Source organism: Lynx rufus, unplaced genomic scaffold (assembly GCF_022079265.1).
Source record: "Lynx rufus isolate CCGP_SWC_20201006 ecotype Redwood Valley unplaced genomic scaffold, mLynRuf1.p SCAF_7, whole genome shotgun sequence".
Lineage (NCBI taxonomy): Eukaryota > Metazoa > Chordata > Mammalia > Carnivora > Felidae > Lynx > Lynx rufus.
Window position 1 is genome coordinate 937,428 of NW_025814889.1, and position 61,110 is coordinate 998,537.

At 47.7% G+C, this 61,110-nt stretch overlaps 2 protein-coding genes and 1 long non-coding RNA gene across 9 annotated transcripts; 1 reads left to right on the forward strand and 2 right to left on the reverse strand.

Moving 5' to 3' along the window:
• Window positions 1-708: 708 nt before the first annotated feature.
• Window positions 709-7,911, reverse strand: LOC124502089 (uncharacterized). Of its 4 annotated transcripts, none has more exons than XR_006959832.1 (3): window positions 6,258-7,911; window positions 5,781-5,902; window positions 709-4,912 (listed from the first exon to the last, which is right to left on the reverse strand). It is a non-coding gene; the product is annotated as an uncharacterized LOC124502089 (long non-coding RNA). The 4 variants fall into 4 exon arrangements; XR_006959831.1 differs by having other exon boundaries at window positions 5,514-5,902; XR_006959830.1 differs by lacking the exon at window positions 709-4,912 and having other exon boundaries at window positions 5,319-5,902; window positions 6,258-7,308; window positions 7,612-7,911.
• A 373-nt stretch (window positions 7,912-8,284) lies between these two features.
• Window positions 8,285-35,245, forward strand: GTPBP4 (GTP binding protein 4). Its single transcript, XM_047066634.1, has 17 exons — window positions 8,285-8,359; window positions 13,025-13,195; window positions 16,026-16,129; window positions 16,209-16,345; window positions 18,116-18,216; window positions 19,488-19,580; window positions 20,600-20,791; window positions 20,872-20,937; window positions 22,896-22,985; window positions 23,741-23,851; window positions 25,482-25,559; window positions 25,872-25,923; window positions 26,307-26,407; window positions 28,039-28,236; window positions 29,532-29,597; window positions 33,555-33,698; window positions 34,585-35,245. The coding sequence occupies exons 1-17, from the start codon at window positions 8,312-8,314 to the stop codon at window positions 34,735-34,737; spliced, it is 1,905 nt and encodes a 634-aa protein (XP_046922590.1). The 5' UTR covers window positions 8,285-8,311; the 3' UTR covers window positions 34,738-35,245.
• A 14,703-nt stretch (window positions 35,246-49,948) lies between these two features.
• On the reverse strand, window positions 49,949-53,590 carry IDI1 (isopentenyl-diphosphate delta isomerase 1). 4 transcript variants are annotated; one of them, XM_047066942.1, is made up of 5 exons: window positions 53,205-53,590; window positions 52,664-52,836; window positions 52,192-52,284; window positions 51,419-51,549; window positions 49,949-50,664 (listed from the first exon to the last, which is right to left on the reverse strand). In XM_047066942.1, exons 1-5 carry the CDS (start codon window positions 53,333-53,335, stop codon window positions 50,347-50,349), a joined length of 846 nt encoding a protein of 281 aa, XP_046922898.1. In that variant the 5' UTR covers window positions 53,336-53,590; the 3' UTR covers window positions 49,949-50,346. The 4 variants fall into 4 exon arrangements, with proteins under 4 accessions (XP_046922898.1, XP_046922902.1, XP_046922900.1 ...); XM_047066946.1 differs by lacking the exon at window positions 53,205-53,590 and adding an exon at window positions 53,094-53,198; XM_047066944.1 differs by lacking the exon at window positions 53,205-53,590 and adding an exon at window positions 53,084-53,174.
• Window positions 53,591-61,110: the final 7,520 nt, after the last annotated feature.

Genomic DNA, 61,110 nt, shown 5'->3' on the forward strand with positions numbered 1-61,110 from the left:
GGACTGTCGGAAAAAGCAAGTTACTCAGGTGCCCAGTCTTCACAGTCAGGTCCCTGTTACCTCCCTCCTCCCGGCGGTGAAGGTTGGTTGATTGACACAAACACAGAGCTGGACCTGTGAATCAGCTACTGTCCGTCCTTCAAGGAGCCAGTGGGTGCCAGGCAGATGGCACCCAAACCACCACAGTACTGTGTGCAATCAGTGCAAGGAGGGCAGGCGGACAGGGCCTGGGCAGGCCAGGGCAGGACACTCACCGGTGCTCCTGGGCCAGGAGGAGCCTAGGCAGGGGTGGGGCCAGGAGGGAGGCAGAAGTCAACCAGAGGTCCCTAGGAGTCCTGGCCTGAAGGATCTGGGCCCATGCTGTCCCGCAGGGATATAATGCAAGCCACATCAAATTCTGAGTGATCTGGTAACTGCTTCTCTAGAAAGTAAAAGGGGGGAGCGCCTGGGGGGCTCAGTCGGTTGAGTGTCGGAATCTTGCTTTTGCTCAGCTCATGATCTCAGTTTGTGTTTCAGTCCCCACGTCGGGCTCCGTGCTGACAGCGTGGAGCCTGCTTGGGATACTCTCTCTCTCTCTCTCTCTCTCTCTGCCCCTCCCCAATTTGTGTGCACCCCTTCTCTGTCTCAAAATAAACTAAAAAAAAAAAATATATATATATATATATATATACGTATACAAAAAAAATATATATATATATGTATATAACCAACTCTGCTCCAGTTTTGGTGGGCGGTGGCCTGGACATCAGAATTAAAACGCAGCCGTGTGAGACCAGCCAGTGAGAGCACCATCGTCACAGCCCAGCCGCTGCCAGGAACCGTGCGGGGAGGTGTCTGGGACCCCTCGCCCAGGTCCCACCCCGCCTGAGCCCCCTCTTCTGGAGACCGCCCTTCATGCCCTGCCTGTAACTTCCTTATTTCACTCACCGTGTTTGCTCTAAGATCCTTGGGTTGGGGTGTACATCTTACTCTGTGATACACGGTTGTTTGCTCTTCAAAAATCTATTCTGAAAATATAGGTATTGGCAGGTATGAGATGTGGAGAACCCAGACTCACACCACTGCAGGTTTTCACTCTGTGGCCCAAATCCCCTGCTACTGGGGACATTTGCGCAGTGCAGGATGTCAGGGGTGAGCACAGTGGGTGCTCCGTCGGTACTGAGTTGACGTGGGCTGGGTGCCCTCTGGCTCTCGGGCCTATTTCCTGACTGGCTTTGCTCCTAAGTCAACAGGCAGGAAAGGTTAAGCACCCGCACAGAGGCGTGAACTCCCATCTCCGGCGCTGGCCCAGCCCTTCCATGCCAGGAGGCGTCTACACGGGCAGCAGCATGCTTCTGCCAGCTTCCGGGAGCGGCCGCCTGGGTGCCGGCTCCGTGTCCTTGGTCCCCGGCAGCCACAACTCTGCCGGGCAGCACCTGCCGTAGGATGGGGGAGCTGGGGGAGGGCGCCAGGCCTGGAAGAGGCTTCGGGGTGCAGCACTGCCTGGGCGAGGCGAGTCCGGCGGGCTCTGCAGAATGGGAAACCCAGACCCGACCCATCTCCAGACTCCACCCAGACTCAGGAGCCTGGCAAGTTCAGAGTCTGATTTCTGCGCAGTGAGCACTGGGTGGAATGAGATTCGAGGTGGCTGCAGAAAAGAGTCTGGAGGGTTTTTAGGGGGACAGACCCCAAGATAACCAGGTTCTCCAGATGCAGAGCCGAGGCTGACAGTCACTCACAAGCAGCATCTTTCTCGGTGCCAGGAGGCTTGCCAGCGTTTCTGAGATGGAATGTTCTGGAACAGTCCAACGATATCAGAAACCTCATTAGCAGAGTTGGGGGAGCTGCTGACAAGAGTCCAAACAACAGGCCCACAGGGAAGCTTGGGAAGTGTCTCCAACCCGGAGAAGTGTTTGGCACCAGGTCACCTCGGAGACGCGGACTAGTTCACGTTCACTCAGATTCCAAAGTAGATTTGAAAACTGGGTTGTTTAAAGTCATAAGCATAACGTGGCACGCTTCCTGGTGACAACCCTGATGTTTACCACAAAGCGTTGCCTAATGCAGCAATCAAAAGTCGCCCCGTCAAAAGTGTGGGCGAGGGTGGGATCCTAGCGTGGCCGTGGCCACAGCCGATCCAAGGAGAGTTTCCACTCACCCGGCGGCCAAGGGCGCCCACCTCCCCACACAAGTGAGCGGCATTCGCGGCCCCTTGTGCTGACCTTGAGCAAGAGTGTAACAAGAGGAATGAATGTGGCCGTCTGGCTCTCCTCTGGAGGGTGGAAGGGACACCAGCCCTGCATCCGGCTGAGAGGTGGCTCCCAGGCGCTCCACCCTCGGGGACTTGCCGTGGGTGGTCTCGGCAGGAGTCACACAGAAGGGAAAGACCGTCCTGTTCCACACCGCCTTCACTCATTGCCCTCTTGGTTTCACTCCGTGCACGCTCCCCAAGCCCAAGAGTTGGGGGGCACACTGGCCTTCCCTTTCTGACATTTGGCGTGAAGCCGAGCCACGTAGAGTCTTGTATTTATGCAGTCTACTGGCCAGCCACCAAGCCCCGCGGCTCTTCCTGGTAGCGCGAGTTTCAGTTGTGGGTGAGTGGACGTCATCCACAGTGATTCTGTTGTCGCGAGGAGGCTGCGTAGCCTGGTGGTAGGAGAGCCTCACAGGTCAAAGCCAGAAGAGCCGACGCCCTGGGGCTCAGAAGGAGGTTCCTGACTGCAAGGAGTCAGGGGTGCCGGCCGCAGGCTGGCCTTCGGGCTCCACTGGGGAGCACGGGGTGGGAACAACCCTCGAGACCTGGGTCTCAGGAGGGTGACGTTAGCTGGACCGGCTGGCTGCACCAGGGGCCTTGCTGAGAAATTCGAACAATTGCCTCTGGTCACCTGTAACGTGTGTCCTGGGCTGTGGTCACAGCACACTGCTTTCCATCAGCTCACACCCTACTTACAGGTGCTGTCATTCTCACACCAGCGTGGAGAGCCCCCCAGAGGTCATAGGGGCTGGATCTGAACCACTGGGTGGTCACAAGCAACACATGATCTCCCGTTGCCTCAGACAAGCAGCGGATGCGTGCAGGTGGAAAGACACAACCCTCTGTGATTCGTGTCCTATTATTCACACTGGGGCATCACAAAGTATTTCAACTCGTCGTCCAGATCTGGTCCACTGCCTGGAGCCTGGTGGGGCTCCGCGTTTTGGTTTTTCGGATTCTCTTACAGCACACCACTTCCACAGGAGGCGAATTGTGGCCAAAACCAAGACGACAGAGGACAATACATACCTCACTACAAAGCGGTGCTGGTGACGTGTGGGGTTGACACTGTGGGCAAATGTGTTTCGAACACCGGGTTGTGGCAGCTGCATCTTGAATCTGTGCTCCCTTCCGGCTCCCTCGGCCTCCGTCAGAAAGGCCGAGAAGGCATTCTGACTCTCCCCGCATTCACGCACGGTCTGCAGCTTTACGAGCCTTCTCAGGCCGTGTTCCCCAAAAGTTTGGGAATGCCGCTCCCACACAGGATGGGGGCTCCTGGGTATCCCCAGACATACCCTGTGGCCGTTTTCGAGACTCTGACACAATGGGCCACAATCGCTGTGCCGTAGCGCATCCTAATAAGGGTCTTGGTTTTTACATTTCGTATCTGAAACGTGTGAACAAGTGACTTCTAGCTGGGAAGTTGGAGCACAGAACCAGATGTTCTCCGGATGAGGATGAGTAGTGAGTTGCTGCAGAGAGTCCTTGGGCCGTCGGGTTAAGCCAGGCCTCTGCCGGCCACCGGTGCCGTAACAGCCCCAGACTCCGAAAGACGAACCTAACCGACCGTTCCTTGAAAGAAGGAACTCTACTGTGGGTGGTGAGGTTGGAGCGCGGGAGGAAGGAGGCGGCTCCGCACCGCAGGGCGGACACGTCCCGCAGTGTGAAGGTGTGGCCGGCCGGTCCGGAACAGCAGACGGCAGCCCCATCACCAGGCACTGCACGAGGTGCACGGGAGGGGCAGGTAGGTGGTCAAGGTCCCGTGATGGTGACTCACTGAGCGAAAGCCGCACAGCAGGCTTGTGCCAAGCCACCGGCCTGTGGACAGTGGATCAGAAGTGTTCACGGACGGGCAGGATCCTAACACTGATACCGCACAGCTACGCAAGGCGAAGTACGAACACCCACACAAAGGCTCCTTTTAGGCAAGAAGTTTGATCACGTTCCCCAGGCACAGATTCTGCTGCAAACCCTACTTTTCATCTGTGAGAATCACAGCAACAAGAAAGTACGACAGAGAAGACCAATTCCGCACAACAGGCATGGAAGACAGCCTGTTGCCGGGATGGACCCCGACTGGCCGAAGTCGCTGGAAAGCACCGCAGGGCACCCTTGAGGGTCCTTCGCCACAGCCAAGGCTTACTTCCGCCACGAGGCTCACCCTCTGAGGAGCCCGAGTCACCAGACATCTTCAAACACGGTGGAAATCAGCTCAAGAATTGGTGACCTGCCTTCACTGCAGGTGGCTTTTCCGATTCTCCTCTAAAAGGGCCCCCAGACACCAGCAGCCTCTTAGTGCTTCGGGACACACACCTGTCCCAGGAAGCCACGCTGAGCCAGGCAAAGGGCAGGTGCAAAGGGAAGGACGATGATTCTCATCACCACGCGGGTGGTGTGCGATGCTGGGCACCTCCTCCCGGCTGTGCGGCTCCGGACCGCGGGGCTTGGGCCTTCAGACACGCCTCCCGGCTGCGCAGCTCCTGCGAGTGGCCTCGTTTGCCCACAGCCCCTCCCCCAACGTCACACCCATAGACGCACGATGACCAGAGGGTGTTCCATACGTCTCTTCTGTTCGTGTGCTGGTTCTTGTCCCTTACAAAGCTAGCAAAGAACTCAGATGGTGCATGATGACGCGCTCGGAGGGATGATTTCATTGCCACATGTGGGAGCCGAGAATCTCTGGTAAGAAATCTGGCATTTAATATACTTGGCTGGTTCAATCAGTTACGTGTCCGACTTCGGATCGGGTCATGATTTCACGGTACATGGGTTCAAGCCCTGTGTCAAGTTCTGTGCTGACAGCTCAGAGCCTGGAGCCTTCTTTGGATTCTGCATCTCCCTCTCTCTCTGCCCTTCCCCCACTCCCTGTCTCTCTCTGTGTCTCTCTGTCTCTCTCTCTCTCCTAAAAATAAGTAAACATTAAAAAAAGAAAAAGTGGGACGTCTAGGTGGCTCAGTCAGTTAAATGTCCGACTTCAGCTCAGGTCATGATCTCACAGCTTGTGAGTTCGAACCCTGTGTCGGGCTCTGTGCTGACAGCTCAGAGCCTGGAGCCTGCTTCGGATTCTATGTCTCCCTCTCCCTCTGTCCTCCCTCGCTCACCCTCTATCTCTCTCAAAAAATAAACATTAAAAAAAAAGATATCTAACATTTAATATACTTCGTGGCAATGAAGTACCTTACCTTGTGCTGACCCAATAAAGTTTTCATATAAAATTATGTTAAAGTTAGCCCTCATATTAACATCTCTTACTTTATGCCTTATGCTTTTGTGCACGTACCTTAACTAATCACCATAAACAATCCTTTGGGGGTGGACATGATTTCTCCACTTGGCAAAGAGGGGCCAGGGCTCCGTGGAGCTGACTCACCCACCACAGCACATGCAGCTTGTACAGGGCAGAGCTGGGGTGGGGACTTGAGGCCTTGGACTCTTCACATGGCAAGTGTTTATTGTTTTTTTGGCAAATATGATTCCAAATTCATGAGAGAACAGTAAAAATATGAAAGGCCTGTCAGTTTTTTACTGACAAGATTTACAAAATTACCTCACATTTCTTTTCTGACACACATGTTAATGTATTTGCTCTTTGTCAAGAGTCCTGTTTTGGGTTTCTTTCAAAGAACGGTTCCTCTTCTGTTCTACGTGACCAAGTAGGCTTCAACTGTTCTGTGTAAAACCAACAACATCACGTATATTGACTTTATATTATTATTACCATTTTAAACAGTTCTGTTCCCTCCATATACTGTCTATATATAACGATTGCATTTACAGGCCCGTGGGGTCCCATCCTGTTTGCCACTTAGAGCCACGTGATTTTGGGGAGAAGCAAACCTGTAATCCTATGTTAACCCCACACCACAAAGTTGTTGGGAATACTGTTGATACTAAAAAGTATAGCACTTTGTAAACGTTAATGACCTGTAGAAATATAAGAAGTTGTTCGATTTTTGCCTAGAGGGAGGAAGGAGCTCAAGAAAGGATAGTTGTCTGTCTGAAGCCAAGGATTGGTTGGACTTACCTAAATATTGGATTTTCAAGGAGGATCTGGCCACGTAAGCGTGAGGGCAACGGGAGAGGCTGAGGGAACTCACAGGCACCCGAGGGAGAGGAAGGGCACCAGCAGAGCTCTGAGGGGCTGTCCAGCATTTCAGCAGGTGAGTGTAGCCACAGAGTCCTGATTATCCCAGAGGCTTTCTGTGCAAGTGCCACGGAGACATAGGAGGCATATTTATCTAACCTCCTGATAACACAAAAAAGGGCATTATAGTTAATAACTGAGAGAATCATGATTCAAAATTATTTTCAACTTTAGAACATAGGAAGTTTCTGTAACAACAATAGGACTTGTTGAAAGGATCTGAGAAGGTGACGGAGAAGCAGAACAGCTAGTGGTCAAGAACAAAAATGCTGGGCCAGGCCACCTGGGTTCAAACCCAACTCTGCTACCATTAACTGTTTGACCACAGGCTAATGAGCAGCTTCCCGTGCCTTGGTTTACCCACCCACCTTGTGGGGTTGTAGGAATTAAGTGAGTTAATACGTAGTTAGGCGCTTCGAATAGTGCTCAGCACATGGTCACAAGTCCCTAGGCTTACCACGACATGTGTTACCTGAGGGAGTCGCCACACTGTTAGCAGAAGTTACAGTAGTAAGTGTCCAGATGCACCTCCCTTATCAACTTTCTCCTCTGTCAGACGCCTCTGTCTGTCTCCACCGGCCCCCCCTTGATGTTCCTAATGCACTTTGTGGGGCTAATTGCAACCCTCTGCCTTGGATCAGGCTTTGTCTTCTCTGCCCTGTGTTCTTGGGACTTAGCAAGTCCTTTTTCTGCAGTCTGCAGGGGAGTCAGGGCGCGGGCTGCCCTCTGGCATGGCAGTGTGAGGATAGGTCTACTTACAGGGAGAAGACGAGTTTTTGATTTTCAGAAATGTCCGGTTTGGCACATCTGAAATCACACAGGTGGGCATTTCACAATTGATTGGAAATGTCAGACTGGCATTGAGAGAGAAGTTGGGACTGGAAATATCTGTTTTTTCAGAGGAATCCATGCAAGGCAACCGTCAGGGGACCTTAAAAGAGAGACTTCATGGAGGAAGAGCAAGGGCTGGAGGGCAAAATCGTGAGGACAAGCTGGGCGGGGAGGCAGGCAGGTAAGTCAGCCAACAGAACAGGCAATGAGAGATGTCCGGGAAATGGAGACAGGAGGGTTTTAAGCAGATGGGAAGCAGTTGGGAAGACAGAAAGCGATGGCCAAGGCATCAGAGAGAGGTTGACAGTTGAGGCTGGCTGGGGGCGGGGGGAGTAGGAGCCCAGGAGGCAGGGATCAGACACCCGGGGAGCCTCTGGGGGGCGGGGAGGCTGGGAACACAGACCTGGGTCTGGCTTCGCAGACCGGGGGCGGGGCCGGGGCCGGGGCCGGGGCCGGGGTGGGGAGATTGGTAGCCCCACCCCGCGGACGACTCTGCTGTCTCATTACTCATTCATTAAGATTTCGCTGCATTCACAAGTCCAGAGTCGGTGTAGGCCGCAGAAAACGCAAAACCAGGGCGTCGGTTCCTGGGGAGCCCACGCCAGCGGGCCACGACCATGGTGCCCCGAATCCTCCGGGATCCTGAGGCAAACACCCCGCCCCGAGACCGCCCTGGGCCCTGGAGTTCCCCGACCCCTGAGATCCCCAAGACCCTGAGACCTTCCGAGTCCCCCGGGCCCCCCCCCCCCCGAGAACTCTGGAGTTCCTGGGGCTCCGGGCCCCTAGACCCCCGGAGCTCCCCGGAATCCCAAGCCCCTCGAGCCGGCCGGATCGAAAAGCACAAACCCGTAGGCGGCCTGTCGGGGCCGTGACCTCTCCTCGCCGCCCCACCCCCACCCGCCCTAGCAGGTCCCAGCAGGTCCCGGCCACCTCCTCCTCCGGGGACCTCCGGCCGGGCGGGGGCGCCAAGCGGCGAGGAAGCCGTGCAGGGGGTGGGGGCAGGGCCGCAAGGAGATACCGGAAGTGACGAGAAGCGGAAGTCCCGCCCGCTCCGGCGGAAGTCCCGCGCATCCGTCCGCGTTCCCTCGTGTGTGGCAGCTGGCATGGCGCACTACAACTTCAAGAAGATCACGGTGGTGCCGTCCGCCAAGGTAGGCGGCCGCGAGGGCTCTTCAGCCCTCGCCTCTCCCTGCCGGGGGACTGGGAGAGCCCGGCCCGTAACTCGGGGATGGGACAAGGGTCGCCTGCTCCGGGCTGCCTCTCCTCCCAGGCCACGTCCTCCCAGATGAGGGCCCTCCGGGGTTAGGGGTTCCCCCAGGCAGCAAGGCTCCTTCTTCAGGCCCTTGCGTCAGGCGTCAGGGTCCGTCCTCAGGGGTGAAGGTCCGTCCTCAGGCATCAGGGTCCCTCCTCAGGGGTCAGGGTCTTTCCTCAGGGGCCAGGGTCCCCCCTCAGGCCTCCTGGTCCGTCCTCAGGGGTCAGGGTCCTTTCTCAGGGGTCAGGGTCCCTCCTTAGGTGTCAGGGTCCCTCCTCAGGCGTCAGGGTCCCTCCTCAGGGGTCAGGGTCCGTCCTCAGGGGTCAGGGTCCCTCCTCAGGGGTCAGGGTCCGTCCTCAGGAGTCAGGGTCCTTCCTCAGGGGCCAGGGTTCCTCCTCAGGTGTCAGGGTCCCTCCTCAGGAGTCAGGGTCCGTCCTCAGGGGTCAGGGTCCGTCCTCAGGGGTCAGGGTCCCTCCTCAGGCGTCAGGGTCCTTCCTCAGGGGCCAGGGTCCCTCCTCAGGAGTCAGGGTCCATCCTCAGGGGCCAGGGTTCCTCCTCAGGTGTCACGGTCCCTCCTCAGGAGTCAGGGTCCGTCCTCAGGGGTCAGGGTCCGTCCTCAGGTGTCAGGGTCCCTCCTCAGGAGTCAGGGTCCTTCCTCAGGGGCCAGGGTTCCTCCTCAGGTGTCAGGGTCCCTCCTCAGGAGTCAGGGTCCGTCCTCAGGGGTCAGGGTCCGTCCTCAGGGGTCAGGGTCCCTCCTCAGGCGTCAGGGTCCTTCCTCAGGGGCCAGGGTCCCTCCTCAGGAGTCAGGGTCCATCCTCAGGGGCCAGGGTCCATCCTCAGGGGTCAGGGTCCTTCTCAGGGGCCAGGGTCCCTCTTCAGGCGTCAGGGTCCCTCCTCAGGGGTCAGGGTCCTTCCTCAGGGGCCAGGGTCCCTCCTCAGGTGTCACGGTCCCTCCTCAGGGGTCAGGGTCCGTCCTCGGGGGCCAGGGTCCTTCCTCAGGGGCCAGGGTCCCTCCTCAGGCGTCAGGGTCCCTCCTCAGGGGTCAGGGTCCCTCCTCAGGAGTCAGGGTCCATCCTCAGGCGTCAGGGTCCCTCCTCAGGGGTCAGGGTCCTTCCTCAGGGGCCAGGGTCCCTCCTCAGGTGTCACGGTCCCTCCTCAGGGGTCAGGGTCCGTCCTCAGGGGCCAGGGTCCGTCCTCAGGGGCCAGGGTCCCTCCTCAGGAGTCAGGGTCCATCCTCAGGGGCCAGGGTCCATCCTCAGGGGCCAGGGTCCCTCCTCAGGCGTCAGGGTCCCTCCTCAGGGGTCAGGGTCCTTCCTCAGGGGCCAGGGTTCCTCCTCAGGTGTCAGGGTCCCTCCTCAGGAGTCAGGGTCCTTCCTCAGGGGCCAGGGTTCCTCCTCAGGTGTCAGGGTCCCTCCTCAGGAGTCAGGGTCCGTCCTCAGGGGTCAGGGTCCCTCCTCAGGGGTCAGGGTCCGTCCTCAGGGGCCAGGGTCCCTCCTCAGGCGTCAGGGTCCTTCCTCAGGGGCCAGGGTCCCTCCTCAGGAGTCAGGGTCCTTCCTCAGGGGCCAGGGTCCCTCCTCAGGTGTCACGGTCCCTCCTCAGGGGTCAGGGTCCGTCCTCAGGGGCCAGGGTCCGTCCTCAGGGGCCAGGGTCCCTCCTCAGGAGTCAGGGTCCATCCTCAGGGGCCAGGGTCCATCCTCAGGGGCCAGGGTCCCTCCTCAGGCGTCAGGGTCCCTCCTCAGGGGTCAGGGTCCTTCCTCAGGGGCCAGGGTTCCTCCTCAGGTGTCAGGGTCCCTCCTCAGGAGTCAGGGTCCTTCCTCAGGGGCCAGGGTTCCTCCTCAGGTGTCAGGGTCCCTCCTCAGGAGTCAGGGTCCGTCCTCAGGGGTCAGGGTCCCTCCTCAGGGGTCAGGGTCCGTCCTCAGGGGCCAGGGTCCCTCCTCAGGCGTCAGGGTCCTTCCTCAGGGGCCAGGGTCCCTCCTCAGGAGTCAGGGTCCATCCTCAGGGGTCAGGGTCCTTCTCAGGGGCCAGGGTCCCTCTTCAGGCGTCAGGGTCCCTCCTCAGGGGTCAGGGTCCTTCCTCAGGGGCCAGGGTCCCTCCTCAGGTGTCACGGTCCCTCCTCAGGGGTCAGGGTCCGTCCTCGGGGGCCAGGGTCCTTCCTCAGGGGCCAGGGTCCCTCCTCAGGGGTCAGGGTCCTTCCTCAGGGGCCAGGGTCCCTCCTCAGGTGTCACGGTCCCTCCTCAGGGGTCAGGGTCCGTCCTCAGGGGCCAGGGTCCGTCCTCAGGGGCCAGGGTCCCTCCTCAGGAGTCAGGGTCCATCCTCAGGGGCCAGGGTCCATCCTCAGGGGTCAGGGTCCTTCCTCACGGGCCAGGGTCCCTCCTCAGGCGTCAGGGTCCCTCCTCAGGGGTCAGGGTCCTTCCTCAGGGGCCAGGGTCCCTCCTCAGGGGTCAGGGTCCCTCCTCAGGGGTCAGGGTCCTTCCTCAGGGGCCAGGGTCCCTCCTCAGGTGTCACGGTCCCTCCTCAGGGGTCAGGGTCCGTCCTCAGGGGCCAGGGTCCGTCCTCAGGGGCCAGGGTCCCTCCTCAGGAGTCAGGGTCCATCCTCAGGGGCCAGGGTCCATCCTCAGGGGTCAGGGTCCTTCTCCGGGGCCAGGGTCCCTCTTCAGGTGTCACGGTCCCTCCTCAGGGGTCAGGGTCCGTCCTCGGGGGCCAGGGTCCTTCCTCAGGGGCCAGGGTCCCTCCTCAGGCGTCAGGGTCCCTCCTCAGGAGTCAGGGTCCATCCTCAGGGGCCAGGGGCCATCCTCAGGGGTCAGGGTCCTTCTCAGGGGCCAGGGTCCCTCTTCAGGCGTCAGGGTCCCTCCTCAGGGGTCAGGGTCCTTCCTCAGAGGCCAGGGTCCCTCCTCAGGTGTCACGGTCCCTCCTCAGGGGTCAGGGTCCGTCCTCGGGGGCCAGGGTCCTTCCTCAGGGGCCAGGGTCCCTCCTCAGGCGTCAGGGTCCCTCCTCAGGGGTCAGGGTCCTTCCTCAGGGGCCAGGGTCCCTCCTCAGGTGTCACGGTCCCTCCTCAGGGGTCAGGGTCCGTCCTCAGGGGCCAGGGTCCGTCCTCAGGGGCCAGGGTCCCTCCTCAGGAGTCAGGGTCCATCCTCAGGGGCCAGGGTCCATCCTCAGGGGTCAGGGTCCTTCCTCACGGGCCAGGGTCCCTCCTCAGGCGTCAGGGTCCCTCCTCAGGGGTCAGGGTCCTTCCTCAGGGGCCAGGGTCCCTCCTCATGTGTCAGGGTCCCTCCTCAGGGGTCAGGGTCCGTCCTCAGGAGTCAGGGTCCGTCCTCAGGGGTCAGGGTCCCTCCTCAGGGGCCAGTGTCCCTCCTCAGGTGTGAGGGTCCCTCCTCAGGGGTGAAGGTCCGTCCTCAGGCATCAGGGTCCGTCCTCAGGCGTCAGAGTCTGTCCTCAGGGTTAAGGTTCTGGCCTCAGGCGTCAGGGTCCCTCCTCAGGCGTCAGGGTGCCTCCTCAGGGGCCAGGGTCCCTCCTCAGGGGTGAAGGTCTGTCCTCAGGCATCAGGGTCCGTCCTCAGGGGTCAGGGTCTGTCCTCAGGGGCCGTTGTCTCTCCTCAGGCGTCAGGGTCCCTCCTCAGGCATCAGAGTCTGTCCTCAGGGGCAAGGTTCTGGCCTCAGGCGTCAGGGTCCGTCCTCAGGGGTGAATGTTCGTCCTCTGATGTCAGGGTCCTTCCCCAGAGGTGAGTGTCTATTCCTTGAGTGTCAGGGATCTTCTCCAGACCTTGGGGTCCTTCCTAGAGAGGAGAGGTTCCTCCTCCCCAAGAGGTGGGGCGGGTCAGGGAAAACTTCGTGAAGTAGGTCAGACTTTTGAACTGGCGTCTTACGGATTCCTAGACTCCGCTAATGGAGGGGATAGGGGAGGCCTCTGGGCTTGATGTCTCTGTTTGCACTGGGTACACGAGCCAGAGTCGTGTACGTTCTCGGTCACTTTCCACATCTAGGTTTACTTATTTAATGTCCTTCCAAAGTCAAAGATACGTGGATTGAATTGCAGAATTTTTTCCCTTCAATATTTTTTCTGGTTTATGCTTGAGTTATATGACTAAAGTTTCAGAGGGTTCTAGGTATTGGAAATACAGGTGGGATTAAGAAAGTGTGGGATGAGGCTCCTTGGGTGGCTCAGCCAGTTGCATGTCCTACTCTTGATTCAGCTCAGGTCACAATCTCCGTTTGTGGGATCGAGTCCCGCATCAAACTCTGCACTGACCACGTGGGATTCTCTGTCTCCCTCTCTCTCTGCTCTTCCCCACTCGCTCGTGTGTCTCTGTGTCTCTTTTTCTCCAAGTAAACATTTTTTTTTTTTTTAATATGGGATAAAATTTATTTAGGCAGCCATCTGCTAAATGTTTTTTAAAAGCCAAAAACTATGAACATGAACCAAGTTGGATATAAAAGAGTAAAGATTTGGTTAGGAAAAGTGTTTGTAGTTTAAAATATATGGTATTGTTAATTGTTGGTTTTTGAGGTTTCAGATAAGTGGATAGAAAATAAACATTTTTGGTGTACTGTCTCTTATTTAATTACAGGACTTTATTGACCTGACGTTATCGAAGACTCAACGGAAGACTCCAACAGTTATACATAAACATTACCAAATTCACCGCATTAGACATTTTTACATGAGGAAAGTCAAATTTACTCAACAAAATTACCATGACAGACTCTCACAGATTCTAACAGATTTCCCCAAATTGGATGTAAGTGATTCTGGGGGACACATATGGCAATATCAATGTGAGCTTTCAGATAATTTATAGCCAGTTTGTGTACTTATCTGACAGATAATGAAGGAAACAAAATTATTCACTGGTCAGACTTTGTGAGTTCGTGGCAAAGCTGGGAAAAGAACACAGGTTTTTTTTTTATTCCTTAGTATTCTTCCTTTCCCCCAAACTAAACTCCGTATAAGAGGGCCCAAAGCTATCTCCGCCACCGTTTTGTTTTTTGTTTTTTTTTTTTTTTGGTAACTTCTAGGATTGCAGGCACCAACCCAAGCTCTATAAAAGCTATGGATTGTGAACCTGGCAGCTCACCAGCCTGTATGGGCTTCCTCTTTCCAGGGCTCCTTTGTGGCTTCAGGTTGTAGCAGTGGCCTGAGGTCCACCACTGTTTGTTTCATCAGCCAGTGATGGTCAGTTCAGCACTGTCCTCTCTGTTGACTGGTGGGAAGAAATTGCCTGGGGGAGCTGTGACTTCTGCATTCAGCTAAAAGAGTTGAAGTCTTCACTGTCTAGCATAGTAGAGTTTACCTGTTGATTAAGCCGTGGAAAGCCAAGAGCAGACACTGCTCGTGAAATCCCCGTGTAGGAGAACACTGCTGCAGGGTTATTTGGGGTGGGCTCCACAGTGCAGGGTGAGAGCCTAAATTGGCCACTGTCCCCAGATAGTCCGTAAAGCTAGGTTAAGCCAGGAGGCAAAAGTTGGTTTGTGTGACAAGAGTTTCTTTTATATTTATTTAAGGTGACAGTAGTTTGTTTAAAAAATTACAAATGTGCTTAAAATAAGAGTAGAGATTTCTGCTAGCGGACAGGCACTTAACTTTATACGTGTCTCCTGGGCATGCTGTAGGTGCCCAGTAGAGGCTCGTTGAATGGGTGGATAGTTTGTTGGGAAAGGGTGGGTACCCTAGAAACTACCTAGAAGGAACCAGAAGAGTAAGATGATTGGAAACTGGTGTGATATTTGGAAACACCTGATCTGGGCAAAAAATGCTTTGAACTAATTAGCACCAGATTTTTGTGGTTCTTTGTAAGAAGTTTTATCTTTTTTATCCTTGGTATCATTTTTTTTTTTTTTTTTTTTAAAGTTTCTTCGTTTTCAACGTTTTTATTTTATTTTTGGGACAGAGAGAGACAGAGCATGAACGGGGGAGGGGCAGAGAGAGAGGGAGACACAGAATCGGAAACAGGCTCCAGGCTCTGAGACATCAGCCCAGAGCCTGATGCGGGGCTCGAACTCACGGACCGCGAGATCGTGACCTGGCTGAAGTCGGACGCTTAACCGACTGCGCCACCCAGGCGCCCCCTTGGTATCATTTTTTAATACAATACATTTAAATTGTGAACATTGTATTCCTTTTTTCTTTTTTTTTTTTTTTTAACGTTAGCTCTCCAAGAATTTTAGAGCAGAAGGTTAGCATAGTTATATTCATGGAATAATTGATATGTCTCAGGTACTTATCTAGGCCCTGGGAACACAGTAGTAATAAGTCCCTGTCCTCATCTAGTGAGGGGAAAGGTTGTAAACCTAGAAATCTCTAGAGTTTGCAGCAGAGATCTGAAGGAAACGAGCTGCAGGGCTGCCTAGAGAGAAGCACTGTAGGCACAGAAGCAGCAGGTGCAGAGGCCCCGAGGCACAGAGCGTGAGGTCTCAAACAGGAAGACCCATCAGGGTGTGTGAGAGGGAGGGTACCTGGAGATGAGTCAGAGATGGTGAGTCGGTGAGCCGCCTGGTACAGGGCTTGAGTTCTGTTGTTAGGGAAGCCTTCCAAGTTGAGTGTGGGACGTGCCAAGCTTTGACTTCTCTTTTAGAGGATGCGTGGCCTATGGGGTTAGGAGACCACTTGAAGGTTGACGCACCGACATGAACAGCTGGTGGTGGTTGAAGAGCTGAACTTGCTCGTGGCATCTTGGGCATCTTGCAGTTGCCATCCATCCAGACGGGGAAGTGGGGCATTTTGAGGATGAGGAAGGGGGTGGTTTGGACGCGTTGGTCTGAAATTCTGGTAAGGTGTCCGAGCAGAAGTGCGAGTAGTCTGGAGCTCTGTGAGAGGTGTGGCCTGGAGATGTGCAGTGGCACTCAGGAACCCGTCAGTGCCTTTAGATCCACGTGAGGTCACCTAGGAGCTGAACCTGCAGAGAAAAGTGCTCCTAGGAACTCTGATGTTTAGTGTTGGGTGGAAGCATAAGCCAGCGAGGGAGTTTGAGGAGCGGCGAGGGGAGAGAAGAGCCAGACAGTTGGTCCCAGAGGCCAGTTGAATGGAAAGCACCAGGAAGCATGAGTGGTCAGCTGTCTGGTGCTGTGGAATGCTCTGGTAAGATGAAAGGAGTTCGGGGAGGGAGCTGATCTGATGAGCCGCCCTAAAGGACGGGTGGACACGATTCGGACTACACTGGGTTCAAAGGAAGAAGAGCCAGTACCTCTCTGTGACCTTCCCCAAGAAGGGGAGCAAAGGAACGGAAGGGTTGTGGGTTCAGGGAGCTTTCCAACTGTTAGAGCTGAGGGGGAAATGACAGTGTGTTTGCAGGCCTGGTTTCAGGTCTTGAGTAGGAGGGGCAGGGGGTCTGGTGCACAAATGGAGACCTGCAGATGAGGTAAAGGGGGATCAGTCTGGGGCCCAGGCTAGATGGGCGGGCAGAAGTGACCCCTGAACTCTAAACAGTCCTCAGTCAGGAGAATGGACCGGGGAGGAGATCTGGGGTTTGAAGAGCGTGGAAAAGGCAGGACATACTTCAAAATTATTCAAGAATTATTGACACATGGGGATGAGAAACCTGTCCCAGAATGACCGCTTTATTTCTGTTTTAGGATATCCATCCATTTTATGCTGATTTGATGAACATTCTCTATGACAAGGACCATTACAAGTTGGCCTTGGGACAAATAAATATTGCCAAAAATTTAGTGGACAAGTAAGGTATCTTTTAATACAGTATCTTTTAAATTATTGCCTGAGGTGAAAAGTATCTTACATCTTTTTATTTCTTTAAGCGTGGCTAAGGATTATGTGCGGCTTATGAAATACGGAGACTCTCTCTACCGCTGCAAGCAGCTGAAGCGAGCCGCCCTCGGCCGGATGTGTACAATCATCAAAAGACAGAAGCAGAGTTTGGAGTATTTGGAACAAGGTATCTCTTTTACGTAAGCAAGGACAGTGTTTACTGTGTGCTGTTAAGGTACTCGATTCTTGTCAAGAGCTTATTTTTAGGGTGCTCTTTTTTGTTTTATTTTAGACCTAACAGGATCAAACCATTCCTTACCCATCCTTTGAGAAACTCTGACAGGCTAGTTATTACTGAAAAAGCAGCTGGTGCTTAAAATGCTTATGAATTACTAGTACAATTTTTTTAAATGTTTATGTATTTATTTTTTAGAGAGAGAGAGACAGTACGATCAGGGGAGGGGCAGAAGAGAAAGACACAGAATCCGAAGCAGGCTCCAGGCTCTGAATCCATGAGCCTTGAGATCATGACCTGAGCTGAAGTCAGAAGCTTAACCGACTGAGCCACCCAGGTGCCCCATAAATTGTTTGTTCTATTAAGAGGACTTGGGGCGCCTGGTGGCCAGTCGGTTAAGCATCCGACTCTTGGTTTCAGCTCAGGTCAGGATCTCACAGTTAGTGGGATTCAGCCTCGTGTTGGGCTTTGTGCTGACAGGGTGGAGCCCTGCTTGGGATTGTCCCCCCCTCTCTCTCTCTGCCCCTTCCTGCTTGTGCTCTTTCTCTCTCTCAAAAATAAACAAACATTAAAAAATAAATTTAAAAGTAAAGTTTAAAAAAAATTTTTAAGAGCTTTTCAATATCTGGGGCGCTTAGGTGGCTCAGTTGATTGAGTATCTGATTTTTGATTTTGGCTTAGGTCATGATCCCAGGGTCGTGGGAACAAGTCCCATGCTGGGCTCTGCACTGAGCATGAAACCTGCTTAAGATTCTGTCTGCCCCTCCCCCACTCACACACATTGTCTCTCAAATAAAAGAGGGGCGCCTGGGTGACTCAGTCAATTAAGTGTTCGACCCTTGATTTCGGCTCAGGTCATGATCTTGAAGTTCACGAGATTGAGCCCCACATAAGCCTCCATGCTGACAGTGCAGATCCTGCTTGGGATTCTCTTTCTCCCTTTCTCTCTCTCTCTCTCTCTGCCCCTCCCCCACTCATGCATGCATGTATGTGTGTGTGCACGCGCACACACTCGCTCTCAAACTTTAAAAAACTAAATAAAATAAAAGCTTTGCAATATGTGTTAGCATGAAATTGCCACTCCAGCTTTGTTACATGATAGTTTAATTAAAGAGGACGGTTCTGAATTAAAGTAGTATTTCTAATGAAACAGGTATTTGCCTCTATACATAGGTTTTTACGCTGAAGTGTTCTCAAGTCCTCTGGGTTTGTTCCCCCTTTCCTGGCATCTTACAAGTGATTTGCGACAAGCTTGTAGTGCTTGACTGCTTTGCCAGTGCTTCCAGCAATCTGTTTTGTTTAGTCTTGAGGGTGGCCTCATGGTGTCACCGCCTTGCAGATTATGCACCTAGTCGTTGCGTGGAACTAGCCCAGTGCCTTGGCAGGAAGTGGTGGCATGCACACTTGCTTCAAAAATGCTTTCCAAATATCCCACTTAGTAAGAGCAGTCTGGGCACCGCTTAGATGTGTGTTTCTGGCCCCACTTTTGACCTATTGAATAGGGCTGTGGGTACAGCCAGAGTCGGGAAGTACGCTGCTGTGTGCTATGGTGCCTCTGCAGGCAATCTTTTTTCTATTCATACTTTTTCTGTCGCTCACATTGTAAATGTTGGAGTGGGGTTAGTATAACCATGGTCCAGGAGTACAGCTAAGTGAAGCAGATCTTAAAGTTTGAGTTTCTTAATTGCTCTTAAGAAATCAAGCACATGTTATTTCCCACAGTGCGTCAGCATCTGTCCCGTCTGCCAACTATTGACCCGAATACGAGGACCCTGCTCCTGTGTGGGTACCCGAATGTCGGCAAGTCCAGCTTCATCAATAAGGTTAGTATGTGTCTGGTGATAACGCAAGTGACCGAGGACCTGAGACCCAAGGGCTGCTATGTCCTGCCGTGTGGGCTGGAGGATGGCCAGCCGGTTAGTCTGTCAGCACTGTTGTTGGCTTAAATAGCCACTTACTTGAAGGGAGGACTGACACTGTCTGAATCTAGGTTTCGGCTGCTATTTCTGTTCTAGTATGCATTCCATAAGTTTCTAAGGGATTTGAGATACTAAGTCCGGTTTTGTTAACACGGAGAGCCTTTCCCAGGACGTACTGTCTCAGCCTCATCTGGGGGTGGTAGTGCCGGGGGCGCTGGGGTCTACCGTGGCAGGCTGCACTCGCTGAAGCGGGCTTCCTGAGGCACTACGTGAATGTCACTGGTTGACGTGTCACTGCTCACATCAAGTATTTGGTCCCCGTAGCGGGAAGTGGCTGAGTTGCTCTTGATTTGAGTGAGTTCATTAATTGGGACTCGAGGGTGCTCTTTATTTAGTAACTTGGTGCTTCAAGACCACTTGGCTGAGTTTGAGGGGCTTGAACAGAGTAGAAACCGCATGTAAAATGTCGGTTCATAAATAAGTAGATAAAATAAAATGTCACTTCACAACCAACAACAGCTCAGGTGCCAGACAACGACAGTTACATATGTGTGGTGCTTGCTGCCAGGAGCACTTCCACTTGAAGCCCATTTGCAGGTTTTTATTTTGTCCCTGAGTTGTGCTGACGTGACAGGCTGAAGCTCTGCGGTGTCTGGGCCGATGTCTCAGATGCTCATGAGCCAGTGCTGCGGCGCTAAGCCACTGGCCACTTGATTAAAATTAAACAACAAACAGTTCAGTTCCTACGTTGCACTGATCACATCTCAAGAGTTCATGGGGACGTGTGGCTGGTGGGCCCCGCGTCAGCAGTGTAGATCAAGTCTGTCTTCACAGCAAGTTCTGTGGGGCATTAGTGGGGCTGGGGTGGAGCAGAGCAGAAGCTGATGGGTACCCTCCCGGTGCTGGGCCTTCCTCCCCTCCCCGTCCCGTATCTGGACTCTTGTGTCCTGGCCTCGCCTGGTGGCGTGAGGAAGTGGAGCCTGTCCGCCTGTCAGCAGCAGCTTCTGACATCAGGAGTGTAATCGTGGGAGCTCTCTTGCTCTCTGTTTGGTTGTTTTGTCTTACTGCCGAAATCATTAGTCTCCATAACGTACAGGTGCCACATTTACCTTCTTTGACCGGGAATAAGGTTTGGAGCTCGTGTCATCGTGGAAGTTTTCGTTGTTTTGTTTCAGGTGACGAGAGCCGACGTGGACGTCCAGCCCTATGCGTTCACGACCAAATCCCTGTTTGTGGGGCACATGGACTATAAGTACCTGCGTTGGCAGGTGAGCATTCCCACCGTCAGACACGGGGGCCACGTCTGGGTGGTTTCGTGAATGGGGTTTGATTTTGGTGGTCCCTGCCCCAGGTCCCAGTACACTCACAGGCAGACTCCGAAGGGGTGGCACAGGTTCTCGGGGTCACCAGCAATGTCCTCATGAGGAAAACTCCCAAGCTTCGCGGCTGCCCGAGTGCAGTGCTTGTTCTTCTGCGAGGACTCGGGAAGCCGCCAGCTGCCAGAGCAGATGGCTGCATCACGTTAGCAGTGGTGCTTCTCACGAAACCAGAATCTCCTTGTCGTTTCGGACCCCGTCCTTAGAAAGGATGTGCACTAGCCGCTTAAAAGCATGGGGCGGTTTCCACAGTTGAAGTTAATTTTGTAAATGATAAAGTCATTCCCAGCACCTGGGAGTGTTTGCCAGTTCTGTTCTCTCTGTCAGGGCACCCAGTAGGCTGAGCCAGTAGAGTGTGCGACTCTTGATCTGTAGGTCGTGAGTTCTAGCCCCATGTTGGGCATAGAGCATAGGTTTAAAAAAAAAAAAGGGAGGGGGCGCCGGGGTGGGTCAGTTGGTTGGGCATCCGACTTCGGCTCAGGTCGTGATCTCACAGCTCGTGAGTTCGGGCCCCACGCCGGGCTCTGTGCTGACAGCTCAGAGCCTGGAGCCTGCTTCGGATTCTGTGTCTCCCTCTTTCTCTGCCCTTCTCCTGCTCGTGCTCGCTCTCTCAAAAATAAACAAACATTAACAAAAATTACTTTAAAAAAAAGAGAGAGGAGTCCTTTTCTCTAGGTCATTGACTGGTTCTTCAGTGAGCTCTGCAGGGTCGACTCATCCCCCCCTTTTTTGTAATATTTAAAGAATAGGTACTGTTCCGTCATTGCTTTTTTCATTATGTCAGTTGGGAGACCCACGTCTTATTTACTAGTATTGAGAGGGCCGGGTTGGGTATGTGAGTCACCTCCAGGATATGCTGGGCAAGAAATTTGTGGGTATATGTGCTTTGGAGTAACAGACCTGACGCTTAGGTTGTCGATACTCCTGGGATTTTGGACCACCCTTTGGAGGATCGGAACACCATTGAGATGCAGGCCATCACGGCCCTGGCTCACCTGCGCGCCGCGGTCCTATACGTGATGGATCTGTCCGAGCAGTGTGGGCACGGGCTGAGGGAGCAGCTGGAGCTGTTCCAGAACATCAAACCTCTCTTCATCAACAAGGTGCGTGTGGGGACGGGTGTTTGCCGTTCATAGCCTGTGCCGCGAGGATAATCATTTCATTTTTTTTTTCCCTGTTCCAGCCTCTTATAGTTGTAGCAAACAAATGTGATGTGAAGCGGATAGCTGGACTTTCTGAAGACGATCAGGTAAACTGTCTGAATGTTTTGAGTCTTACGTACTAATTCTAAGTTTATTCGCAGACAACCAAAGCTGAGAAGGAATTTCAGCAATACTAGTAAAGATTTTTATTCCACAGTTGAGATCATTCCCTCAGTGGTTTGTTAGTGGCAAACTACACCTGACATTTTCTGTCCTCTGCTCTTGGAGGCTGTGCAAGTCACCTGTGCATTTGGCAGGATGGTGTGTTTAACCCCGGAAAGGTCTTGTGCTTCTTTAGGATGTGACTGTTCTCCGACCTTGGTGCCTGGAGGATGCAAAGCGCCTTCAGACGGGCTTTGGCCCTTTGGGTCTCTGCCGGCCGGTTGCCCAGAGCCGCGCTTCCAGAGGAGGTTCCTGGGGAGGGGGGGCCTGGGGGGGGGTGTCACGTGCCTGCCACACACATTTGTGGGGGAAATGAGTTTGGGAAGTAAGCGTGGAGTGAATGATGAAGAAGGGGCACCTGTAAACTTGCCAGAACTGTGAGTACGTAGTGTTCGCTGTGTTTTCCACAAGGCAGGTAAGGTGGTTAGCCCTCATTTTCCACCCACACTTGGCCCCACAGCTCTCTGTAATAGGCACTTTGGGGATAACTGCCTGGAGAAGGTTGGCACTAGTAACAGAGGTTCTCAGGTTCTTGGACGCACCCAGGCCTACAGGGCCAATCTGGTGGGTGACACTCGAGTTTTAATAACCAGTGCGCTAGGTAATCTTGATGTGGCTGCGTCTCCTGGGGCATGTGCCACCGACCAGCTTCGTGTAGAGGGTCTCTTCCTGGCACCTCTGTCTCATGCTGGTTGGACGTCTTAATGCCTGGTGAGAGGGTTTTAAACAGCTGTACTGGTTTAATGGGCACTGCAGCATGTTCATCAAGTTACTAACTAGGTAACCACTGGTATCAGAGAATTCACTTGTTTGAAAGGACTCCGATCCCTATGAAGTAATTTCAGTTTTTTAGGTTAATCACTTTGGAAGCTGCAGACGGGGTTTGGGTTGTGACGACCAAAGGTTAGGGTGAGTGTTGCACCAGGTGCTCAGGCTTCGGGTTGAAACGTGTCTGGGTTTCACCGTCTGCCAGCCGTGATGGGGTGAGGTCTCCATCCTGGAGTCACTGGTGGCAGCTGCTGCATTGCTGGGCTACCAGTCAGTGATGTCATCAGGCAGATTGAGAAATCTGAAAGCCGGTGGGTGGCGGATGCCACTGCGATGTGACTGTTGGGTTAACACTAGGGCGTGGCCTGCAGCCTGCCCTGTGTACGCCATCCGTGCTCTGACCGTGGCGCGGCACCACGTGAGGAACATGGTTACGGCTAGCTCAGGTAGAGGCACAGTGGCTTGCATCATGTGCTAGTCGGTGGTGGGGTTAGCTGTCAGACCCCGCTGTTGCCCAGGACCACTGCTGTTTCCAGGAGAGGAGGAAGTCTAACTGGTAAGTGGGAGCCTGTAGTAAAGGTGTTTGACCTTGTTCATGAGCAGCTTACCTGTCACAGGATTGGCCCCCTACGTCTGAATGAGGTGGCCTTGGTGAAGAGCTACGCAAGTGAAGCCCCTCCTTTGGAGTGCAGCGATTTATTCATTTTTGTATTGTTTTCTAAGGAATTCTCTTAGGCTGCAGACTCTATGCGTTTTATTTAAAAGTAGTATTGAAAACATCTTAAAAGTTTTGTATCTTGCTCCTTTTTAGAAGGTAACATCTCACAGAATGTTCCAGAGAGCTTCTGGTTTGCTTTTATAGTCTGGTTTGATCCTCCCAGTAGTATTTTCTTTGTCACAGAAGAATATGGGGGGGGAAATCAACATTTTGGGGAAACGTCCTTTAGAAGAATTTGCAAATGAGCCACGGCCAGGCTAATTCGCATTTCTGATCCCTACATGAAGAGCAGTAAGAGTTGTCTGTAGGAAAGTAGAAATAAATAATGGCTCTCTTGTTTTCCTTCTGTCTCTGCAGAAAATATTTGCAGATTTGCAGGCCGCAGGATTCCCCGTGATTGAGACTAGCACCCTGACGGAGGAAGGGGTTATTCAGGTGAAAACTGAGGTCAGTGCTCCATCCACACCTATACCGCCTTTCTCGTGAGAGGTGTCTGCCGTGGGGAGAGGCTTTCCGTCCAGGTTGGAGAGCGTGTGCGCCACACTGAGCCCTGGTTTCCCCCATCCCACCCAGTCCAAACAGGGGGTTTAGAGGGATGATCTGACTCCCTCCCCGGGGGGGGGGTTGAACCTCGTGCACAGCCTGCTGCCCTTCTTGACCTGCCGGGATGTCTGTGCCAGCTGTACTGTGAAACTTGTTCAGAAGCAGGGAAAAAAAACAAGAAAAGAGACATTTCCTGTTAGATTTTACATGCGATTCTGATCATTTTATGTCCTTGTTATTTTTACCTGAAAGGAAAAGAGATGGCAGGGTCTGATGCTGTTGGTTGGCTTGGCGCTGTTGCTCCAGGGCCCAGGGTGGGCCTTGAACCTGGCTAGGGAACACGGCGCGAGGGTGACTGGTGGTGGACGCAAGCCCAGATGGGACATGGGGTGCTGCCCCAGCCTGGGCCTGGCCTGGTAAGGGAGAGGCCTGCTCCCTCCTGAGCGTGTGGTCTGCCCCCGGGGGGTCACCTGGATCTTGGGGTGATCCCCAAGATAGCACCAGTGGATGTGACTCCTGAGGAAAAGCGCAAAGCGGGGCCCAAAGCTTGGAACACAGTCTGCTGGTTATTGCGGAGTCTGGTTCCTCTCCCACACCCCCACCTCCAGCCCGGAAGGTGGGTGCCTTGTGAGTCATGTCCCGTTTTCTCACCTTCCCAGGCTTGTGACAGACTTCTGGCGCATCGGGTTGAAACCAAAATGAAAGGAAATAAAGTGAATGAGGTGCTGAACAGGCTGCATCTGGCCATGCCAAGCAAGAGAGATGACAAGGTGAGGCTGCCCTTCCCAGGAACTTGGGAGCGAGATGCCTATGCCCTCTGTCCGCACATACCAGCACCTGCCTCATGCAGGGCTCATGGGTGAGGCTCATGGGCGCCGTGTGCGCACACACCCACCCCTGTGGGCATCATAGTGGGCTTGAGTTTCTCGTCCAGAGTAACAGTTGTGTCCTGAAGTATAAAAGTGCCAAGGTAAAGCCTGCTGCTCGCTCCACCAGACATAGTTACTGGTAACTGTCTTGATGTTCCCATAAATCTTTCTGGTGTGTGAGCATATTTTTAAAAAAATTTAAACATAAACGTGTATTACATTCTTTAAAATTATTGTTTTCTTGCTGTTACAAGCAGTGCTCTGTCGCATGTCTTTGTGCATAAGTCTTTTATTTGCAGAGTGAGTTTTCAGTAGGCCATTGAGAATGACATTGTCTCCCAGAAATGCCTTCCTGGGATATGCTCCACGTCCCCTCATCATTGGCTGCTGTCAGTTTAATCGGTGGTTCCTTTAATAATCAGTTCAGGCAAGCATTTTTTTAAATTTTTGAACAATTTATTTTTGAATAATCTCTACACCCAACATGGGGCTTGAACTCACAACCCTGAGATTAAGAGTTGCAGGCTCCACTGAGCAAGCCAGCCAGGTGCCCTGCCAAGCCTGCGTTTTTCATGTACTTATTGGCCTATTAGTTCCTCAGGTCATTTATCTTTTACTCGTTTAATTTATAATTTTTATCTTAAGGAAATGAGACTCTTATATGTTCTTTTTTAAATAGGCTCCATGCCCAAATTGGGGCCCTTTGTGGGGCTCAACTCACAACCCTGATACGAAGACCTGAGCTGAGGTCAAGAGTCAGATACTCAACTGACTGAGCCACTCAGGCACCCCCAGACTCTTGTATGTTCTGTGGATTTTTTTTTTTTTTTTTTTTTTTTGTCATTTGCTTTTTGATTTGGGTTTTCTTTCTCAGCTTCAAAGAAATTATATGTTTTTAATATATACTATGAATATTTAATAATTTTCCAATATATGCTGTTAGCTAATATTAATATTTTTTTACGGTAACTAGGTTTTGTGTCCTGCATAGAAAGACCTCCCGTTCATTCCAAAAATATCTTGATAATATTTTTCTCCTATACTTTGTCCTGTACTTAATTATCTTAACTTTACCTGTTTTGAACAGAAGTTTTTGCTCAGTCTTGCATTTGATTTGTTCTTAGGCAGCAGGTAGAAGCAGCCACCCAGCTCTGTTTTTGCCTGGCTAGTCCTTAATCTCAGGACTGAGATTCGAATACCGTATGTTTTCATTGCCTTCTTGTATGGACTTGCTTCGTGTCTAGATTTCTGTTGTCTGCTTTGTTTTTCTCTTGTATCACTTCTTTTGTTCATAATTTTCTCGAGAGTCTCGGTGTTTATTTTTTCTAGATAAACTTTGGATCAGCTGTGGAGTCTTCCTGGTTTCCGTGCCCAGCTGGCCCTGCTCCGCCCCCCAGTCTGTTGGTTCTGAGTTGGTCTGGCTTCACCTTGCCCTTGCAGACGGAGAGCGTGCCTCTGGCTTTTCACTCTCATGTTCCTTTTGCATTCAGCAAGGTGTTTCATGTCACTCTTTCTGGTGATGTCTCCTCAGGAAAGGCCCCCTTTCATCCCTGAGGGAGTGGTGGCGCGCAGGAAGAGAATGGACATTGGGGAGCCCAGGAAGAAGCGGGTAGGTCTACTCTCGCGGGTGCAGAAGGCCATGTGTGTGCACTGAAGGTGTCCTGGCCTTTACCCTCAGGCTCTGTGACCACAGCTGTGGCCGACGAAGGCCCCTTCCCTCGTGAGTGGGAGGGAGGTGGCTGTGGACACTGCGTGGATGTGAGCCGTAGAGCCAGCCGGGAATAGCCGGGCTGCACAGGCATTAGAGGGACGGGCTCTCAGCTTAGGGCAGAGGCTGTCTCCTGGGGCAAGGGGGTGCCTGGCGTTCATGCGCCTGGAATGCCGGCAGGAGCTGATAGAGTTATCTGTTCTTTGGTTTCAGGAACGAGACCTTGAAGTAGAGCTGGGAGACGACTACATCTTGGACCTTCAGAGTAAGGGCCAGCATCCCTGTCGGGACGCTGTGGGAGGGCTTCAGTGCCCTCTTGCCCTGTGGCTGTACCTTCATCTCTTTCTTAGAGATGAGGCTGTGTGTGGGTGGTTCTGTGGCTTCAGGAGGAGGGTGGTTTGCAGCGTGCGTGGTGCAGGTGCTGGGGCCACTGCTGCCTTTGTCCCCCCTGCCCCCGCTCGGCCCGTGGTCCCAAGGTGCTGGGCGACCCAGGAGGTATTTGGAGACCCTCTGCTGTGCTGTCCTGGGGTGTTATGTGCAGGCGCTCTGTTGTCTTCATGGAGCGATGTGTGTAAGAACTCATTTTGGGCACGTGGTGCTTGAAGATATTAAAAACTGCAGTGAACATAACTTTTTTTTCAACCTCAGAGTACTGGGATCTAATGAACTCTTCTGAGAAACATGATAAGATACCCGAGATCTGGGAAGGCCACAATATAGCTGATTACATCGACCCCGACATCATGCAGGTTTGTGTCTCCTGTTGTATTATGTGATTTTTATTACTTCTGTGTCCCTGATCGCACAACCACAGCTGTCTGCCCGGCCGTACGTGCTGCCCTCATTCCTTATGCACTGTGAGCTTCTCCAGCCGTCACTAACAGCCTCTCCCTCCAAGGCTCTGCTCCCTGTGCGGTTCCGGCCACGGCCGCCTCTGTGGGGCAGGTGCGTTCCGGTGGCCACGAGCCCCTGTTCTCCTCTCCTGGAGCTTTGCTTAGCCTGTGGTGTCCACGGGTCCTTTCACTTTAAAAACAAAACTTTTCTTAAGCCCTGGGTCCTTCTTTCATTGCTCTGCTGCCTTTCTCTCCTCAGCGAAGCTTTTTGAAAAAACAGTGTTTCCCGTCAACACTCCCTCATTTCCTTCCCGGATGCTGCCCTTGTCCCATTTCAGTCTGCGGGTCTCCAAGGAGGAAACCCTACGTGAACCTCCTCATCCCTGTTCCTGTTTCTCCTTTCCTTGAATCCTCTGTACTCTCTGGTGCTTGGTTCCCCTCCTTGCCTGTGTCCGAACCGTGCACCTGCGCTCTGCTCACGCACGGTCCGTGCTCCTCCTCAGGAGCCAGGTCACAGCCTCCTTCATACTCTACGTGTGCCTCCTCGTTGTTGCTCTCTGGGCGATGTCCGTTTTGAGCCTGTGGGTTCGCAGCCTGCAACTGGCCTGCCCGTTCCTGCCCACCTCCCTCCCTCCGTGCTTTTCACATCAGCCAAGGCATGGCCGCATCTGACTGCGGCATTGCTGTCAGGGTTTCTTTGCTTGGTTATAGAGTGTATTCGTGCGTACGTAATTTGTTCTTTTATTTTCTAGATTTTATTTTATTTATTTATTTTTTTTTTTTTAATTTTTTTTTCAACGTTTTTTTTATTTTTGGGACAGAGAGAGACAGAGCATGAACGGGGGAGGGGCAGAGAGAGAGGGAGACACAGAATCGGAAACAGGCTCCAGGCTCCGAGCCATCAGCCCAGAGCCCGACGCGGGGCTCGAACTCACGGACCGCGAGATCGTGACCTGGCTGAAGTCGGACGCTTAACCGACTGCGCCACCCAGGCGCCCCTAGATTTTATTTTTTAAGTAATCTGTATACTTAGTGTAGGGCCTGAAGACAGAACCCTGACATCGAGAGTCATGCTCCACCAACTGAGCCTGCCGGGCACCCTGTAACTTCTTTTTATTTGAACTGTACAGCCAGCGGTGGTGTTGGCTTGTGTTGGCTTGTGTTTGAGGATGGCCTCAGAATGGATAAATGGGATATTGGAGGCCTGTGTCAGCTCACATAGATGAGTTCTTAGTTCTTCAAGGACGGAGGTTCTGTCCTGGGTCTGTTGGGAGTGCTGGGGAGCGAGGGAGGTGTCATGTGCACGTGTCCCCTCGATGTCTGGAGTAATTGGTGAAGAGAAGGAGACAACATAGAAGCGCTCACGGGGTGCCGTGGGCTTAGTGCTGCACGGTCTTCATTTCCTCCCAGATGCCGTTTGCTGGGAGCTGAGTTCTGGGGCATCCTGTGTGGAGCCAGGCGCGGGCGCTTACTGCCCCTGAGAGGCACATGAACGTGGCTACGCTCACGAGGTTTTCATTGTTGAGTTTGTTTAATTCCTTTTCAAGAAATTGGAGGAGTTAGAAAAAGAAGAAGAGCTGAGAACGGCGGCCGGCGAATATGACAGCGAATCCGACAGCGAGGACGAGGAGATGGTGGAGATCCGCCAGCTGGCAAAGCAAATTCGGGAAAAAAGGAAGTTGAAAATTCTGCAGTCCAAGGAGAAGAACACACAGGGGCCCAGGATGCCTCGAACCGCTAAGAAGGCAAGTTCTGTGCTTCCAGAGCAGCAGGATGGGTTTCTGCAGCTTTGGATTCTTGCACAGCCCTGCTAAAAGCAGCATGTCAGCCTAGACGTGGCCATGGGATTGCACGTACTTGGTTTGGTGATACGTACTGACTTTTGAGGTTGGTCGAGCCCTGATCTTTTTATTCTGCTGATGGCACCCTTCCTGCTGACATCCAGGCTCAGCATTGTTGGGTTCAGCCTGTCTGCAGTTGTGCAGATTGAGGTTGTGATTCGTAATTTGTGACAGTAAAGCCATCATTTAACATGTTCTTATTAACTTCTTTACTAGTTAGTGCTCCTCTTTGCAATTTAAAGCAACCTAACGCAAGGCAGCTTAAATCCTCAGGCAACATGTTAGCTCCTGTGACTAGTTAGGACAGGGAGAGTCACACTTCAGGCACAAATGGGTCAAATGATGTCAGAATTCTTTTCAGTCTCTGCTCCATCTTTGTAGGTCTTTTTCTCTCCTGCCCCATGCTTTTGTCAGGGTGGCAGGTGAGGCCAGGTCCTGTGGTCACCCTCAAACCACAGGATGTGACAGCGGGGGGTAAGCTTCCCAAAGGCAGGATGATGGTTAGGGCAGATACCTTTCGCATTAGTGTGTCTGAAGTACTCTTTTCACATGATGGCAAATGAGTGGTTCTTGGTAGGCAAGACCTCCATCTGTTTCCCCAAGTGGCGCTCAGTGAGTTTGGGAGAAGCTGCTGTCGCTGGAGTCTGCATCTTGGGGCACGTCATGTGACCTCAGCGTCAGTGATCCTTGCATGCAGAGACCCTTGCAGAGTTGTGCAGAATTCAAGGTCATGAAGTATATGTCGTCTTGCACATAGTCACAGCCTGGGAGATATTGGTTTCCATGGGCTTCAGTGAACTGTCCAAAAACATGAACATGGGCCCAATTAAAAGATGTAATTTCTTTTTTTTTTTTTAAATTTTTTTTTTAACGTTTATTCATTTTTGAGACCGAGAGAGACAGAGCATGAACAGGGGAGGAGCAGAGAGAGAGGGAGACACAGAATCTGAAACAGGCTCCAGGCTCTGAGCTGTCAGCACAGAGCCCGACGTGGGGCTCAAACTCACGGACCGTGAGATCATGACCTGAGCCGAAGTCAGACGCTTAACCGACCAAGCCACCCAGGCGCCCCTAACAGATATAATTTCTAAAAGAAACGTATCATAGATCATTGTAAAAGGTACATTTTCCTGTGAAATTTTTTTAAGCATCTTATCAAACTAATTTTTCTTAAAACATACCTTTTCCCCTATGTTCAGATTCAGCGGAAAGTCTTGGAGAATGAGATGCGCAGTCTCGGTGTTGACATGGATGACAAAGACAATGTAAGTGCATGCAGATGGTCTCAGTCACAAACGTATGTGGACATGTACAGCTTTGCCTTCGAAAACTAGACTCTTAGAAACCTGGGGGGTTACAGATGTGATCAAAGAAGAGATATGAACTTTGAGTATGTGTGTTGAGGAGTGTCGCTGGAAGTGGCTGGCTGAGAATGGAATGTGTTTGTCCCACTGCTGTCCATATGCCCCATGGGACAGCTCAGGACACTCAGCTCAAGGGACTGTGCTGCTAATGCAGGGGTGTCTTCATCATACTCCATTCTTGTTCGCCACGTGAGAATTTAAGAATGCCTTGCACACTCCCATCGTTTTGCATTAAAAGTCATCCCTGAGCATCGGACTGCTCCTGGGCATTACGGTGATGTTTCAGTAATAACATCAATGATGTGAGGTGGCCTCTGCACTTTCTTCTTTCTCTCTCTCTCTCTCTCTCTCTCTTTTTTTTTTTTTTTTTTTAATATTTCATTGTGTATGTATACATCGAATTCTGTTTCAGGTTAATGAAAATACGAAAAATACCAGAAACAAGAAAGAAAGAAATCACTTGTGTTCACAGTGCACAAAAATAATCTAGGTTAACATGCCGTGTGTATCTTATTTAATTTTTTCTGCAGAGGGCTTTAATCTTTGTTTCTTTAAGATGTAGTTATAACCATATTCTGTATATCGTGTCTATATTTCACTGATGTATGAGCAAATTTTTTTGTTTTTTAAAGTTTATTCATTTTGGGAGAGAGTGAGTAGGAGAGGGGCAAAGAGGGAAAGTCCCACGCAGGCTCCATGCGACAGAGCTTGAGCTCAAAACTGTGAAATCATGACCTGAGCTGAAATCAAGAGTTGGACGCTTAACCAACTGAGCCACCCAGGCGCCCCAAGTGTTTTTTATTTTGGGGTAATTTTTCACATTTTTTTGAGTAAAAAATTTTAGTTTCTTTTAGACCTCAGTTTGGTTGCTGTTCAGAAATTCATTTGCTGTTATATGCTAACTAATTTGGATGTAAATTAAACAAAAAAAAAAGAATTTATTCACTGTTATAATTGAAAATAATAATAATCTTCAAAGTTATAGAACTCAAAAAAAAAGCATTAAGTACTGATTCAAAAGACAGTTATAACAAAATACCTGAGACTTTTCTGGAAAGGATTTATAAAATCCAGAAAATTTGGAACAAATATTTGAGAAAATTTTCAACTTACGTTGTTATAAGAGGAAGAATTTTCAACTTATGTTGTATAAAAGGAAGAATTTAATAATCCTATTATATATATTTTTCTAAATGACATACATATTGAAAGATGTATCTATGAAAAAAATAGAATTTTAACTATGGTTGCATCTGAGGTCTTATCTCAGGTGTGAAGATCATATCTTATCTCAAATGAAATAATCATCAACTCTTGTGAAATTTTACATGATGGTAATGAACTTAATATTAGTTTATCCACATAGATGCCCACTTTTACTTTTAAAAGTCTTAGGGCAAGCTTTATTTTAAAAGTTAACTTGCCAAGAAATTTCAACAGAGTCAATTTTGAGAGCAAAGTATATTCCAGAATAGGTTGATAACATACTAATAGCTGAATGATAGATTTGGAATAGTCTGAAGGGAAAAAGCAAAAGGTACAGGATATTTTACAATGTAGAAAATAGGAAAGACAATTCTTCAGTTTTCATAAAACCATTTATTTGGCATTACTGTAAATTCAACTCAAGCCACTGAGTTTAATTCAAAGAGCCAATACATGAATTTCTCATTGTTTGAAGTTGACATTCCATCTAAATGACACTATTCACCACTAGTAAAATCTGAGTTTCCAATTTTTTTTTCCAATTTTATATGACATATTCTTGTCCGTCCCAATTACGAAAAATATGCAGGGAAATATTTTAAATGGTCTCATTTCTGTGTTCAAAAATCTATCATTATACTTCAGTAATCTTACATATTGCCAATTTTCATCTCCATGAACAAAACAAAAAACAAAAACATAGTGGAGAAAAAAAGCTACTAAGAAGAAGGAATATACTACACATAAGTAAATGAATAAATATCTAAGCTCACATTTAGCATGTCATTTTGCCTCTGGGGAACATGACAGAGTTTGAGTGTTAGGAGGTTACTGTTTGTTCTTTATCCAGCTACTAGTCATGAAATCTCTAGCATTTGAAAACTGGTGAGATTTTCAGTTGCATACATAACACTATGAATAATCATCACATACCAATTCATTCTTTTTGGCTCACTGAGCATTTTGCGTGATGTCCCTGATGTGTCCTCCACCTCTAGCACATAGACTATGTGGGCCCATTTCCCTCCAGCCTCCCTTGTCCACTCTTTTCAATGCTGTTTAATCTTAAAATAATTGTGATTTTTTAATTAAGTTTACTAAATTCTAGGTGTACACTTAATATTTAGCTTCAATATTGTCAAATGATTTTTCCAGAATAAAATACTAAATCTAATTTTTAAAAAATTCATTTGCTGTTAACTCAGAATATACGGTGATGTGTAAGAAATACACAATAAATTGGAATTAGTGTCTGGTAAGAATACAAATTGGAATAGAATGTCAGAGAACAAAACATAAGCTTATTTTTTATATTTTTTACTTGAACTTTGATTTTGGTGACTGAAGTCTTCATGGAGCATCTTAGGTTCTGTTTAGTGACCAGATACATGAGGGTTTGTTGAGTCAACACAAGATGGGCTTAGGTTGTGAATAGTTCAGACCTGTTTTCCTGGGAGCCCAAAGACTAGAAGGGGTTTCAGATAACTATTGGAATTCTGGTCTTTTTTTTGATGAATTATGCTGGAGCATATTCATTTTTGTCTGAAATAACTTTTTCATATTCTGGATTATTTTTTCAAAACATTCCTAGAATTGGAATAACCAAAATCAAAAGACAAATTGTGTTACAGGTCCTTTCCAAAGGGGTTAGACTAATTTGGATTTTAATTAGCAACGTTTGAGACTACACTGCTAACCTGAAGCGTTATTTTATTTTTTTTTATTTTATTTTTTTTAAATGTTTTATTTATATTTGAGACAGAGAGAGACAGAGTATGAACGGGGGAGGGGCAGAGAGAGAGGGAGACACAGAATGAGAAGCAGGCTCCAGGCTCTGAGCTATCAGCCCAGAGCCCGACGTGGGGCTCGAACCCACGGACCGCGAGATCGTGACCTGAGCCGTAGTTGGACGCTCAACCGACTGAGCCACCCAGGCGCCCCTGAAGCGTTATTTTAATGAACATCCATTAGCGTCTGACTTCTGACTGTTCGTTTTTGCAGGCTAACTGCCTGTGCTCCTGTCCAGGTGTTTTGTTGTTCTTTGGGTACAGGACATGGGTGAGTGAGGCGCCCACCAGTGCGAGTACAGCGGCCTCTCCCAGGGGCAGGCTTTGCTTCGCCTCAGCGCTGAGCTTCCTGAGGGCTGTCCCTGTGTTCAGGTAGATGGCCCCAAAGCTGGGGAGAGAGGACACACTACAGTGAAAATAGCAGTTAGGATGCTAGTTTCACCACCTAGGGGAAAGGACAGCATTGAGGAATGGCCAGCGTTAGGTAAACGGTTTCTAATGGAGTTACAGTCGCTTGTAACATAAAGCAGCCGTGTTAAGTGAAAAAGTATGTTTGACGAATAATGTGAAGTTAACTCTGTGTATGTGTGTGTGTATTTTTTTTTTTTAATGAGTAGCAGGCAAAAGTTCATTAGAGTATAAGAGAAGATCAGAAAGGAAGAATAGTATGAATCTCTTTACAGAGAGGGGACATTTGAAAGTGAGTGCCCCAACTATATAATTTTAAAGAGCTTTAGTTTATTTGATAATGGCATTAAGAACTCCTGAGTGTTCTGTCTCCTTGTTGGTGTGATTTCGTCTGTCACCAAGCCTGGGAGCCGGGCTGGGGTCAGGCAGCACTGAATTTGCTGTTTATGCTTCCCAGGCCCATTATGCAGTCCAGGCCAGAAGGTCCCGGAGCGTTACAAGGAAGAGAAAACGAGATGACTCTGTTCCACCCACATCAGTAACCCGGAGCCGCAGCTGCTCTCGGACTCCACGGGATGTCTCCGGCCTTCGGGACGTCAAGGTTAGTCCCCTGTGATGTGCAATAAAAAATAGTGGTCTCTATTGTTGATGACTCCAGGGCTCAGGGCACATACCCGCAGCTACTGTTTAGAAGGTGGGGACCGTAGGTGGGTGCTTGTGCCCCTGAAAGACAAGCTGGGTGTTCTGGACCCTTCCCTAGGTGCACCATTCCTTACTGGTGTCCTTTCTCAGGGGTAGACAGAAGCATGGTGTCATAGGGCACCAGGTGGTCTGAGCCGCAGGCCAGCCATGCGGGAACAAGCTAGGAAACAGTGCTTGCTCAGCACCTGGAGTCCCAAGCCCCCACCTTACAACCAGACCCTGCAGGGACCCAGCCCAGAAGGAGCTGTTTGGGTCAGTCTTTTAGGAAAGACATTTTGGATGTACACAGTCTCTTTTGCTGAAACTATTTAAATTAAATGAACACAAAAATTGTTAGTTTCAGCATTTTGAAAATTCAGGTATGAGAGAAAGTCTGTATATAAACTGGCCAACAGTCTACTTGATGGAAACTTGGGATTTCCCTTCCACCATGCCTTTTCCTTCTAGAAATCTGGATTTTAATACTGGCATTATCGTTTGTCCGATGTGAGTATAGTTTCGTGGGCTGGTTCTCTGTTTTCTCGTGTGTCCCTAAGAGGGAGTTACAGCAGATATCCCCTAATCTTCCAGGTTCTTCTAGGCACAGAGCTTGTCTAGAAATAACATTCATTCCCATCTTCATTCTCATTGTGCAGACAGTTGAGTTCCTGCAGACACGGTGGGTAACAGAGGGACTTGCCAGCACTTCTCACAGAGTAGATCTGGACACTTAAGACCTGCTCTTAACTGGTAATGAAAAAGCACACAGACACTCAGCAGCTAACGTGTGTCCTTTTGCTTTCCAGATGGTGAAGAAAGCCAAGACTATGATGAAAAATGCTCAGAAGAAGATGAACCGCCTGGGAAAGAAAGGAGAAGCAGACAGACATGTGTTTGATATGAAGCCCAAGCACTTACTCTCCGGAAAGAGGAAAGCCGGAAAAAAGGACAGGAGGTAGAGTCCTCTGCAGCTGAGATGGTTTGGCTAGACTGTTAGTTTCCTGGTCTGGTCCAGTTTCACGAAACGGGAGTCCTGGCTATAAACTGAAAATTGCGATGACATACCTGACGGGCTTGTTGCTTTGCTGTATGTTGGGGTGTGCAGGTGTGGGAGACATTTGTCACTGCAATGATGGTAAGGTACCTTGAGCCAACCGTGGTTTCTGCATTTGTTGGGGTTCCGGTTGCTTCAGGTCTGCAAAACTGGAAAGATTGATTGATGCAAATTTTTGTTTTGATGGAGAAGAACCTTACTTTCTTCTGCAAGAGGGAACTTTGGTTTGTGTATGTGTATAGTCTTGCAAAGAAAGCATCTCCTTGCAGACATGGGCAGAAGGTTGGCGGCCCTGCCCTGCAAATGTAAGAGTGAATGCCAGTGCTAGATTATTTTCTAGTTTTTTTGTACAACGTGTGCATCGTTGCAATCTATTTTCAATTAGTTTATCTAAAATAAACTTCTGAAAGAAAGTGGTTTTGGTTGATTTAGTTTGTTTTTTGGGGTTTTTTTTTGTTTTTTTGGGTTTTTTTTTGTTTTTTAGTTACAAATCACTGTCAATTTGGCCAAATGAAAAGGGAGAAAAATTCTTTCGTTTTTCAAAACAAAACACTTTTTTGTGGGGTAAAATGTTGCCTCAGGCACTGTAGCAATTGAGCTGGGCATCCCCTGCTGGGGGAACCCGGAACTGCATATGTTCACAGAAGCAGACACCCTAACACTCCCACAGAATCCCCTCCTGGGCTCTGTTTTCAGTTACTCTGAGTGGAATTTGTGCCATATGTGTCAGCTCAGACTCCCCACAGTGCGATGTGGGAAGTTAGTGTATCAGAGTATTAAGTGCTTAAAACATTTCTTGACCTTAAAACAGTGCTGTTGTCACCACTTCCCACATAGTCTCAGGGAGCGCGCCTCCCAGGGCAGAGCACTTGGTGACTGCAGTGTGGGACGGGCTTCTGTCTTTCATAATGTGATGACATTTTCTTCTTACAGCACAGGTGTGTCTTAAGAGCTGCTGCATTTTGGGGATACAAAGTAAGGTTTTTGTGTTATGTGTGCTGAAAAGATTCGTTAAGATCTCATTAGGAGAAACAAACGCATGTGCTGTTGGGGAGGCCCCAGGAGCCCATCTCTTCGCAGAGGCGCAGAGAATCTGCCTGTGGTAACTGTTCTGGAAGTCAAGTCTCTCTGGAGGCTCATGTCTTGCAGGGAAGAACTAGGCTGGCAAATCTGTTAATTTTGGTCCGTTTTAGCCCTTATGGCTTAATGTTCACATATCCCCCACCCCAGCCCTGTGGTAGTCACTGTGGCTGCTTGTGGGTGTCGAAGTGGGTGCTAAGAACCTTGTCCCCCACAGATTGGGGTTCTAGGTTTAGACTGTGGATTGCTGCTTTTTGTGGCGGAGGTGTAGACAGGGAGAGACTCCCATTCTTATAGTCCCATCCCCTGAATCTGCTTCAGGGAGTTTAAAAGGCCAGTTCTTGTTTCTTTTTCTTTTGTATTTGTCTTGCTGTACTTCTTTTGTAGATCAAACATTTAAGGATTAGGACTTAGAAGAACAAATGCATGTTCAAGGGAATTTGGAACAATTGCCCAGGGAAGGACATGTACTCAGAAGAACTGAGACGACCTCGAGTTTTCACCTCTGGCTGGCTTGGCACACCCTTACAACAATCAAAAAAATCCAGCCATTCTGGTGAAGGGAGAGTATCTGATTTCCAGAGTGACCACATGATGAGATTCAAATGTCCAGTTGTCAGCAAAATCACAAGTTATACTTTAAAAAAGCAGGAAAGTAGAATATGGCCCATTAACGGAAAAAATGCTGTCTCTTAGGAGGATGAGATGGTGGACTTTCCAGACAAAACCTTTAAAACAACCATCATAAAGACACTCAGTTAAAGGAAAACATGCACAGAGTCCGGAAAGTGAAGTATGAACAAAATAGAAATACCAGCAAAAAGAAAAAAAAAGAAAAGAAAAAGGTGCCCCCAGTATTCTGGAGCTGGAAAGTGCAGGTAACAAAAACAAAAAGATGGATGGGATGATGTCAAATCTCTGTGCTTCAAAGGAAATAACAGTGAAAAGATAGCTTTAGGAAATGGGAGAAAACATTTGCAAGTATTTATCTTATAAAATTAATATCCAGAACATTTAAGAGACTCCTACAACCAACTACAACTATCTCATTAAAAAATGGGCAGAAGGGGTGCCTGGGTGGCTCAGTCAGTTAAGTATCTGACTTTTAATCTTGGCTCAGGTCATGATCTCAGGTCCTGAGTTCAAGCCCTGCATTGAGCTCCATGCTGGGCATGGAGCCTACTTAAGAAAAAAAAGGTATACCAAAACCCATAAAATACCTAGGAATAAACCTAACCAAAGAGGTGAAAAGTCTATACACTGAAAACTATAGAAAACTTATGAAACAAATTGAAGAAGACACAAAAAAATGGGAAAACATTCCATGTTCATGGATTGGAAGAACAAATATCGTTAAAATGTCCATACTACCCGAAGCAATCTACATATTCAATGCAATCTCTATCAAAATAACACCATTCTTCACAGAGGTAGAAAAAGCAATTCTAACATTTGTATAGCAACAGAAAAGACCCCGAATAGCCAAAACAATCCTGAAAAAGAAAACCAAAGGTGGAAGCATCACAATTCCAGACTTTAAAAGTATTAAAAAGCTGTAATCATCAAGACAGTATGGTACTGGCACAAGAACAGACACTTAGATCAATGGGACAGAATAGAGAACCCAGAAATGGACCTACAAACATATGGCCAACTAATCTTTGACAAAGCAGGAAAGATAATCGAATGGACAAAGACCATTTCTTCAGCAAATGGTGTTAAGAAAACTGGACAGCAATGTGCAGAAGAATGAAACTGGACCACATTCTTACAACATATACAAAAATAAACTCAAAATGGATGAAAAACCTAAAGGTGAGACAGGAAGCCAATTCCTAGAGGGGAAAACAGGACCTCGGCTGCAGCAACTTCTTATTTGACATGTCTCCAGAGGCAAGGGAAACAAAAACAAAAATGAACTACTGGGACCTCATCAAGATAAAAGGCTTCTACACAGGAAAGGAAACAATCAACAAACTAAAAGGCAACCAACAGAATGGGAGAAGATATTTGCAAATGACATATCAGATAAAGGGTTAGTATTCAAAATGTGTAAAGAACTTACCAAACTCACCCAAAAAAACAGTGAAGAAATGGGCAGAAGACATGAATAGACATTTTTCCAAAGAAGATATCCAGATGGCCAAAAGATGCTCGACATCACTCATCATCAGGGAAATACAAATCAAAACCACAAGGAGATACACCTCATACCTGACAGAATGGCTAAAATTAACAACTCCAGCAACAACAGATGTTGGTGAGGATGTGGAGAAAGGGGAACTCTTTTGCCCTACTGGTGGGAATGCAAACTAGTGCCACCATTCTGGAGAACAGTATGATGGTTCCTCAAAAAGTTAAAAACAGAATTACCCTACAACCCAGCAATTGCACTACTAGGAATTTGTCCAAAGGATACAAAAATGGTGATTCAAAGGCACGTGCACCCCAATGTTTATAGCAGAATAATCAACAATAGTCAAATTATGGAAAGAGCCTAAATGTGCATCAACTGATGAATGGATAAACACGTGTGTGTGTGTGTGTGTGTGTACACACACAATGGAATACTACTAGGCGATCAAAAGAATGTAATCTTGCCATTTGCAACAACGTGGATGGAACTAGAGTGTATTATGCTAAGGAAAACAAGTCAGAGAAAGACAGATACGTGATTTCACTCGTGTGGAATTTAGAAAACAAAACAGATGAACATAGGGGAAGGGAAGGAAAAGTAAAAACAGGAAGGCAAACCATAAGAGACTCTTAAACACAGAGAACAAACAGGGTTGCTGGTGGGGTGCTGGGTTGGGGGATGGACTAAAGGGGTGATGGGTATTAAGGAGGGCACTTGCTGGGAGGAGCACTGGCTGTCATATGTTAGCGATGAACCACTAAATTCTATTCTTGAAATCGTTACTACACTGTATGTTAACTAACTTGGATTTAAAAAAGAAAAAAAAAAAGGTGGGACCCCTGGGTGGCTCAGTCAGTTGAGCATCCAGCTTTGGCTCAGGTCATGAGCTCATGGTTCATGAGTTCAAGCCCTGCATCGGGCTCTCTGCTGTCACTGTGGAGCCTGCTTCAGATCCTCTGTTCTACTCTCTCTACTTCCTGGCTCATGCTCTCTTTCAAAAATAAACAAACAAAAAAGGCAGAAAACTTGGAACAGCTATCCAAAGAAGATACACAAATAACCAACCAGGCACATGAGAAGATGCAGAAAATCAGTACTATAGAGAAATCCACGACAAGTTCACTCCCACTAGGACAGACACCCGAGAAATAGCAGGTGCTGGCAAGGTTGTGGAGGAAAGGAGCCCTTGTGCACCATTGGTGGGAATGCAGACTGGTGCAACCGCTCTGGAAAACAGTATGGAGGCTCCTCAAAAGTTAGAATCATCATGAGCCAGCAACCTCACTTCTAGATATAAACCCAAAGGAATTTGAAGTAGGATCCCGAAGACGTATGCAACCTCATGTCTCTTGCAGAATTACAGTAGCCGCTAGCAGAAAGCAGAAGTCCGTGGGTGGATGGATGGATGGACGGATGGATGGATGGATGGACGGACGGACGGATGGATACAGGAAATAGCAAATGCACACAGAGGAGTATTGTGCAGCCTATAAAAGATAGGAAGCCCTAACACATGTGAAGTATGGATGGACTATGAGGACCCTGCCAAGTGAGAGGAGCCATTTGCAAAAGGACAAAATGCCTGGAGTCCACCTTGAAGTACCCAAAGTAGTCAAAATCCTAGCAAGAGGGAATTGAAGAGTGGTAACCAGGGGAGGAGGAGAAATTAGTGCTTACTGGGTACAGAGTTTCAGTTTTGCAAGATGTAAAGGTTCTAGAGGTTTGTTGGACAACAATGTGAATATACTTAACTGGTATTACACAGTTAAAAATGGATTAATATGGTATATTTAATGTTTAAGGGTTTTACCATTAAAAAAGCAAAAACTCGGGGCGCCTGGGTGGCGCAGTCGGTTGAGCGTCCGACTTCAGCCAGGTCACGATCTCGCGGTCCGTGAGTTCGAGCCCCGCGTCGGGCTCTGGGCTGATGGCTCAGAGCCTGGAGCCTGTTTCCGATTCTGTGTCTCCCTCTCTCTCTGCCCCTCCCCCGTTCATGCTCTGTCTCTCTCTCTGTCCCAAAAATAAATAAATAAACGTTGAAAAAAAAATTAAAAAAAAAAAAAAAGCAAAAACTCCCAGCAAAGAAAAACACTGGACCAGGTGTCTTCACTGGTGAATTCTACCAAATATGTAAAAGAACAACTAACACCAGTCCTTAAACTTTTCCCCCAAAATGAAGAGGAGGATATACATCCTAACTCTTTCCATGAGGCCAGTATTGCCCTGACATCAAGGCCAGACAGACACCACAAGAAAACTGGAGACCAATATTCCTCATGAATATTGACACAAAAGTCCTCTACAAAAGGCTAGCCAACCACATTGCAAGGTGACCAGCACATTGTAAGGATTATGCAGCACGATCATATGAAGTTCCTAAGAGTCAAGGATGGGTCCACCTGCAGAAGTGACTGATGTAGCCCATTAACATGGTGAAAGACAAGAACCACATGACCCTCTCAGTCAATGCAGGAAGAGCATTTGACAAAATTCATTACCCTTTCATGATAAAAGCACTCAAAAAAACTAAGAATAAAAGGAAACTACTTCAGCGTAATAAACACCATCTCTGGAAAACCCCAGCCAACATTGTGCTCTCGCAAAAGACTGAAACTTTCTCTGAGATCAGGAACAAGCAAGCACACCCTCTCTGGCCACTCCTATTCAACAGTGCTGAAGTCCTAGCCAAAGCAGGTAGGCGAGAAAAAGGCATATAAATTGGGAAGGAAAAATTAAATCCTCTCTGTTCACCGACAATACAATTTTATATGTAGGGAACCCTAAGTATTTTGCACACACAAAAAAATAAAAACCCTCAGCAAATATTGCAGGATATAAAATCAAACTACAGAAATCAGTTATGTTTTAGGGGTGCCTGGGTGGCTCAGTCAGTTAAACATGCAACTCTTGATTTTGGCTCAGGTCATGATCTCATGGTTTGTGAGGTCGAGACCCACGTTGAGCTCTGCACTGGCAGTGCGGGGCCTGCTTGGGATTCTCTGTCTCTCTTCCTCGTTTTCTGCCCCTCCTCCACTTTCTCTCTCAAAACAAAACAAAAATTTTTGAAAAATCAGGTTTTCTTTTAATGTTTGTTTATTTTGAGAGAGAGAGGAGGGGCAGAGAAACAGAGAATCCTAAGCAGGCTCCACACTGTCAGCACAGAGCCCGATGCAGGGCTTGATCTCACAAATCACAAGATCATGACCTCAGCTAAAATCAAGAGTCAGACAGTCAACTGACTGAACCACCCAGGCGCCTGCAGGATCAGTTATGTTTCTATACACTAACAATGAACAACCCAGAAACTAAATTAAAATAATTCCATTTACAATAGCATGAAAAAAAATAAAATTTTTTTTTTAGGAATTAACCGAGGAGGTGAATGATGTGTACACAGAAAAGCATAAAACATTGCCGAAAGAAATGCAAAGGCAAACTTGGAAAGACCTCTTGCGTTCCTGTGCCGGAGGACATGATGTCACCCGCAGTGGTAGACAGATTGAGTGCAGCCCTTACCAAAATCCCAGCCATGCTTTTATAGAAATAAAAAGTCCATCCTAAAGTTCATATGGAATCTCAAGGAATAGCCGTGATAATCTTGAAAAAGAATAAAAGTGGAGGACTCACACTTGTTGAGTGTACAACTTGCCGCAAGGCTACAACAATCAAAGGGGTATGGGACTGGCTGGAGGTGGCCGTGGATGCCAGCAGGGCAGAAAAGCCCAGGCAGCCTTAAGGACGGGGTCGTGTGGCGTGCCGGGAGATTCCTCTGTTGCAGTAAGGGTTCTACAGACAACTGGAAATCTGGAGAAAGACAACAGGAATGGAGATAGTAAATTACAGTCACTCCATCTGGAGGCAGCCCAAGGAGAGGGGCGGTTCACCACAGCTGCAATTTTCAAAGACCTTCTCTGGCGGGGCGAGAATTGGCCCTCTGGTCCAGGCCTTGCAGCCTCAGAGAAGCGCTCTGCGGTCACCTGGGGCCCAAGCCCCTGCCTCTCGGGAGGGAGCCTGAGTCCCCCGCCCAGCCAGCTGCACACCTGCGAGTCTGGTTGTCTGGGTGACACGGTTCCTGTCCCTGGCTCCTATAAGCACCCTCCATGCTGGCTGCAGGCTGCCTACTTGGGAACTCTGCCCTCGCCTAGAAAATCTGACATTACCTTTATTTGTGCTGAACTTCTGTCCCTGTTCCAACCTCTGCCTCAGTCTTCTCCCACAGTTATCAAAAAGAAATTTAATCTTATTCATTTAACAACTTAACCCTAACTTAAAGCATACCCTCAAGATCCTTTCTCTGCTTGACGCTCTCAGAACTTGGGGTTTCAGCCTCTTACCCTCTGTTTTGTGTGTGTGGTAAAATACACATAAAACCCACCGTTTCCAATTGTATGTGCAGAGGCACGAAGAACATTCACATGCTTGTGCAGCCATCAGCGCCATGCGTGTGTTCCGTGTGAGTTCCGCGTGAGTTAAGACATTCTCACATTGGCAGGTTAAGCCAAAATACATGCTGATCTTCTCAAGTCCAGGACAGTGGTGGAATTTGTTCACCTCATGGATTAGCATGGAATGAAGACCAGGAAAGGCAGGACTGGGACTTCGATATTGGATTGCATGTAGTTACCCCTAGACTCCAGCTGGGGTGCAGCTGAACTGTTTGGAAAGCTGGATCATTTCAGGCCTTGCTTTCAGGATGTGTTGGGTGAGACCAAGCAGTCCTAAATCCAGGCGAACTCTTCCACCAAGACAGGACACTCGTGAGTATCTGCCCGTTGCTGGGGACCATGAGGCTTTCTGTTCTGGCTGGCAGATCGAGGCGCTCTTCAGGGTCCCCGGGGGTGCTGGGCACTGTTGCCTCCAATCTTCTGCTTGGTTTTTTTTCCCCTTATGCGTGGGGGGACCCATCCTTAGCCGTAGTCTTGAGGAGTGACTACTGGCACATAGCCAGGTTCTTTCCAGTGGCCCAAGTTATGACGTGGAATGGGTGAACGTGTTATAATTTGCACTTCGCTATGATGGAAAACTTACAGCACACCAACATTTCTGATTTCCATTGTTCCACGGGCTTTTGGCAATCCCTGGAAAGCATCATCTGTGCCCAAGTGGAGTGTGAAGATAAAACAGGCTTCAGGAATCATTACCACTGTTTGGGTCTCCTTTTTTGTTTTGTTCTCTTTAATTTTAAGCTTGCCTTATTCCAAAAAGGATTTTAGAAAATATGTGGGAATTACAGAATCAAAGATTCCAGTGATCCCCCAGTACAAATGCCTCCAGAAGGCATTTGTCTAAAGGAGAAGGTTTGGACACCATTAAAGCAGGGACAGGAAAGGCATGAAACACCACCCTTAAATCCAGGGTCACAGAGACCCACAGAAGCACCGTGTTCTCTTTGAAACCTGGCGGGGGAGCTGAGTAGCTCCTGGAGCCCCTCCGTATATGGCGGCTTCAGTGTGAGTGTGCAGGCATGCCTGCACCTGCTTGTATTCTCTGAGTGAGGACTTTTCCAAATACTGAAATAACTGGCTGGTTAAGAAAACCACACGCAGCCTTCCCTTAATCCACCAAGGAGGGTGGTGAAATGTATACTTGCCTCACAGCTCAGTGTAAAATTAAGAATAGAAATGATAGGGGTGCCTGCGTGGCTCAATCAATTAAGCATCTGACTCTTGGTTTGGGCTCAGGTCGTGATCTCATGGTTTGTGGGATTGAGCCCCACATCAGGCTCTGTGCTGCTGGTGTCAAGCCTGCTTGGGATTTTCTCTCTCTTTCTCTGCCCCTCCCCACCGCTCAAAATAAATAAACTTAAAACAAAAATAGAAATCACAGGCTTGGATTTTAATGCTGGATGACATATATTTAATACTCCATTATAGCTGATAATGCCATTAAACCCCTTTGTGCAATATTACAGAATGTCAGAGAAGAAGAGAATCTCAGAGTGCATTTTTTTTTTCAATGTTTATTTATTTTTGGGACAGAGAGAGACAGAGCATGAACGGGGGAGGGGCAGAGAGAGAGGGAGACACAGAATCGGAAACAGGCTCCAGGCTCTGAGCCGTCAGCACAGAGCCCGACGCGGGGCTCGAACTCACGGACCGCGAGATCGTGACCTGGCTGAAGTCGGACGCTTAACCGACTGCGCCACCCAGGCGCCCCTCAGAGTGCATTTTTAAAAAGAACACGCTGTTCCGGGGTCCCTGGGGGCTCAGTCAGTTAAGTGTCCGACTCTTGATTTCAACTCAGGTCATGATCTCATGGTTGTGAGATTGAGCCCCATGTTGGGCTCTGCTGACAGTATGTATATGTGTGTGTGTGTGTGTATAAATACACACACATGAAATGGAATATTACTCAGATATTAAAAAAGAATACAATTTGCAACAACCTGGACAGAACTTGAGGACATTGGGCTAAGTTTTAAAAAAGCCACACAGAGAAAGACAAATACTGTGTGATCTCACTTATCTGTGGACTCTAAATAAACACCACGCTCATAGATACCAAGAACAGATCGGTGGTTGCCAGAGGCAGAGGGTGTGGTGTGGGTGATATCCTGGGGATGCCATGGACAACATGGTGACCATTGCTAGTAATGCTGTATTGTAGGTTTGAAAGTTGCTAAGAGAGTAAATCTTAGAAGTTGTCATATATTTGACAGACTTGATTTTTTTTTTAAATTTTTTTTTTTTCAACGTTTATTTATTTTTGGGACAGAGAGAGACAGAGCATGAACGGGGGAGGGGCAGAGAGAGAGGGAGACACAGAATCCGAAACAGGCTCCAGGCTCTGAGCCATCAGCCCAGAGCCCAACGCGGGGCTCGAACTCATGGACCGCGAGATCGTGACCTGGCTGAAGTCGGACGCTTAACCGACTGCGCCACCCAGGCGCCCCTGACAGACTTGATTTTTTTTTTTAATTTTTTTTTCAATGTTTTTTTTTTATTTATTTTTGGGACAGAGAGAGACAGAGCATGAACGGGGGAGGGGCAGAGAGAGAGGAGGACACAGAATCGGAAACAGGCTCCAGGCTCTGAGCCATCAGCCCAGAGCCCGACGCGGGGCTCGAACCCACGGACCGCGAGACCGTGACCTGGCTGAAGTCGGACGCTTAACCGACTGCGCCACCCAGGCGCCCCTGACAGACTTGATTTTAAAAGCACTCTTATTTTGTGCTTTTAATTTGTCCTTGTATATATTTATCGCTGTCCTGCTTGCCTTCTTTTGAAATATTTTGTATCTTACATTAGTCCCTCTGCTGATTTGAAAGTAATACAAAGTGTACTTGTTACTCTAGAAATTAGGATTATATATATATCCTTACAAAACTCTAATGTTAATAAAGTTAGCCTCCACATTAGATCCCACATTTCTCCATCTGAATTTATACGTAGTTGAACTCTATCCAGATCAGGAGGCCTTTAAGGCAAATTATTTCCCAGATTAAATAAAATCACCTCTAGTTTAACAATTTAAAAAGAAACGCACCCCATATACATTAATATGGCCTCTTTTTTTAAAGACAACCAGATCAGGGGTTTTTTTTGTTTTTTTTTTTTAAATGTTTGTTTATTTTGAGAGACACAGCATGAGCAGGGGAAGGGCAGACAGGGAGACACAGAATCTGAAGCAGGCTCAAGGCGCTGAGCTGTCAGCACAGAGCTTGATGCGGAGCTTGAATCCACAAACCATGAGATCATAACCTGAGCCAAAGTCAGTCGCTTAACTGACAGAACCACCCAGGTGTCCCTGGCCTCTCAATTTAAAAACAAATCAAAGGTGCCCCTGGGTGGCTCCATTGGTTAAGTGTGTCACTCTTCGTTTCGGCTCAGGTCATGATCTCGAGGTTTGTGAGTCAGTGCGTGGGTCTGCATTGACCGCATGGAGCCTGCTTGGGATTCTCTCTCTCCCTATCTCTCTGCCCCGCCCCCATGCATGCATGCCCTCTTTCTCTCTCTCAAAATAAATAAACCTAGGGGTGCCTGGGTGGCTCAGTTAACTAGTTAAGCATCCGACTCTTGGTTTCGGCTTGGGTCACGATCTCATGATTCGTGGGTTTGAGCCCCACGTCAGGTTCTGTGCTGATGACGCAGAGCCTGCTTTGGATTCTATCTCCTCTCTCTGCCCCTCTGTGATATCTTATCTATGATAAATTGTAAGTGTTTCAGCACACATGCGTGTGGCAAACTTCACAGTTGACAAATCTGTCAAGGGTATATGGGGACTTGTTATATTGTCCTTGCAATTTTTCAGTAGGTTTGAAATTTGAAAATAGTTGGAAGAAATAATAAGCCCCTGCCGTCACAGAACTCACATCCCTGGTGGACAAGTAAATTACATGCTGTATATTACAGGGTGGTAAGTGATAGAAAAACCAGGCAAGGAGGGTAATGGTCAGATTAGGCATCACTGATGTGGCCAATATTGAGTGGTTTTGAACAATCGTGAGTCATGGATATGTCTGGAAACAAATTTTCTCAGGAAGAAGTTGTTTAAAGATGTTAAGTGAGAGCAGGAGCAGCGAGAGGGCCTCAGGGCCTGCGCAGAGCTGGCTGCAAGGGGAGTTGTGAGAACAGTGGTGCCAGGCATGTCATGGGCGGGGTGGGGGGCAACCACTGACGGGTTTCCTCTGCTGCATGCCGAGCAAGTGTCAAAGGGCACACTCCCTGGCTGCTGTGTTGGGAACAGGTATCAGGAGGCAAGAGCAGAACCAGGCCAGTCAGGACGCAGTCCAGGACCGTCTTACTTAAAATCTTTAAAATAAATACATAGAATTGTCACAGAGACGGCGGGCCATCTCAGTACGAAATAGAATTCCATGGAGATTTAAATTTGGGAGTCTAAAGCATGTGGATTAAAGGTAAGTATGCAAAACATAGTTCTTTGTATATTTAAATGCACACAAATCCAGTCTCAAGTTCACTCGGTGAAAGTTTGGAGAGAAGTCCAGGAAGGATCCAGCTGAAGAGTGGGGAAGAGGTGCTCTGAAATACTACAAACACCCCATGGGCCCCCCATTCCCTGGGAAGGTCCCCCAGATTGGAATGAAACTGTCCAGCAAGTGTGCTCTTGAGAGCAGACGGGAGGACAGTTTCCCCCTGAGAATTATGTGAGGTGCAGCCCAGGGACTTGCTGACAGGCCTCTGAGCTCCCAAAGCCACGTGACTTGTCATCTGTGCCTGTCCACTCTGTGGGGACCAAGCAGGAGAATAACACGTGCTCCCACCCTAGTGTCTCGTTTTTTGCTCTTGTTCTCTTGCCAATATAGGTTTGAGGGCAGAACAATCAATTTTATAGAAGACTACTTCTGACCCTTAAAGGGGCTGTCGGTTATATATTTTGGAGACTGTGGACTTTAAAGTTTAGGATAAAAATTTAAAAATGTCTCAGGGCAGCTGGCTCAGTCGGTTGAGCATGTGACTTCGGGTCAGGTCATGATCTTGCGGTCCGTGAGGTTGAACCCTGTGTTGGGCTGTGCTGACAGTGCAGAGCCTGCTTGGGATTCTCTCTCCCTCTCTCTGCCCCTTCCCTGCTCATGTTTTCTCTCTCTCAAAATAGATAAATGAAAACTTCTTACAAATGTTTTTTTAAATTTAAGTTTCATTGGCTTTAAAAAGCTGAGAGTTGTAAGGAGTCCATCAGGTCAAAGAACATTCATACTTACGTGTTTCAGAGAACAGCAGCAATGTCTACCACTTGTTGAGCATTTACAGAATGTTCAGATCTACTGTCCAATACAGCCATCACGAGCCACTGTAGCTACTGAGTTACTCACCCATGGCTGGCAGCCTAAAACTTGCCAGAGAACTAAAGAACTAGAAATCATAAATGCATTTTGAAGCTATATGACATTTATCATATTTAAGCTACCTAAGTGGGTTAATCTATTATGGCATTAAAATTTTAACCAACCAGGGGCGCCTGGGTGGCGCAGTCGGTTGAGCGTCCGACTTCAGCCAGGTCGCGATCTCGCGGTCCGTGAGTTCGAGCCCCGCGTCGGGCTCTGGGCTGATGGCTCGGAGCCTGGAGCCTGTTTCCGATTCTGCGTCTCCCTCTCTCTCTGCCCCTCCCCCGTTCATGCTCTGTCTCTCTCTGTCGCAAAAATAAATAAACGTTGAAAAAAAAAATTAAAAAAAAAATTTTAACCAACCAGACAACAATATCAAAATGTAATTCTTTTTGTTTTTCAATAAAGTTAATACTTGCCACATGGTCTTGCCTGAAGTTTTTTTTTTTTTAATTTTTTTTTTTTCAACGTTTGTTTATTTTTTTTGGGACAGAGAGAGAGAGAGCATGAACGGGGTAGGGGCAGAGAGAGAGGGAGACACAGAATCGGAAACAGGCTCCAGGCTCCGAGCCATCAGCCCAGAGCCCGATGCGGGGCTCGAACTCACGGACCGCGAGATCGTGACCTGGCTGAAGTCGGACGCTTAACCGACTGCGCCACCCAGGCGCCCCTTGCCTGAAGTTTTAAGTTAACTGTTCAGGGTTAACACAAAATGGATTTTTCTACTGAATTTATAAAATATTTAGCTTTGTGGGGCACCTGGGTAGCTCAGTTGGTTGTGTCAGGTCATGATCTCACGGTTCGTGGGTTCGAACCCCATGTTGGGCTCTGTGCTGACAACTTGGAGCCTGGAGCCTGCTTCAGATTCTGTGTCTCCCTCTCTCTCTGTTTCTCCCCAACTTGCTCGCTCGCTCTCTCTCAAAAATAAATAAATATTAAAAAATATATATTTAACTTTAATAATTTTTCATCTTTTTCATTATTTATTATTACACAGCATTTGATAAGACAGCTGTCTTAGGATACCAAATCTGAGAAATCTATGGCAAGAGTTTTAGAAAGTGCATTAAAGTACAATTTAATATTAATTTATACATATTCTATAACCCAAATCTATTTAACATGGACATTAGTCTATGAATTTTTTTCCCTCTACAATATGGCCTGACTCTGTAGAACAGTGGCTTTCAACTGGGGGAAACTGTCCTCCAGGAGACAGTGGCATCTGGTGTCATTGTGACTGTCACGGGCAGGGGTGTTAATAGCTTTTAGTGGGTAGAACCCAGGGATGCTGCTAAACATCCTTTGACACACAGGATGAACCCTCACAACGAAGAATTATCCAACCCAAATGTCAAGTGTCAAAGATATCCTGTAGAGTACAGGATGTCTTCGAGTATAGGATGTCTGATCTGACCCAATTTCTCCTTTACAGAGAGCCTGTCCACTCCAATTCTACAAAGTCTACTTCCAATGTGGGCCTTGAACTTATGACTCTGAGATCGAGAGTTGTATGCTTGACTAATTGCAGGGGTACCTGCAACCCTGTCCACTGTAATTCTGAAAGCACACTTTAAAAAAATTTTTATTAATATAATTTGTCAAATTGGCTTACATACAGCACCCAATGCTCATCCCAACAAGTGCCCTCCTCACTGCCCATCACCCATCCACAACCCCCCACCCCCTGCATCCACCCTTAGTTTGTTCTCTGTATTTAAGAGCCTCTTGTGGTTTGCCCCTTCCCTCCCCCTTCCCTTCCCCCATGGTCTTCTGTTAAGTTTCTCAAGTTCTACGTATGAGTGAAAACATTTATCTGTCCTCTGACTTATTTCACTCAGCATAATACCTTCCAGTTCCATCCATGTTCCTGCAAATGGCAGGATTTCATCTGAAAGCATAGTTGTAACCAATATCATTACCAAAAGCAATGTTCAACTTTAAGTATCAAAATACTTTCAGAATGATTAATCCCTAAAATCAACTTAGAGTGACAAAAATCAGGACATATACCATTTTATTTCCCTTGAACCTGCTCTACTAGTTAAATCTGCTCACACAGAATGTTAACTTGGACTGTTTTGAAGTAGCTAAGCAAAGAGTTCCCACTGTACATTTTTCCAGACTATGGTAAAAATTTAATGATTTATAATGCATTTGGCAAAGAGCAAAGTGCTCTCAAGTGTGCTGACAATGTTTATCACAACATAAGAAAACTGAAGAGCTTCATTTATTTGTTCGAGTATGTTAGCACTGTGATTAGACAAGTTAATTTGCCCTTTTTTTACGATAGCCTCTCATAAATGTCTTTTACAAATAGCAATGCACACATATGGGGGATGTAATATAAAATCAAAAAGTTGGTTGTATTTTTCCACACAAATACTGATTGTAAAGTATCAGTGTTCCAAGTGAGAGTTCTTACGGGGAACCAAATTTTAAAAAATCTTGTTAAGTTTACAAAGTAGAGAAATTTTTCAGTATTTTACTAACCCTTCACCTCCACCTGAAATTCACATTCGGTGTATTTTGTCATGGTCAACAAACTGACTCAAATGATTTAAGTTATCCCACCACTTAAAGAGGAAAGCCTCCGCAACAATTTGAAACCATGGAGTTATCTTAATTTCACCACTGGCTGCTTTTTTCAGAAGTTCTTTTAGCTCTTCCTTTGTCACATAACAATAGCTCTTAATCTCATTGGGATCTGGATTCAAAGTTACATTCTTCTTCACAAACAAAATGTAATCAATTTCATGTTCCCCCCAGATACCATCTGATTGAGCCTTGTAGTGAATTCGTGTTAGATAATTAATTTCTTCTGGAGGAACCTAGGATGAAAATAAAATAACAGTTGATTTTATTGAAATAATTATATTTAAAAAAAAAGGCACAGTCACTCAAACCAGATGTGTGACATTCTCCTTCACACCTTAATAATACTTCTTGGGGAAAAAAGTACCATTTTAACTGGATGAGATATACTTTATTTACTCAGGTCTTATTTAAAGGTGACAATTCCAGGAAAGAAAAAGATTATTTCAATTTACAGAATCAGATTTGTAGTTCATATTCCTGAGTATTTCCATAAGAAACCAATTATCTTTGAACTCATCCGTTATAAAAGTAGCCAACTTTATTTTTTTTTTTTAACTTTATTTATTCTGAAAGAAGAGAGTGCATGCAAGTGGGGGAGGAGCAGAGAGAGAATCCCAAGCGGGCTTTGAGCTGTCAGCGTGGAACCCGATTCGGGACTCAAACTGACCAACTGCAAGGTCATGTACTGAGACCAAATCAAGAGCCAGATACTTAACCCACTGAGCCACCCAGGTGACTCCATTCATAAACTTTACATACTGGTTAACGGATGAATGTACTTCAGCACTGAGCTAAATTCTGACAAGGAATATGAGGAAATCAAAATTTAAATAATTTGTAATGAAGGTGCTTTCTGGGGCCAGTAACTCACAAGTTCACAAAGCAGAGAACTACCTTAAATTTAAAACTTTATTAAAAATGTTTTAACGTATTTCAATTTTCTAAACAAGATTTCAGCTTGTATGGTAGTGCAGTAAAATTGGTTACCTCTTCCATGGGGATCCCTAATTCAGCCTTTAAACGCCTCTGTGCTGCTCGCCTTACTCCAATTGCATCATTTTCTTCGAGCTCTCCTGGATTACTTAATGGATGACTACAACAAGTATTGGTAAAATAACCTGGAACATGTTAACATAGATGTAGGTTAACTTTCTTCCAAGTAAATCTAAAAGATGAAGAAAATTTATAAGAGTTTTAAAAACAACAGAAAATTAAGTGGCTGAGATTTTCTAAATAAGTTATCATGAGCTATCAGCAATCATTTTGTGAAACAGACATGTTTAGGTAAGTTCTTTATTAATGTCTTCTTAACCAGAAAGATCAAAGTGTATAAATACAAACTTAAAATACATATAATAAAAATATATACTAAGGGGTGCCTGGGTCGCTCAGTTAAGCATCCAACTCTTGATTTCAGCTCAGGTCATGACCTGACCATTTGTGAGATGGAGTCCACGCTGACAACTTGGAGCCCGCTTGGGATTCTCTCTCTCCCTCTCTCTCTGCCCCTCCCCCACATGCACATTCTCTCAAACTTTAAAAAATATTAAAAGATGTATATGAATATACATACATATATATAACAATTTTTATCTTTATTTTTATTAGGTTGCAGTCAATACATAAGCTTCTTTTATGCAAAATATGAAGTTAAGTCTTTCACAGGGTTTCCCTTTGACCCAGGTTCCCAAAAATTCTGAGTGACAGAGTCAAGTGACAGTTCCCAAGAAAATACTGTACTTTATTAAAAGCACAGGCACCTGGAAAGGTGATTTTAGCATCTGATCTTTGTTGTAACAGAAGCTTATTTTCAGTGTTGAACAAGAAGACACTAAAAGCTCGATGCAATAATCCTGAAAGCCAAAGAGAAGCAATTAATTTAGTTTGAAAATACCGGTCATTCGCCCCATTCTCAGCTTGGGATCCGGAATACTAGGAACTTGCTCCACTTTTGCTTTTTTCCATAGTCTCCTGCTATTTAGTGAGTTCGCACGACTATGACATCCCAGCCACCACGGGAAGGAGAAGGCGAGCAGGTGGCCAGATCTGGCCACGCTCCTGGTCGGGGACACTGAGCTCGGGGGGCCCGGGGCTGTGTGACAGCGGGGGGAGACAGGTGCTCCCCTGCGGCCAGACCACAGGTGGCGCGCGACAGGGTTAGAAACCACACGTCCGGACCCGGAGAGCCGCGTGGGCCAGCCTGACCGAGGGGAGGGCGCTGGGACACAGCACCTTTCTCTATGTTCTCATTCAGGTGACAGTTCTTCTTGGTGTCGGCCCCAATCTTATTGTCATTCTCATCGATGAGGATGCACATCTCCGCCAGCAGCTGCACCTGCTGCTCGTCCAGGCCGTCGGTGTCTATCTCGGGCATGGTGGCGGTCCGTCGGACCTGGCCCGCGACCCTGGCGCAAACACAGGTCACCGACCCCTGCCGTCAGTCCACGTCCCCGGAGCGGCTCGTGGCCCCGCCGACGGCGCGCGGCGGGCCTTCCCCCTCCAAGGGGGCTCGCGATCGTGCTCCCCTCCGCACTTCCGGGGCTCCCCTCCCCTCCCCCCGGGGGGTCCCGGCCCTCCTCCCCCTCTCCGGGCCCCACTGGTCAGCCTTCCGCAGCCCCTGCTGGACGGGCGGCTCCCGGGCCTTCCCTCAACTTTTACTCGCCACGGAAAGTCCCCAGGAAGAGCGGGAGCGGCTTCGCGCGGAGAACGTAGCGCGACGGGGCGGCGCGGTCCCCCTCGGTCCCCGGACCCCACAAGACCTCCGTCCGCCTACCTCCGACAGCGGCTGCCGGGGAAAGCTCGCTCTGCCTGGCTCCTCTCCCGCAGGCTCCGCCCCCAGAGCTGGGGCCCGCCCCTCGGCGCCGGGCGCCCAACCATCAGCGCTCGCGCCAGGGCACGCCACATGCTCGCCAGCCAATCGCGCGCCGGCTGCGCCAGACGTCAGGGTCGCGCGATGGCGCGTGCAGGGCCTCTGGCCGGGTGACCTGGTTCCAATGCTGCCGGCGCTCTCCGACGGCCGCTGTGAGGAGCCCGCTGTGCTGCGGGGCAGTTTTAACGGCGGTGCCCCGAGATGGACGGCTGGGCGAGTGGCCCCGACCGCATCAGCCAGTCGGCGCGCCCCGGGCGCTGCGTCAGGGGCCCCTAGAAGTCAGGGGTCCCCGCACGTTCGCCCTCTGAGACGTCGTGACGTCTGTGCGCCTACTTCTGCGCAGTCACCTGACCTCCGGGGCCGAGACTTCGGACGGCTTCCGCGGGTGGGACGTCCTGCTTGCCGAGGACCGGCCAGAGCAAGGGTGGAAGGTTTCCGCGGGAATGGGGACCGACGCCACGTCCCTGTTGGTGTTTTCGTCCGGCAGGCTGCGCGGCACACCCACCCCCGACGTCCCCACACCCCCGAAATCACACCCAGACACCCCCCCCATGTCACACCCCACACCCCCAACATCAGCCGAATCACACCCACACCCCACGTGTCCTCATCCCCACACATTCCCCCCCCATATCTCACCGCACAGCCCCCGCATGTCACACGCCCATCAAGCCCCCAAATCATACCCACACCCCTGTGCCCTCATTCCCACACAGTCCCCCCAGCCACACCCCCAACAGCCCCCAAGTCACACCCAGCCTGCACGCACACCCCACGTGCCCTCATCCCCATGCATCCCCCCACATCACACCCCATTGCTCCCCTGTCACAACCCACACCCCCAACACCCCCTCAAATCACACCCAGCCTACGCCCACACCCCCCCTGCCCTCACCCCCACACATTCCCCCCCACATCACACCCCACAGACCCCCCCCCACACCCAACACCCCACCCCACTACTTACACCACACCCCCTCCATATCACACTGCCAGACTCCACATCCCCCCACGCACATCACACCCACACCACACACGCCACGCTATATACACCCCCACCTACACACATACCTTATTGCTGTCTTTGAAGGGTTTGTCTCCAATGAGGAATTTCTATACATTCTCAAGTGTTTCTTTCCCCAAGAAAGGTCATTTAGCAAAGTTGATGAGGTCAAGGCAGGTTAAGGGACATTCTGCACTTGGATAGGGTTAATTTGCCATTCAATGGTAAAATCTGTTGATGTGTTAACTGTTAAAATTTTATCTGTTGAAATTTTTAAATTATTAAAATGACCAAATTTGCCATCAGGTGACAATCATTCACTTACTCAAATTGAATAAAGAATGTCATATATTAGGAGTATTAAAAAACTATTAGAGTGCACAAGGGAGAGGGGCAGGGGCAAGAGAAAATATGAAGCAGGCTCCATGCTCAGTGCAGAGCACAAGGCGCGGCTCGATTCCACGACCCTGGGTTCATGACCTGAGCCAAAATCAAGAACCAGATACTCAACAGGCTGAGCCACCCAGGCACCCCAGGAGTATCATAATTCAGATTACATGTGAAATTATTTTCCATTTTAAAATAATTATAAAACGTCTACGTAGCTGAGGTTCCTTCCTCTCTGCCTGTGAAATTTAAAAAATTTTTATTGAAATACGGAAAGATTTTTAATGAAATAATTACTGCTAAGCAAATTGCAGTGCAGGAGTCCTTAAACTTTTTGGTCTCAGGACCTTTTATAGTCTTAAAATTTACTGAGAAACTTAAAGAGCTTTCCCTTACTGTTTGTATCTATCCGTATTTACTATAGTAGAAATATTAAAACATACATTAAAATATTTAATTCATTTAAATATTTGTTAATTCACTTAATGACAAATATAACACATACAGACAAATAACATTTTAATGAAAAATAATTATGTTTTCCAAACAAAAATGTCAGAAGAGGTTTGTGGGAGATTTTGTTTACATTTTTGCAAATCTCTTTGATGTCTGACAATAGGAGACAGCTGTTACATATTGCATTGGCTGAAGTATATAAAGAAAATCTTGCCTCACACAGATAATGCTGGAAAATTGGGAAGTATTTTATTAACCTTTTCAGATGATCATGGTTGTTCTTTTTTGATAATACACCAAAACACCACAAGTAGTGGTTTTTTAAAGGATATTTGTTCTTTGGAATCTGAAACCACATTAGTGAACATTTTATATTCTGCTACATTAACACTGTTGCTTTTGACTGAAACTTGAATGTGTATTTTCCCATGCATAATTTTGTAATATCGGGCCACTTGGAAAATGTTGCTTCACTGAATTAAGCAGATCTTACAAATGTTGACACATTTCATTATTCCATACCAATCACCTTTGTTAATATCATCACCAATTTCATCAGAAAAGTCTAAGCATTGGGAAGCTGTCAAGCCCTTGGTGGCAGATACATTTTTTTTTTTTAAGTTGAATTTTAGCATGATTATTCAAATCTGTTTTTGGCAAAAAAAAATATTATCAGTTATTTTCTTTGTAGTGACAAGTTCACTTAGTTTTGTTTTGTTTTGTTGTTTTTTTTTTTAGAAAATGTCTGCAGAGGGGGCACCTGGGTGGCTCAGTTGGTTAAGCATCTGACTGCAGCTCAGGTCATGAGCTCGCAGTTCCTGAGTTCAAACCCCGCGTTGGGCTCTGTGCTGACAACTCAGGGCCTGGAACCTGCTTTGGATTCTGTGTCTCCCTCTCTCTCTGTTCCTCCCCTACTTGTGCCCTCTCTCTCTCTCTCTCTCAAAAATAAATAAAGAGTAAAAAAATTAAAAAAAAAATGGAAACAAAATGTCTGCCAAATACCCTGGCTTTAGTAACCTTAATGTTACTCATTCTTCCCGGTAAAAATAGGGTTCTATGAAAAAAGTTCAGCCTGCAACCCATTCTCAGAGAAGCTTTTCCTCAAGGCAACTATTTGTAATTCAGGATGTAGAAAAGTGCTTTATGTGTACTCCCTGTTTTGTTACATAGAGTATTAGATAAATACTGAAGAGTTCAGATTATTAAAATTAATATTTTTTACTGCTTCATCAAGGACATTGGTAAGTGCAATTGTTTTTTTACTGCATGTGCATGGTGATGAAGAATACAGGGACTACTAGTACTGTTTGGTGGCGTGGTCTTGGTAAGTGACAAGGTACTAGTTTTATCTCCCATCCTTCCCCCAAAGCTTGCTTTTGCACCATCAGTGTAAATATCAACACAGTGAAAATGGCAAATAACTTTTAGTGTTATTATGAAAATAATAATAAGTCTGTGACTGGTAAATGGTAAGTAACTTTTAGTATTATTATGAAAATAAGAAGTCTGTGACTTCTTAAAAGTCTTGGAAATCCCCGGGGATCCGTGAGCCACACTTTGAGAACCATAGCCCTACGTCTACTACCTTAGAAAGTCCTAGCAGACATAATAATGCACAAGCACACATTCCATTAGCCTTAGAGAATGATGTCACCACACATCATATAGTCTCTAGGAAAACTCTGCTGTGTGCTCAGGAGAGCATGAGGGTGAAAAAGGCAATTCACATCCTAGTACGAGGCTGAAATTCATCGTGCCCTAATGGAGCCTGGAAGGGTTTGGGGAGGCACAGGAGTCCATGGCCCACTGAATGACAACTGCAGGTGCATTGGAAGCCCCCTGATCTTGGACGACCTCAGTCCCTACCTGGGCTTCGCTGCTTGCTGCTGAGTAACGCTGTACTAGAACCTCTGGCCTTCTCACCTTTATCTGTGATTGAAGGTTAGATGGTCTTTATGTTCCCTTCTAGTGGAGATTTGCATTAGACACCCTGCTATGTGCTTTTTATGTCCATTACTTCACTTTATCCTTAAGAAAGTCTACAGGATGTTATCCTTACTTGTATGAAGAAACTGAAGTTCAGAGATGATGTACTTTTTTTTTTTTTTTTTTTGGCTCCCTTTTATAACGCGATGAATGATGTGACCAAACACTCCAGACTTACTAACATACCACAGTATTTGCATTCCATCACTTTAACTTTGAAGATGTCAAGTTATGCAAAGAAATGACATCATACTGGGGGCAATCATGTCCCTATCAGGAAATCTTTACATATAAGCTTGATAGACACGAAGAGATGCAGAATTCAAAATTCTGCAACAAAGGGAGCCCATATTACATTGGAAATGTTTAGGCCTATCTATTCAGATCATATGGTTGTTTGGTTCTAAGTTCTGCTTTTTAGCAAAGTTCACTGTAGAGCTGTTTTGAGTATTGGGTTTCTTGCATGGTTAATATTAACAAAAAGAGAGCTCAGCGTCTTGCTCTATTAACTTTGGCTGCTTTGCTAAATATATTGGAGTTCCTCTTCCCATAAATAACAATGCCTCAGTCAATGGCTGGGCACTGCTATTTTAATAATGTGAATGCTCTTGGGTTACAAATTACGTGGTATTGATAAAGAAAAAAAGGACATCAGCTATGTGACTTGGAGACTGGTACAGAGCCACTCACGATATTTGTTCATTTATATGTACTTTTGATCAACAGAGTTTTCTAACCTCATTTGGAACAGGTTTATAGTATATGTTCGGTTGTTCATTAAGTAGAGTTTCCTAACATTTTTTACCCCAAATAATTCCCTCACTTTGTAAGAATCTGGGTTTCATGATGAGAACAATGCCGATTTGTTTTATTCAAACCCATGAGAACTGTGGTGCCTGGCTGGCTCAGTCGGTGGATGGACTGTGTAACTCTTGATCTTGGGGTGCTAAGTTCAAGCCCCACATCGGGTGTAGAGATTACTTACAAATTAAAAAACAAAAAACCCATGAAAACCTTTCTTGACTTGAACCAAACATATTCCTAAAAACAGCTGGAAGACCAAAAATACACTCACTGTGAGATTAGAACAACTGTTCCTTTTCATTTAGCACATGGACAGCACACAAGGTAACAAGCTCTATTCAGGTAGAGAAAATATGGCAAGTATGTACTGGGTGAGACCTGATATAGAGACTAAGGTTTTGAAGTGAGAAACAGGTCAGTGCCTGTTTACAGTGTCATGGATGAGGGACAGGTGACTTGGGTCAGGAAAAGAGTACTGGTGAAGTTCCATGGTGTGGACTGGACCATTTGGTCCATGAACTGTGAATTAACTTTCCTCCTATCCTAGTGAGGGCAGGTATGGGTAGGAGAAAGGGACTGAGTAGTTGTTCAGGTGATTATATTCCAGCTGATCATGGTTTTCTCCTTTTTCTTGTGCAGAACTGCATGCATCTGATAGATAAAAGGAATTAGAAAACTTGACCTCTGCCATTGAGGAGTCTATATATTTAGGAGAATACCCTTTAGCAAACTTCGTGTGTGTGTGTGTGTGTGTGTGTGTGTGTGTGTGCGCGCGCACATACTATGTCCCAAGCACTTTTCCAAGTCATAGGACTGTAACAGTGAACAAGATAGAAAAAAATGACTGCTTTTAAGATTTACATTCGAGTAGGGGAAACAGTAAACAAACACACAAATAATGTCAAGAGGTGATAAGTACCATAAAGAAAAATAAAGTACCGTTAAGGGATGGACAATAACTATCTAAAAATAAATAAGGAAAACATCCCCAAGGTGGTGATGTTTGAGCAGAAATCTGAATGAAGTGCTAAATATGGTGTTCCTCAATAAAAAAATATTATATATATCACATGTAACACACATATAGGAAACAATTTGGTAATGATTATGAAGTAACATTACTCAACTAGCTCATACAGTATAACATAAACACCTAGGTGTTTGAGGCACAAATAAAATAATTGAGGATTAAACACATGGTCTAATACCCAACAAATCTTATGAATTTTATTAAATTCAGCTCTCTCCTTTTTTTTTTTTTTTTTTTTTTTTTTTTAAGTAGGCTTCACACTCAGCACAGAGCCTAACACGGGGCTTGGACTCATGACCCTGAGATCAAGACCTGAGCTGAGATCAAGAATCTGATGCTTAACTGAGCCACCCAGGTGCCCCTTTTCAGCTCTCTCCTGATGGGGGTAAATCATGTGCATCTTGCATGGGTGGGCTGGTGAGAAGGCAGAAACTTGGTTTATGGGAAGGGTACTTCCTACAGCTTCTGCTGTAATTGGACTGTGTAATTGGATACCAGGATTGCAGTCACAACCTTCTACAATTTAGACTAGCTTTGTGTGTGTTTGTTTTTAATTACATGGAGAATTTATTTCAGGAGGCAGTGTGTTATGGGCCGAATTGTATCCCAAATCCCCAAATGCATTATGTTGAAGTTCTAACTCCCAGAACCTAAGAATGTCATCATATTTGGAAAAAGCGTTGTTAAAAATATAATTCGTTAAGGTGAAGTCATGGTGGCGGCAGAGGGACCCCTTAATCTAATATGACTGTAGAGAAAGAACGCCCATTGAGGAGACAGATCCTCACACAGGGAGAATGCCAGGTGAGGGCTGCAGTTACGGCTGCCACAGCCAAGGGACGCCAGATTGCTGGCGAACCACCAGAAGCTAGGAGAGAGGCACAGACTCTCTCACAGCTCTCAGAAGGAAACGACCCTGACAACACCTTGATCTTGGACTTCGAGCCTCCAGACCTGAGACAATAAATTTCTATTGTTTAAGCCACCTAGTTTGTGGTATTTTGTTATAGTAGTCTCATCAGAGGAATATATGGTAGAAATGTGAGCTCTGATGTGGACCTGGATTTTAACCTAATCTTTGTTCCACTGAATACTAGCTTTTTGACCTGTGACAAGTAATTTTAACATTTTCATGCTTACTTAGAATTCAAGTTAGGATAATTTTTATTTTACTGTTTTGAGGATTAAATAAATTATCAAACATGCGAAGTGCCTGGCGCACAGTAGGGCTTCAAAGTGTTGGCTCCTTTCCATCGTTAGTTTTGTGACACCTCATTGATGCGCTCATTTAGATATAGTGACTTTTATGGAATCCTAAATATATCAAAGAAAAAAATTACCTCTATTGACAATATCCTAGGCTTCATCCAAACTAGATGCTGTGCAAAGTAAAACTGCATATAAGCATGTGAGTTCCCTGGAGATGGTTTTGTTCATAAAGCTTTTCTATCTGCTGCTATGCCCAGGAGAATGCCTTCTGCATATTAGGTGCTAAATAAAATCGTTATCTGACTATGTAGGGAACCAAAATTTGCCACCCCAAGATGTGCCACTTAGGCGTGAAGATTATTTCGAGCTGTAAACAAGCAAAGATGAAAAGACTCAGAAACTCTGACAGCTTCCCCCTTGTCCCAAACTGCCTAAAAGATTTAAGACAGAAGACCTGTTCCAGGAAAGAAGCTATCACCACACAAGTTACTGTAGAATATGACCTAGCTATGGTGGACAGGGAGGAAACTAGCAAACTAATCAAAGTCCTCTCTGTTCCATTGTTTCTGGATGGCTCAGCAAACATTGCTTTCTTCCCTTTGAAGTCCCAGGCCCCTACCCCTTCTCCTTGGTTTCAGGATGACATAGGAATCTCATTTTCCCTGTCTTTAGAAGCTCTCATGTTTACGTGAATTCCTCGTGAATTAATAAATCATTACTAATTAAATTTTATATTTTCCTGCTAATCTGTCTCATGTCAGTTGAATTCTTTGACCAGCCAGAAGAACCCTGCAGAGTAGAGGAAAATCTCTCTTCCCTGTTAAATGTTTGCCACAACCTCCAAAATTTTGAAACACTTAGTTTCTTACAGAATTCTTTCTTAGGGCTAAGCTTTTGCTACACTTAATGCATAAATAACTTCAGGATTTATTCTA

What these genes read in the sequence shown, in the direction of transcription:
- GTPBP4 (XM_047066634.1), top strand. Translation starts at nt 8,312, where the DNA reads ATGGCGCACTACAACTTCAAGAAGATCACGGTGGTGCCGTCCGCCAAG. An exon ending in CGGTGGTGCCGTCCGCCAAG is followed by an intron (nt 8,360 to 13,024) that starts GTAGGCGGCCGC and finishes ATTTAATTACAG; the next exon opens with GACTTTATTGACCTGACGTT. An exon ending in GCCAAAAATTTAGTGGACAA is followed by an intron (nt 16,130 to 16,208) that starts GTAAGGTATCTT and finishes TATTTCTTTAAG; the next exon opens with CGTGGCTAAGGATTATGTGC.
- IDI1 (XM_047066942.1), bottom strand. Translation starts at nt 53,335, where the DNA reads ATGTGGCGTGCCCTGGCGCGAGCGCTGATGGTTGGGCGCCCGGCGCCG. An exon ending in GAATGAGAACATAGAGAAAG is followed by an intron (nt 52,285 to 52,663) that starts GTGCTGTGTCCC and finishes TTTGGCTTTCAG; the next exon opens with GATTATTGCATCGAGCTTTT. An exon ending in TAGGGATCCCCATGGAAGAG is followed by an intron (nt 50,665 to 51,418) that starts GTAACCAATTTT and finishes TTTTCATCCTAG; the next exon opens with GTTCCTCCAGAAGAAATTAA.